The sequence below is a fragment of the Saccostrea echinata genome, unplaced genomic scaffold (genome assembly GCF_033153115.1).
Source record: "Saccostrea echinata isolate AGI-Se365-2 ecotype Australia unplaced genomic scaffold, CSIRO_AGI_Sech_v1 ptg000030l, whole genome shotgun sequence".
Lineage (NCBI taxonomy): Eukaryota > Metazoa > Mollusca > Bivalvia > Ostreida > Ostreidae > Saccostrea > Saccostrea echinata.
This window is the reverse complement of record NW_026889779.1, coordinates 19,711,649-19,783,737: the sequence shown is the minus strand read 5'-3', so window position 1 is coordinate 19,783,737 and position 72,089 is coordinate 19,711,649. Positions and strand designations below refer to the sequence as shown.

At 33.1% G+C, this 72,089-nt stretch overlaps 4 protein-coding genes and 1 long non-coding RNA gene across 6 annotated transcripts in view; 2 read left to right on the top strand and 3 right to left on the bottom strand.

Moving 5' to 3' along the window:
* The first annotated feature begins 8,102 nt into the window (after positions 1-8,102).
* Positions 8,103-8,961, top strand: LOC133196511 (uncharacterized). Its single transcript, XR_009722365.1, has 3 exons — positions 8,103-8,165; positions 8,645-8,801; positions 8,917-8,961. It is a non-coding gene; the product is annotated as an uncharacterized LOC133196511 (long non-coding RNA).
* Positions 8,962-9,289: 328 nt separating this feature from the next.
* On the top strand, positions 9,290-9,841 carry LOC133196921 (putative ATP-dependent DNA helicase Q1). Its single transcript, XM_061332767.1, has one exon. The coding sequence runs from the start codon at positions 9,290-9,292 to the stop codon at positions 9,839-9,841; it is 552 nt and encodes a 183-aa protein (XP_061188751.1).
* Positions 9,842-11,173: 1,332 nt separating this feature from the next.
* LOC133196920 (uncharacterized) lies at positions 11,174-24,489 on the bottom strand. Its single transcript, XM_061332766.1, has 7 exons — positions 23,926-24,489; positions 13,655-14,131; positions 13,261-13,454; positions 12,668-12,959; positions 12,328-12,454; positions 11,793-11,924; positions 11,174-11,442 (listed from the first exon to the last, which is right to left on the bottom strand). The coding sequence occupies exons 1-7, from the start codon at positions 24,487-24,489 to the stop codon at positions 11,174-11,176; spliced, it is 2,055 nt and encodes a 684-aa protein (XP_061188750.1).
* Positions 24,490-43,015: 18,526 nt separating this feature from the next.
* LOC133197481 (uncharacterized) lies at positions 43,016-51,894 on the bottom strand. Of its 2 annotated transcripts, XM_061333543.1 has the most exons (6): positions 51,845-51,894; positions 46,836-47,062; positions 44,741-44,985; positions 44,275-44,545; positions 43,704-43,767; positions 43,016-43,549 (listed from the first exon to the last, which is right to left on the bottom strand). In XM_061333543.1, the coding sequence occupies exons 2-6, from the start codon at positions 46,859-46,861 to the stop codon at positions 43,244-43,246; spliced, it is 912 nt and encodes a 303-aa protein (XP_061189527.1). In that variant the 5' UTR covers positions 46,862-47,062; positions 51,845-51,894; the 3' UTR covers positions 43,016-43,243. The 2 variants fall into 2 exon arrangements, with proteins under 2 accessions (XP_061189527.1, XP_061189528.1); XM_061333544.1 differs by lacking the exons at positions 46,836-47,062; positions 51,845-51,894 and adding an exon at positions 45,434-45,524.
* Positions 51,895-70,048: 18,154 nt separating this feature from the next.
* LOC133196510 (uncharacterized) overlaps positions 70,049-72,089 on the bottom strand; it is a 6,110-nt gene continuing 4,069 nt past the window's right edge. Inside the window, exons 2-4 of the mRNA XM_061332389.1 lie at positions 70,914-71,139; positions 70,670-70,697; positions 70,049-70,460 (exon numbers count right to left, since the gene is read on the bottom strand). Coding sequence (XP_061188373.1) covers positions 70,071-70,460; positions 70,670-70,697; positions 70,914-71,139 — 644 coding nt within the window. The 3' untranslated portion in view covers positions 70,049-70,070. The remainder of the gene's footprint in view (positions 70,461-70,669; positions 70,698-70,913; positions 71,140-72,089) is intronic.

Here is a 72,089-nt window from a genome sequence, read left to right as displayed (position 1 = left end):
TATGAAACTTGCAGTTATTTTTAAGTGTACAAGTCTAGCACCTATCTCATAATTTTCTCATTAACCAGTTAAATTAAATTAAATTAAGATTACTTCCTGGTTTTATTTTCACAACTCCTTTGAAGTAGAATTAGATTTTAAGGAGGGATTCTTGTCTGGTTTCTGACTAGATGAAATATTCAAAGTATATCTGCTTATATGTTTTATATATTCAGATTTAAGAGATTTAAAAGATCATACTTTTCTTTCCTCGTCACAATTGTACGGAAGCCCAATAGTGCAAACCAAAAATAAATTAAAAAACCGAAATTATTAAATAAAGAAAACGAAATTATTAAATAAAAGAAAAACGAAATTATTAAAAAAAGAAAACGAAATTATTTAATAAAGAAAACGAAAATTATTAATAAAGAAAACGAGATTATTAAATAAAAAACGAAACTACTGAAGAAAAAACTGAAACTGAAATACGGATTTTATAGATGTGCATGGTAAGGGCCTGAACCCATGAATCAATCCATAAAGCGCACGTGTTATAAAGCATCACTTAGTAATTCTATAGACCTGATTTTGTTTTGACATTAAACAAGTGTGGGGGAAATGAAAAACAAAAAGAAAACTTAGATAAATGTCAAATTGACAAACGTAGAAAAACATTATCTGCCAACAGCCTATAATTCGCATTTGTAAAGTAAATGATTCATAACTTTCAATTTTGTTTACGGGAATTTGATGCTGTGTTGCATCCCCACAACGTCAAAGTTTGAGCCTGTAAGCATGGACGTAGCGAAGATGGCTGTTTCTACTTACATAAAATTAATGACATTCCAAAAGAGTTTAAGAATCGCTGAAAGGTCACGACCTTGCGTATCGTATTGCTGAATCCCCCCCCCCCCCGAACTAAACCTAGCGCTCTATCTGTGTACCCATAAATCTTAGGTTGTTGAAGCAATGAAGAGAATGATTTTAATACTTTGTTGGATTTGTTATGCAAGTGTGTGCATTGTTTGTTCACAACTATCACTGACTTATAAATACAGATTGAGAATTTGTTATTTAGAATATGTGAGAACAAATAGTTAGTGCATCACTTCTAATTATGCTTTGATAAAATGACCAAGAAAACTTTGTCTTCTTTAATTTTTGCACTTGCTCTCTTTAAACATTTTTTTATATGGGTTCCGATCGGTAACGTATCATTTTACAGCAATTTTGTACTGCGCAGTACGGTTTAGGTGCCAAATGGAAATATCGGCGAATTTTTTAGATAGAAAATACATTCTTTACAAGGAAGGGCGTTTCTTTTTAGGACTTTACTATTATCAGACAAATGCAATGTGGTTGAAAACTACATGTTGAGGACGATTAGATTTCTTATTTAGACTTGTCACGTGATGTGGCGGTCACGTGATTTTAGCAAATATACCTGAAGTATTGAGGTCATCTATAAATTCTAATATTGCAAGAGCATAACCAAGTTAAACATCTAAGTTTAACATATAATTATTTTCAACACTCTTTGTAGTTTGTGAAAAGTGCTGCGAACCTATATAGATTCTACTATCTAATTGCTAAAATTACATTTTGTTAGATCGTATGTTGAATATTTTGCTGGTCAAGTACATTAAATATATATATAATTAATTCATTTGCAAGATTTCAACAGGTTCGCAGCACTTTTCAAATATCTTCATACCTCTTGAGTTTATGTGTAAAAGCTTGTCGTAATTCATTGAAGGTATGCCCTTGCAATATATCGATTTATTACAACCCTTCTATTACCCTTCAATGAATCTGCATACAAATATACGACAGTATCGCTTGTCTAGGGAATGTACGGGAAGTATATGAATAAAATCATAAAATAGACAACGCATCCAAGTTAATGGCCTCTTATATATCTACAATTTATATTTTATTTAATTACTAAATACATTTTTCATTGTATAAATATATCTTGATCCGCCTCTCACTGCATACAAACTGCGTCAAATTTTACGATATGACGTCACATTAACAAGTGCATTGCGATCAGTGAATTGTTTATATATTGCTGTGTGGGATTTAACCAACAACAATAATGCATGCACTAGTTAGTATTGATGTAGTTTAAAGCTATTCAACAGTTTAAAATAGCAAATCATTTCATTTTGTGGGAATTTGAAGAACTTATATTTTTGTGTGATGTCATAGTAAGCATTTCCCGTATAAATTAGGCCCCGCCTCCTTACTGCAGCCTTAACTGTGCTGCGTGTGCTATAATTGAGAAATGATTTATAGCCAGGGTAATTTCCTAAATGTTATAAGGTTCAGCAGTTGTAAACAACGGAATCTTAACAGACATGTATATCTTAAATATTTGTGCAATTTATTAGCATAATCTCTTTGATGTTTCATGTCCAGATTCATTGTTTGCTAATAATTAGACCTTCTGAGTTGAGGGTTTAAGAAAGCTAATGTTAACGTAAACTTGTCATCACTGGCCAATTCATCAGACTGACTGATCAAAGTTCACATTAATCATGTTAATGTAAGATAAAAACATATATCTAAGCATATTGGATAACCAAAGGTAAAATTCTCCCCTATTCATCTATTATGATTGTCTACTCCAACTGGTTATGTTATCGATACGGGAATAGCAGAGTGTAAATGCATATATCACACTTGTTTTAATGTCGAAACAAAATCAGGTCATAGAACACGTGTACTTTATGGAATGAATCATGGGTTCAGGCCCTTACCATGCACATCTATAAATTCCGTATTTTAGTTTCAGTTTTTTATTTAATAATTTCGTTTTCTGTATTTAATAATTTCGTTTTCGTTTTCTTTAAATAATAATTTCGTTTTTTTGTTTCTTATTTTTTTGGTTTGCACTATTGGGCTTTCGTACAATTGTACAACTTTGAATAGAAATGGTAAACTGAGTTTGAAATCTAGCAGGGACTATATTTTTGGCGGAATGGCCGCGTAAGAAAATATCTTCTTTTCTGCCTCTCAAAATTATTATAGAACAATGAATTCAGTTATGATTTTTACACAATGAAAGACTAGAAGATTTTTTTTAATGTAAGTTAAATTAATAATAAGGGACTAAAGTTTTAGAATATATCAAATAAGTTGATTTTGCAAACAAACTACAATTACGTTAGCTTTTAAAAGCTTCCAATCTAAGTACAGATTTGGGCCAAAAATCCGTAAAAAATGTTTTTTCTCTCTTAGGAAACGATCAAAACTTTTTGTTTATATATCATTTTGTATCTTTATATGACAACTTTACCATATGTGAAAATAAGAAATATTTAAATATAGGAAGCAAATAAAAATAACAAAAATATCCCAAAATTATAAGAAAAATAGAGAAAATTCGGATTAGCCAATATCCAGTTTAGTTAAATTATTTATGTCAATTTAGTAATATCATCATATAGACCCTATATGGGTAAATATCTGTATGCAAAAAGAAAAACATTTAATCTTTTGAAATAGAAGTAGGCATTGCGTGATTGGCAACAGTATTTTTTTATTCTTAATGTCCAAGGAAAAGGTAATGATCTTGACCTGCCCTTGCCTCCAATTTTAAACGGTCAAATTTAATCTAACTGATACCATCACTTAGTGATATTGTCTTCTTGATTCTGTGAATATTTCATTGATTTTTAAATACTAGAAATATGAGAAGAATCCCTCCTTAAGCTAAATTTCACGGAGCAAAATATAAAATATGTAATATATCCACTCCTCCATGGCACCTGATCCCACCTCTGATGTTTTTGGAGTTCCGTGTTTGCTTTGTTCCCGATTTGTATTGTTTTAGTGTACTTTGAGCTTGAATTCTGTTCGTTATCTCCATATTTCATGCTCTATAATATAGATTTTAATTTAGTACCCAAATTCCTGGAGTGCTTACTGTATTCCTCTGAGGTTCGATAGAAATAATGCTCAAGATCCGTATCTTCTTCATTGGAGGCAAGGAATAAGAATAGTGATGTAAAGGAACATCAACATGTCACCATCTTTCTTCCGTTACGTAGTACTGTATCCTCTATTTCAGTTATGAAAAAATGAAAATAAAGTACATGATTAATATTCTTGCAAGATCTTAACTGTTCAGTTTTGTTTACGGGAATTTTAACGCCCTTTCCTTATTATATCATTATATATTATATATAATAGCTCTATTTCCTTTGGCTATAATATCATCCGGAAATAAACTCTTTCTTAGAACATGTAGCTTAGTTTCCTTTTACATTTATTAATGGAATGAATATTACCACATTTTTCTGCAAGTTAAAGTTTACGTGTTGAAAAATAAGCTGTCGTACAATCATTTGTAGTTGTTTATCTGTCACGTAATTAAATGTTCTTCTTTATAAATGATACCAAGCAGTTGCTCATTCCATAGATACTGAAAAAGGCCATCTATGTTAAACTTTCCTTCTCATTAGCATCAGTTCTGTTGACAGATTACGTATGAAATTTGTATTTTGTATTGACCGAACAAAGCCATGTAAGCGGAATCTTTGTAAAGGAAGCCCTTCTTAAATATGCATAATTAAACATGCGCTACTGAAAAAAAATATAAAATCGTGTGCCTTTGTGATCAAATTATTTACACATTATTTAATCTTAATATTACTAATGTAGTAAAAATTGATGAAATTGGGTTAAGTGATTTGATACGTATCGAAGTATTATATTAAGCATATCAGTCAATTGACAAGCATGCTTAAGAAGCTAACTAAGGACTCATTTTACTCTTAAGTGAGGCCAAAGAAACCACCCTTTCCTCGTAGACTTCCTAATCTTTTTCCTTACATTAATACGGCGACGAGTTTATCCGAAAACATACCATAGGTGATTTAAGAAGTGTCAGTGCCAACTAAATAATTTGGAATTATGGAATTTAAAGTGTTTGTGTAATTTATTAAATTATTTTTTGAGAAATGTTATTTTCACTAATTGATGTTTTAAGCATTATATACATGCAATTCTGTGATTAAAATAGTCATCATATATATTTTCGAAATTTTACTTTAATGCAAAATAATGGTAGGTTTTATAATCTTAGATTCTTTTTAATTCTGCATGTTTTCTGACAAGGGATACAATGACCTTGTCAGCAAATACAATTTATCATTGAGTCAAATGCTGACTGACGTTTTTCATACTAATTGTTAGGCCATTATTTACAAACTGAATTGTCGACGGATTTTACCGTTACATTGTATTTCCCGATTATGACAAGGAGCACACGGCGGGTGTGGTCGGTGGGCAGGGGATTCTCACTGCTCCATGGCACCTGATCCCACCTCTGATGTTTTGGAGGTCCGTGTTTGCTCTGCTCCTATTTTGTATTGTTTAATGGACTTTTGAGCTTGAATACTGTTCGTTATCTCCATATATTTCATAATAACCACCGAACATGTATCTCTGCTGGTGGACATTCTGTCTCCGAGGATACTTGTCGTTCGGTACCTATTCATGCATGAGTACACAGAATAACGAAATGATACTGGCAGACGCGTCGCCCAGTAAAAAAACACTTCACTCTTTTGAGTCTATAAGGGACACAGAGTCATGGAGTCCATTCGGTGCCCCTCGGATAATCCTCAGGGATATTAAACATATGTCATATGTATCTTCAGATTCCCAGTTTTGGTATAAAAGCAATAGTTCATACAAAAAATTGAAAGAATGTAAAGCTTCAATTAGATATATATTTGGAGATTCCTTTTCCGATCTCATGTCTTCTATTTCAAAATGTTCTGCGAAAAACTGTAAAACCTTTGACATTTTGATAACTAACGCTTCTTTCACCAGTAATCTTACTGGACAGAATTTCTATACCAAAACTTGGGAAAATCTGAACTCGAATCTTCTAATGTTGTCTACGGAATAGAATGTAATCTGTGTGGATTTGTTTATGTTGGCAAAACCAAGGGATCACTTCATAAAAGATATCAGGTCATAGATTTCAAATAAAAATGGGGTTCAGCAGCTTTTATACAAGCATTTTAATTTACCTGATAATTCTATTTTGTCAATGAAAGTTAGAATTCTAGAAATATTTACTAACACACAAACAGTCCATCACTGAGTACACCATTCCGTAGACAACGAGAAGAATTTTGGGTTAGAAAACTAGGGATAGCCTTTCCCTTTGGATGTAATGACAATGTCGATAGTGTTTGAAATCTTTCCAGTCCACAGTGTAACAGGATAAATGTTATGGGACTTTTTAAAAACACAGTGTCTTTTTAAAAACACACAGAGACGTAAGCGTAGTCATGGGCATCGGTCTTACAATAAACCTTTAATACACGATGTCTCTTTTGATTCATTACTACTTTAGGTAAATCAACAGTTAGGTCTACATCATATTCGCACCAAACTTTACTCTGTCCCTTTGAAACTTTTAAATAGTCTTCTTGAAAATGTCAAGGAGAGTCCATTTTTTGATTCCTCGACATCAGAATATAGGCTCGGATCTGTGATTATGGATATTGCAAATCATAGGCTTTTTAAACCCCCACGTTTTACTGAAGATAATGCAGCTAAAACAATCCGTTTTTGCCTTAAACTTCAATATGCCAACAAAGGAATTGACGCGGTTAATATAAGTAATATTCTTAATCACAAAAGGGTCCAGTCTTGTATTCCACCATTTTCAGATTAAAGACTACACCTTGTATTTCCTACAAATATACATCAACTATTGCTTCCAAACTTTTTAATTACAAGAAAACTTAACAGGGCCTGGATATTGAATATCTGAAACATAATCGTGTTCTTGTTCTTCTTCACTCTATAACTATAGTCCTGCTGGACACGTTATTACTAGTGACCTTAATATAGTTAATAATGAGGACCCTAGATCATTCATTTTAAAAGGTCCTAAATACAGGGAACCCCGATCCTTCAACTGATGTAGGAGTTTCATAAATATTATGGATCTGTAGAGGATTACGCCAGGCGATGGGCCAGACATGAAGAAGAAGACCTTGACACTTTGTCAGAATGAATTAAATGTATCAGATGTATGTTAAAATCGCGCATTAAAAGATTGAGGGGCAATATGAGAACCTTTTATTCTTCTGTATTCAATAATCCAGAAGTAAAAAAAGAATTAAGTAGATTACATGATCAGTACGTACTGGTCCCTGCTGATAAAGCAGGTAACAACATTGTCTTTGTTTGTAAGGCTCATTATATTAAATGTATTTTAAAGGATCTTGGATTTAATTCTACAAGTGGTAATCCAAGTTATACTCATAGTTCCCTTTCTAAGGAAGAAATTCTTCAAAATCATATGTCAGTTTTGAATATTTTTAATATTCCAAACAACCATAATGAACTTGAATTTACCATATCTATATTGGATTCCGAAACTTTCACTTTTCAATCGTCAACTTCCCTTACTTATGCAGCAATATACCTTCATCACTTGCATACGGGGTTTATATCTCTCAGTTAATTCGACACAAGAGCATACTCTACGTATGTACAATTTCTAAAACGAGGTAAATTATTGACAAACAAGTTGATGAAACAAGAAAAGCAGCAGTCTCGTTTAAAGTCATCATTTCGTAAGTTCTATGGTCGATACAATGACCTTGTCAGCAAATACAATTTATCATTGAGTCAAATGCTGACTGACGTTTTTCATACTAATTGTTAGGCCACAATCTGATTAAAATCAGATCCTCGATGCTCCTTTTTTAACGATATGTCGCTTACGAGGATCTGAAGAAGCCCAATAGAGGGTCATCTCCTGGTGACCTTTGAGATTTTAATATTCATGATAAATCTGACCAATCAGATTGCTTGTATTTTATCGACATTCGGAAATGTAAAAAAAATGGCGGACATAGAACTAAAAGTTGCGTTAGAAAAAGTATTGCCATTCTTTCACATTAATGAGTTAAAAAAGGAACAAATGCAGATATTAGAGGCAATCCTCAAGAAAAAGGATTGCATAGCCGTACTTCCGACGGGCTACGGAAAGTCTCTTCCATTCCAAATTGCCATTTCTGTAAAGAAATTTTTACATCGCGATGATGCAGACGAAAAAATCATTGTGTGTTGTCCCCTCGTCGCATTGATGAAGGACCAAGTGACAAGACTTAACTGTCTTCCAGGCATTAAAGCAAAATTCAGAGGTAAGTTATATAATTTTAAATCAAATATTGTACGGTTGTACAGCATACAAAATTACAAATTGCTTAGGAGCGCTGAATTAACTATATATTAACCTGTTAACTGTTTAATACGTTGGAATGTTTCTTGAGTGATCTAGAAAAGGGATGTCCTGACCCCCTCTCCCTCCCTTTTAAATTTCAAAGTTGTTACACATCGTATTAAAGCTATCGAAAATAGCCACTCACCAACCCCTACCAAACAAAAATTACTTCAAACTATCCCCTACCCTTGTAAAATTTCGTAATCTGTGCATGAATTTGATTTCAAGATAAACAACAATTTTTAGTTTCATAAATTTGTAATTCACATAGATAGGATTCAATTAATTAATTTGGAAGTTAGTTGTATTGGCTTTACATGTTTAGAAACTTCAAGTACCGCATGACCATCATATCATAACTAATTGAATGATGTGTAGACCTACAATTTTTAAATATAGGTGATGAAGAGGAAGAGGGTTTCATTTCCAGTGGAGAGTTTGATTATTTGTTTGCTTCTCCTGAAAGTTTAGTTGGTGATAAATTCTTCAGAACAGTTCTTCAGAATTTCAAAGTGTCAAATATTGTCATTGATGAATTCCATACAATCTCAGCTTGGTAAGATAATACAATGTACATGTAATTTAGAAATAGAAAAAAAGCTTGTTGCTTGATTTTCCCCTTTCCATGACCATGCATCAAAATCTTGTTTATTGTTAAGTATATCTTACAGGGGAGATGATGACAATGGAAAAGAAGCCTTCCGAAGATGGTTCCATTATGTTGGAGAGCTTCAATCTTTGTTTCCATGTGCATCAATAGTGGCATTGAGTGCTACATGTACAAAGGGGATTTCTAAAAAAGTAATGAAAATTTTGAATATAGCCGAGGATGCAGTTCAAATATTTTCTTCACCAGATAAACAAAATATTAAGCTTGTTGTTGTAAAAATCCCTAATACTCTTGAGATTGCTATGTCATGGCTTATAGATGCTCTTAGTGAAAACAAATTACCAAGAACACTACTTTACTGCAATTCTATTAAAACTGCTTCAAGTTTGTATAGTTACATAATAACTGAAATTCAAGACTGTAAATGTGTGGAAATGTACCATTCAGAAACTCCTTCAGAAAAGAAAGAAATCATTCTTAAAGCTATTCAGAATCCTGATAGTGATGTACGTCTCGTTATTGCAACAAGTTCCCTTGGAATGGGTGTTGATTGTGCAAAATTTTACAATGTTATTTTGTATGGACCACCAAAAACTGTTGTCGAGTTAATTCAGGAAATTGGAAGAGTGGGTAGAGATGGACAAACATCAACTGCATTATTGTTATACAATTCATTTAATCTGTGCAAAGTTGAAAGTGATGTGAAAAATATAATCAAGAGTGATAAATGTAGACGTTTTGCATTACTTCAGCCATTTCTAAATCAACAAGAACTCGATGATCTGGGTAAAAATACAGGATCATCTCTGTGTTGTGACATATGTGCCAAAGTCAATCCAGATCAGTCGTCATTATCTAATATTGAGAAACTACTGACTATAAACTTTAATGATGATGAAAATGTTAACCTTGCAAGTGACAGTTCAGATGACACAGTTTCATATGATTATGTTGAAGATGAATTTTTTGACCATTCTTTTCCGTAATTATACTGAATAATAAATGTTTTAATTTTGTTTTATTCTTTGTGACCCTTTCATTAGTTACAACCAGCACGTAACATAATCACTGACCAATTAGGCCAAGATAAATAAATAGTGTGTTCCATATTTTTACTTTCCCTAATTTTATTGAGAAAAAAAAATTATTTCATAAATTAATGTCCTTCAATAAACATTTTAAATTATTTTATGAAAAATGGCAATATTATTTTGATGTCCATGAAGAAACACACCATTCATTTATCTTTTCCTTATCAGCTTATTTTAACAGTTGACCACTTAAACATGTTAAAAGAATTCCTGTGATTATTCTTTCATTAAAAAGTTCTTTGTCACTAGGTGAACTTTAGGAAATTTGTTGTTTGTCCTCTCCCAACACTGCATATTGGTAAACTTTAGGTCTGTTGGTAGAGAAATTATTTTTACTCTTCAAAGTTGTACAAAAAAATATAGATATCTGTTTTTTTAAAATAAAACGTGCATGCTCACATTGTAAAGAAAATAATCCGAGTCAGTCTGTTGGGGGAGGGCAAATTAAACAAACAATTTTTTGGTGACCTTACTTGAAATGCATGTAATGAAAAAAGCATGTGTTTCAAATATGTTTATTTTGCAGTCTGTGATAAGCAACTACTGGTTTATGTCTTACAATTAAAGTAGACAGTCCGTTAAAACATTCATCATAAATTTTGGGGTCATTTTTTATGCCTTCACATTTCAACTTTCGACCATCAACAACGGAGAATGCATTTATTTCTGCAAGTTCTTTAAAAACCTTTTGAACATCTTCCAAATAAGAAGGTACAGTATGAAAACTCTTCCTACCAGATATATCACAAATCACATCAAAATGTTTGGTTGAGTTAATAATATGGGGGAATTCCTTGGAGTGTGCTAAAATACTCTCCCTGGTTTGGAAGCAAGAACAGGCAAATTTGCTGTCTCTATTCAAAAGTTCAACATATTCGTCTAAGGCCAAGTTGTTGTTTTTTCCTCCCTGTAGATTAATAAATCTGTTTGCTGTCAGGCGTTGTTTTAGTTCCTCGCTAAGCAACCCCTCCGTCATTGCAACCAAATGGATAGAACCTATAGCATACTTCGTTTTGTTAGTATAGTTATAAATAGGAAGCTCATATTTAGCTGATTTAATGCCCCTTACACCATCTGCCATGTCAACAGCATCATCCAAATTCTTGTGTAACAGTGAAAGTTTAAAAAGTAGCAACATGTAACCATTTAGTTCATCTTTACTTTTCTTTTTTTCTTTCTTTTGTTTCTTTGACACAGTAACACCATGCATTTTTTCTTCGTGTGCTTTCAGACTGCCAACATACGCATAAGTTTTTTCACAATGATGACATTCACTCTACCTTCATTGAAATTTGACACCCAATAATTGTCCGGATGATTTTTGTCGGTCACACAATCTCTTAACATGGACATAATATCAGGAGAACCCTCAAAAAAGTATTTTTCAATGATCCTTTCACATATGTCATTTATCCATGAGATTTTGTCTGCATCTGTATACTGGTAAAATTGTTGAGGCAGCGGAATGGAATCTGATAAATTCTCAAGATCCATTTCTTTCAGAAATAAATAACAGCAAATGGCATCTAAGATGGTGTAATATAAATATTTGTATGAACGGTAGGCATTTTTCACATCCCCTTTAACACTTCTGTGGTTCAATAAATTTCTGAAGTAATAAACTGTTCCTCTGTCTCCTGCAGATCCGGTATTGTATGTAAGTTTTGCTATTGCCTAAAATAAAATTGAATTTTCTGAAGTTATATTTTTTAGTCTAACTAATTTAAGAATTCAACATATGATTAGGAAATGTTTATCTAATCTGAAATTTTAAGATTGATGAAAGGTTTCATGAAGGGTAGCAAACCATTTTCTAAATAAAATTATACATAGATAAGGTACTTACTTCTAAAAAAATTCATTGATCTGTGGAAATCCTCGATTTTGGATATGAAACCTTCTAATCTATCATCAGACGTGTTACCATTAAGCATGGCTTCCTGTGCACACTGAATGCGCTCATCAGTAAGCCGGTCACCTGTTTTAACAAACATAATTAACACATTACTTTTACAGTATCTCATACAAATTTCAATCAGTACACCGCAAGTGGAGCATTCCTTGCAACAGAATAGGTTTTCAAATATGTTGTGTATCAAATTAAACACATTTGTTAATCATGTTAACTTGTACATAAAATTTGATATGTACCCAAATGATACTCAATAGTATTGATTTTCTCAAGAAATAATTCTTTCTGAAATGAATATAGTTTGATTTATTAATACAATGCCTCAGAATTATGTCTAATGATTCTAAGTGCTAAGATTTTATTTCAAACATACAAACACACAAACAAACCAACTTGCATACAATTAGCAATGTTCTATCCCTTTCCATTAAGTTGTATGAGGGTATAATAATTGACCACTTATACTTACCACCAAAAAGAACAGGCTCACAAATCTCTCCATCTCTGTGAGGAACATACTTCTGCTGTAATTCTTTTAAGAGCTTGATGACATCCGCTGTTTTGGTTTCATTACAGTCATACAGTCCTAACGGATACTGAAATTTGAAAGCATGTTAATTTATATGATAAGTTTATAACCATAATATCAGCATACCCACAAATCATATCAACACCATATTCCTATCATAAACAAGAATACTTTGTGAAAAATTAAATCACTTGCATTGTTTTAATTTGACAATAAATTTAAATCCACTATAAATTCATACCTAGTATTTAATCTTTGCATTTTAACCTGGAATACTTACTTGTACTGTTTTAATTCCTGCTTGATCACTATACTTGTGTGGCAGATGTTTGGGATATATTTTGTCCAATAGTTTTGAAAGGTGGGGAATGTTCCTGATCACAGATGTTGCAGTAATAAAAACCAATTCTTCCTTCAACTTTTCTTGTTCTTCAAGTGATGGCACGAATTTTTCAAAAGAGATGTCTGCATATTCTAGGTCTCTTTCTGGAGTTACCACAGGTATTTGCACTCTATCTACAGCAATCAATACATTAAACAAATGTATGGATTGTGTCTGGTTCTGGGAGGTCCTTCAAAATAGAACAAGATGTGTATGGTCACTATGATTTGTAAACTTACATTATTATAAATAACAAACCAAACTAATTGAAATTATATCTACTATTTGCTTCCTGATTTTTGATCTTTAAGATATTTAAAAATGGGGAGCACATAGATATAATTTTAACTAAACTGAAATTTCTACTAAAGTGATGCATGTACCTATACTGTTTATCAACTCAAACTTTGTATAATAATGTTCTATATTTTTTCCAGTTTTGATTTGAACAAAACCCAATACATATCCAATAAATAAGACACAAAATTTACCTGTAGGATGGCAGTATTTTTTTATCCCAATTGTCACCAATTAACTGGTATTTTGTTGTATTTTCTTGACCCTCCTCCCAAGACTTCTTCAGTGCTATGACCTCTGCATCTAAATTTGATATCCAGGTTTCTAACTTGCTGTGCATGGATTTACTTGTCACAGTCATTCCGCACTTGGCTAATCTGTCAATATCCTAAAAAAGCCTCGAGTTATTACAAATATGTAAACACAATTTATTAAAATTAATAACATAATCTAAGCAACACATATTAATCACTTCATTTCAAGCATTGTAAATCTCTTTATCTGCATTGTCTTTAAAAACATACACAACATAAACAGACAAAGATAGGGTATGTTCATTGAACACTTCCTTTGAATGAAAAAATTTACCCTCTGTGTACATCCTCCATGAGCCAAAATGAAACCGAGCTGGTAATGCACCGATGGCATCTCTTGATTACGTCCGTGAAATGCTGAAGCTACTGTAAGCATTAAGTTTATGAATTTCTTCTCACCAATGGCAACTGGAACATCACTAACTGCTGACTGAATAACTCTCAGGGTGTTTGGTGCTTTGATGTGAAGCTCCCTGTAAAACTTATCCCAAGAAAATTCTAATATACTGTTGTGGTCTTTTTGCTGGAGAATGCTTCCTGAATTTCTTTTACAGAGTTCTTTTGATTCACAACTTATGATGTGTGACACTGCTGTAACAACCTCCTTCCTGTAAGCTGTGGATACTACAGCAATTATAGCATTTTTGGCATTTCCTGAGGACCTACCATTAAAAATAGCTCTACATATTTTCTGTTCTGTTTCATTTCTTACAAGCTCTGTTCTTCTTCCACTTGGGTATGCAATGGTTATCTGTAGAATGAAAAAAGAATTTACTTACAAATGGATATCATATATAATCTAAACATACATATTCATTTATCAATAAATATTGAAGAAGTAAAAACAATAACATTTATAAAAACAAAATAAATTAACAAGTGATTATCACTTATTCATGGTTATACAGGAATAGCAATATTAAGATATTTCTGGAATACATTCAACTTTTTCTTGCTTCTTGACTTTCATCATTCAAAATGTAAATGTAACTAACATATTTTTTTTGTATTATTTTTAATCTTGACATGGAATTTGATGATAAAAATACCTTAGTTTCATCTATGCTGGATGGTGTTTATATCTGAAATAACAACTGCAACAATCTAACTCTGGAAGAAAAAAATAAGCAATATAAAAAAAAAAAAAAAAAAAAAACTGAAGATTTGTTGGTATTCATTAATTAAAAAAAACAAACGAAACAAAACAAAAACAAATCAGGCTGCAAATAATAGTGCTGTATTACAGTTATAATGATATCTGGATTGAGTTACAGGTTTTTAATAGCTCACCTGAGCTGAAAGCTCAAGTGAGCTTTTCTGATCATCCACTGTCTGTCGTCCGTCACCCTGTTCGTCCGTAAACTTTTCACATTTTCAACTTCTTCTCAAGAACCACTGGGCAAATTTTAACCAAAGTAGGTACAAAGCATCCTTAAGTAAAGACCTAGGGAATTTAAATTCTTAAAATGAAGGACCAAGTCCCCTCCAAGGGGAAATAATTAAGAAAAGACAAAGATAGGGTGGGGTCATTAAAAATCTTTTTCTCAAGAACCACAGGGCCAGAAAAGCTGAAACTTATGTGGAATCTTCCTGAGGTAGGGAAGATTCTAAATTGTTCAAATCATGGCCCCTGGGATAGGGTGGGGCCACATTATGGAATCAAAGTTTTAAATTGAAATATATAGGAAAAATCTTTTTCTCAAGAACCACTGGCTCAGAAAAGATGAAACATAGGTGAAAGATCCCTGAGGTAGTGTAAATTGTAAATTTATTCACACTTTGGTCCCCGGCGGTAGGGTGGGGCCACAACAGGGAATCAAAGTTTAATATAGATTGTATATGAAAAATTTTTTTATTAGATCATCCCAAGGACAGCAAAGCCATGATTAGTCAAATTAATATGGAAACAACTTTAGGTAGTGTAGATTCAGGTTTGTTCAAATCATGACCCCCCTCCCCTCTTAGGAACAAGGTGAGGCTACAATAGCCAATCAAAGTTTAAATAGAACTTCATGAGAAAAAGTCTTTAAAACTTAACTTCTCAGGAAAAATGAAACCATGATGAATCATTTTTTAAATGTGGAAGCACTCTTACGTAGTGTTTGTTTGTTTTGTTTTGTTTATTGTTTAACGTCCCTCGAGAATTTTTCACTCATATGGGGACGCCACCACTTGCCGGTGGAGAGCCGCACTCAGGGCCATTGAGCAGTGAGGGATCTTTTTGGTGCCAACATCTAATGCGACACGGGAACTCGGTTTATTCGGTTTCATCTGAAGGACCGGTCTCCACGTCCCAGTGGGATTTGAACCCGCGAAGTAAGGATCAACTCCTTACTCCATGACTCTAGAGGGAACGCTCTGACCACTGCGCCACGCCGGCGACTCTTACGTCATGTAGATTCAAGTTTGTTGAAATCTTGAACCCCCAGGGATAGGGTGGAATGACAATAGTAGATCATAGTTTTTCATATTAATTATTTATAGGAAAAGATTTTAAAAACCTTCTCTGAAGAACAGCAAAGCCATGGTTATTCTTATTTATATTGAAGTATACTCTGGTAGTGTAGATTCAATTTTATACATACCTTGGCCCCTGTATATAGGATGTGGCCACAAAAAGGTGAATCAAAATTTTACATAGGAATACACTCGTATATAGGGGACAAATCTGATGAAGAACAACAGCGCCAAAATGATTCAGGTGAGCATTGTGGCCCATGGGCCTCTTGTTTCAATAATTATTTCAAAATAATATCACCTATTGGAAAGTATGGGTATAACTGTAACATGAATGAATCTTAATATACTACCAAATGCAGAAATTTGTAGAAAGTAGTTAACACATTTGTGTATTTGTGTTTTTGTAAATATTTATTTTAGAACATGAAAGTTAATTTATTTCAAATATATATCTTGATCCCCCCAAAATATCATGTATATGATAGGTATTGGGTGTTGAAGTGGGTTGATGTAAAATTGTAATATTAACATGGTAAACTGTTTCCAAAAAAACATCTTCTGAATTGAACGAATAACGAACAAGTAATTTAACTAGAGCAGAGCTCGTTGCAAAGCAACGAGTAGGTCTTCCGTTGGAGCTGCGAACAGGAAGAAGTGACCTTGAGTCAAGGTCATGCCACATTCTAAGGTTATAAGCAATCTTGTAAGGGGTATCAACTTGCAATGTCTCACCAGTAGAAAGACAGTTAAGGAATGTTGTTTCTCCGTTGATGACCTTGAACTCGTTCAAATGACCTTGCATCAAACCATGACACACTCTGGTTATAAGCAAACCCCATCTTTGTGTTACCGACTCGACAAGTTAACACATGTTCTTTCAGACCATTCATCCAGTCAAAACATTCTTTCCTTAGTGACCCTAAATTTAATCAACATGGCCGTAGGAACCGAGGGAGGGGGGGGGGGGCGTGCCCCCCAATAATTTTGCCGATATATAGATTACTATAGTAGACATAGATACTATAGCTTGTGCCACCTCAATAGAAACGTCTGATAACCTTCTTTTTTTTTGCTTGTCAAGGAATTTTTGGTAGTTGGTGACCTTTTTTTGCTTGTCAGGAAATTTATGGTAGTAGTGCCCCCTCAACTGTCAACTGAAAATGTATGGCTGTGCCCCCCCCCCCCCCCCAAAAAAAAAACCCATCTGAATTTGCTTCCTATGGGCCTGATCAAGGCAATGATACACTCTGTATGATATCAGCGATACCCTTTTGTGTGTTTCGCAGTTGACAAGTTCACAGTTTGCATTTATTGCATGATAGTGAGGGAGACATGAAGATTTCTTCGCCCATAAAAAATCATATTCCCCGAGGGCAACTTGAAGATTTCTTCGCCCATGAAAAATCATACTTCCCGAAGGCAACGCCCGAGAGAAATATGATTTTTCATTTGCGAAGAAATCTTTATGTCTCCCTCACTATTATGCAATAAATTGTTTATAATACCGAATTAACCAAAATGCAGGAATTACAAAGGAGATCCAATGAATAAAGCAAACATGCATTTGATGAGAACGATATGAAAGAGATGTAAGTTACAGGTACACCAATAGCCTCGTTTCATTAAAAAAAAATCCTACGTGACAAGTTTGTGTGATCACACCAGTAACATTCAAACACCATTACATTTTTACACATTTAAATCGACACAATCAATCAACGATAATATGCTGACGGTGCGACCGTTGGGCGAGTGCATTGTTCACTTAATTTTAAGATCCGCCTCTCCAAACAGCACGAGACATTTGGAACGTCTAGACTGTGACGTCTCATGACGTATGTTAGCTGTATTTCCATAAACGAATTTTGAAAAGTGCAAACATTTTAATAAAGAACGTTTAATCTAATATCTTTATGCAATTCCATTAATTAAGGTGATTTTTTGGGGTGAATTTTTAGTTGTTGTTACCGCGCGAACGAAGTTAGCAGCGTCGCTATAAACAATCTAACTCCTCACTCGTTTAATTGTGACGTCACAATCGTGAAACACGACGTTTTGTTGCAGGGCAAACATGATGGACACGTGACTTTCTCGGCCAATCAAATTCTATTTTACTGGTGATTTTTCACTTGTAAGCTAGTTTTCACAGAGGTATAATAAACGTTTTTTTAGACCATACATCGAAATAAATTATCATAATTTCTATAGTCGTAATTTATTAGGTCCAACTCACTGCTTTAAAGGATCATTGTAAATGTTTTATGCCCAATTTGGATACTGAACAACATGTGATTTTTGAAACACTGATGCCCTCATGTGGCATCTTATGGCAAAAGTTAAAAGTTTCTCAAATGCAAGTCAAACTCCATGGTCAAGATCAAAAGATAAAAAAAAATGTTATTACCCAAATAAAGGTCTTGAACAAAGAATATACTGTGAAATATATACTTGTATGAAAGCCACAGCAGCAACAGTTTAAAAGTTATGGCCAAGGTTAATTTCTTTAAAAGGTCAAACTCCAAGGTCAAGGGAACATAATTGTTTGTACTTGAGGGAAGGTCTTAATTGTTACAAGGAATACACATGTGGTATTAAAAAAGCCATAGCACCAACTGTTCAAAAGTTAAAACCAAGGTTAAAGTTTTTCAAAAATAGGACATAATCAAAGGTCAAGGTAAAATGGTCAAAATTAAAGGTATACAATGACAGGCCTTGTCACAAGAAAATTACCTATGTAATATAAAAGCCCTAGTACTAGTCATTCAAAAGTTATTGTCAAGGCTAAAGTTGTTTAAAAGTTGGTCAAACTCCAAGGTCAAGGTCAAATGGTCAAACATATTTATACCCAAGGAGGAGACTTATCACAAGGGATACAGATGTGAAGTATAAAAGCCATAGCACCAACTGTTCAAAAGTTTTGGCCAAGGTTATAGTTTGGTAAAATTTTGCGAAAGAGGATCAAACTCAAAGTTCAAGGTCAAGAGGTCAAATATGTTGGTACCTGAAGGAAGTCCTTGTTACTAGGAATACACATAAGAAATATGAAAGCAGTAGTTCCAACCAATCAAATTTTATGGGCATAGTTAAAGTTTTTGCGGACAAAGAGGCTAACACAGTCTAACAGACAAATAGACAGGTGGACAGGACAAAAACTGTATGCCCCCCGGATCTTCGATTACAGTAGCATAATAAAATGTCGGCGTCTTTGGGTTTTCGCATTGGCCTTAAATCTGAAAATCCAACGGATTACAAGGTGCATTACGATACGCTTTCACATCATGTTCTATAACCCAGAGCATATTGTCTGCAAAGATAAATATTTAATTCAGTATTTAATTAGCTATGCATAATTATCTATGTTGTTTTAAAAAGGAAATATAAAAAAGAAATATTTGTTTTATATTTTTCGATGTAGAGATATACAGAAAATGTTTTCCAATTTTAAGTCCTATCGCAATACACATTTTAAAAAAAAGTGTGTGTTGGAGGGGGGGGGGGGGGGTCATTACATTTTTGCTGGGATTCGCCTATGTATGATCGTAGAGAAACAAAGAGTGGGGAGGGTGCAAGCAGCAACTAAATCAAAATTTACATATTAAAACTACAACAAAAGACTATTTTCAGAAGGTCTGCCCCCCCCCCCCCGTACAATCCGTACAACGGACCTGTGAGAAAAATACTGATCCTACATTCAGAGTCCCAGGGCACCAGGAAAGAGTGGCAAAAAGAGAATATCGGTTTATTTCAGTCTATAAGTCGAATCAAAATATGTTTTCCTCAAGAGTCTTCTTTCTTTGAGTTCTTCCCAGTGATCGTGTGATTTATTTCATTTAATTTACGTTCTGTACTGGACTTGGAAAATGAGGACATCTTTAGGTTCCTGAGCTGGCCTTGAAGCCCGCAGAACAGATTTTCTGCTTTATGATAAATTCAAGTGATATGTAATACGGTATTAATTTTGTGTTGATTTTATTAATGTTAATTTCATCAAGAAATATGAAAAATTAATGTTTTAACTATACATAGTGAGGCATTTTTTGTGTGGAACGATTATTTTGGGGTTTTCACGATTTTTTCATATGGTACACATGATGAGTAAGTGCAATAAATATAATTTGTGGGGTCTGTCCACAAGTACCTGTTGTCAAGCCCGTAGAAAACAATTTCAGTTTTTTTGGGAAGGGGGGGGGGGGCAAATAGAAATTTCCACAGGTACTTGTACTCGATTTTTTCCTATGATACACATGATGAATAAGTGTAATAAATATAATTTGTGGAAAAAAAATGTCCAACAAACATTGGGGTTGAATTTGGGGGGGGGGGGGGATCCTGTCCACAAGTACCTGTGGAAATTTCTTGATACATAAACAGAATTTAAAAGCATGTATTAGACATCTTTTGAAGGGGAGAGGGCACGGCCGTAATTAAAAGTTATATAGAGACTAGGAAGGAATGAACTGTCATTAAATTTTGGTTAAGAACTATTACCTAAACTCTTCACTTTCACATTTTCAATTACAGATTCTTGTTTTTAAAAAGCTATACATGTACATTTATATGTATCTATTAGATGCATAAATCATGTTATTAATCATTTTATCTTAAAGGAAAAGTAAAAATCTCAATCAAACTTGTTCCGCATATTATGCTCTCTGATTCATTACTCAACAGATGCTTCATATACATGTAAGAATGGAAGACTGCAGACTGCAGGTGTGATAAATTCACAGCATGCAGCTCCAGCCTTAATTCCAACTTTGTTCCAAATTATTATTCAACGCGAAAAATTAGAATTAGCCGATAGAATATTTTGAATCACTTCGGAAATGCTGCCGTAACACCAGACTGAGTTCACAATATCGAGTGATTTTGATTGACAGGTGTAGCGCCGTTGTGCATGGATTTCGTGTAACTATACATGTACTGCAGATTGTGGTTGAAAATAATAAACAAACAGATCTAAAGAAAAGATATTGTATACTGTACATATATTTGTTAAGAACCAGTTCATTCATGAAACGAATTTAGTCGTATTATGTGGGCCCATGTTAGATTTGACAGGTTGATTTACTAGTAGAAATTCAATGGACCACCGTCATTTAGGGTATTCCGAATCACCCCGCACATCGCGACTCTCGGTAATTTACCTTACCGCTGTACCTCGCACGACACATGCACAGGTGTGACAACCAAACAGTCATTATTAGTAAGGTCTATACTTATTGCATACAACAAATAAAGAGGTAAACATAATGCGTTAACTAAAAGAATTAATTATTTTAATTCAATAACTTCCTATCCTTTTCGAAGAAAATGCCCGTGTAGAAACGTATTTCTCATCGATGTCGTGGCGTTGTTGGTGGATGAAACATGGCATATAAGGTATCGATAGAACGGCAATTTTATAAGCTTTTGTGAGTATTATTTGTTTTTTATAACACCTCAAAAATATACTAGTTATGGCCGCATTTGTAGCCCCCTACAGTTTCGAACCACGTGTGTACATGCCCCTAGCCAAATAAATTGCACACGCTACATGTATACTTGTTATATGTCAGATTATTATTTTTTTTACAACATTGTTTTTCTTAAATGCAAGGGGTATGAAAGTAATGATTTGACAAAGCAAGAGCTATAATAAGACTATCCCGGGTCCCGGTATACACTTGATCAGTGTTGATCAATGTTCATATGTACGAGTACACGTATGCAAATAATTCGATAGCTTTTGAAGATTTCAACATACATTTTTGTAACACGCATATTTGTAATAACCACTTTATATACAAAACAAAATTTCATTCTCTTATATGGTAATATGGACGTCGTAATAGATCTGACTGAATGCTTGACATGCCTGTTTCAAAAACGTTTCCTAAGTTATCTTAAGATATGCCTAAGTTATAACTTTAGAAGTTCCTAAGATTTATCACAGCTGTATCACGAAACAATCTTATCTAAAAAAAAATTATAAGTCATTTCTTAAGTTGTGCCTTTAAGGACTAATAAAATAACATTCCCGCTCTATATACAACTCTCAGTATGGTATATATTTTTAGATTCAAAAAGAAAGGGTGCGAGGATTAGGGATTGCCCCCACTTTTAAAGGATTTGGACACAAGTATGCTTAACTTTGCGAAGTGTTTTGCTAGATCTAAGCATTCACAGACACACCCTTTCAAGCCATCTTCCCTTCCGAGCACACGATATTTGTATTTTAATTTTTAAACATTGTTCTAGGCGTTATACATTTACTTTATTTTGTTCTTATAAGGTATCTACATGTAAATAAAATTTTAAAATGAATGCTTCGTAGCGAACACATGCGAGTTTATATTTTTCAAACAATCTTTGCCAATTACTACACTGCATGTACATGCTAGTTGTTTGTGCGGTGTAGAGCAACAATGTATTTCAACATCGAGGTGCCCGCGGCTCTCTGTGGCCACGTGTATGTAAACGAGGACTGGACTACAACACTTAAAGACACAAAGCGGCAGAGACGGATGAAACTGTTTGCTGTATTACAAAGACTTGAATTATAGTACATGTATATTTGAAGGAATTTTTATTTATGTTAATGTTTATTTAATTCTATAAATAATAAATGGACATTCACAAGAGTGGTGGTAAAAATAATATGTGCGTAGCATGCGTAGTAATTACAATTATTTACCGAAGCCCCCATTCAATTACAATTGCAGATGAATTAAAATACAACAACACGGGATAGAGCAATACTTTTTTTTAAATGTATTGTTGCGTGAACAGACAAAAACAGCGATTAAAATTCAAAATGATTTTTATGCACCAGTGTTTGGAATTAAGATTATAAAAGATCGGTAAAGTAATCTTACTGATTCGATATAATTAAAAACATAACTTTCCATTAATTAATAGCTCTTTCTACAAAATTGACATTATACGCGATCACAAATACTAGCTTTGTTTATGGTCACAGGTGGCTAGTACACTGGTGACCTCGATCAACAGCGTGGGATTCGCGCGTTGGGTTACATAACTAAACATCGAGCTGAACATGGAGACCGTAATATGCATACAGCTAATGATCGTGAATTATTCAATGCATACAGTTTAAAATCACTTACAAAGTTTGTTGTAATAATAAACGTAGAAAGATAGATTTAATATTCTCCGCTTTTGAACACTATTAACCTAATTTAAAAAAGAAGAAAAGAAAGACTAGTTGTAATAAATAATTTAATAGTGAACCATAAACCACGTTTTAAACCTTATTAAAAAGAAAATTAACATTAAATACCGCAGGGTATATTATTGATAGCAAGTCTGTTTAAGTTATACACATGAAGAGGTCTAATTTCCTTGCCGAATGAAAAACGTTACCTGTTTACCTGGCCTGCTTTCTAATACGTATTACGCAATACCCATGGTATACTCGAACAAAACAACATTTTCATTAGATCAAAAAGGTGTAAAAGAACAATTTTGTTCCCAAGATCCAGATCGAAATATTTACCGTTTTTGAGTTATAAAGCAAAAACTTTTAAGGGCCCAAGATCCCTAATCATAGGGGCCAGGCCCTTTGAAATAGTATAATATGAAAGCCCTTGCAATTATGCGCAACTTTTGTTCTACATGTCTTAACAAAATATTTCTAGTTTTCAAGATATAAAGGAAAATATGTCAAATTTTTTGCTGTTTTCCGCTTTCTAACTTTTGACCCCTCTCTAGCGCCATTTTTAATGCAAAAATCAAAAAACAAAAACCGATGTGCACAACTTCAATGCTTCCTCTTTTCAATTTCAAAGGGTTTTGTGCTCCAATTATAACCATTTCTGAGCCTTTGTCTGGAAATGGGAGGCATGCAAAATTCAATCAAAGGGGAATAACTCGTGAACAGAAGGTAATTTCCGAATTGTATTACGGTATTCTGACAGTGTTTTGTAAAGTCTAAAAGCTCTGAAAATTTGAACAAAATCTGTTTAAAAATGAGGAAGATATGAAGCGTCAAAGTTGGCGTCTAGGAAAAAAAAAAAGAATAATCTTAATCATCACAATCAGTAGAAGGTCTTCCGTTGGAAACGAAAGACCTTAATTACTTACCTCAATTTCACCTTGATTGGCTTGAAGATTCACTTTCACATCCTGAAATTCTAGTGATCTCCGTACAGTCTTTGGCTTATCAATATCACCTGTATTAGTTATTTCTTTAAAAGGTGCTATATGGACAGGTATATACTTAACAGCTTCTATATTAAATGTCTTGCCTTTCTTTGCTGACTGCGTTACCACTGGACTTCGTAGCATCCGTTTCGTAATAACCTTTCTTCTGGGAGAAGGTAGCTGTAGCAGATGTGTTTCATTAATTTTCCTAGCCATGCTACATATGTTTGCTTTTATGTTCTCGTTTTTCTGTTCAGATTTTATCACACTGTCCACACTTCTATAACATTTCAGGCACACGGCACTGTTGCTTGAAAAGTTGATACCAGTTATTTTATAAACATTTTCTACCCTCTCAGTGGTAAACCTGAGTTTCCGGTCAAAATGTTTACGTAGTATGACCTCACCATTGTCTTTCTTTTCATACTGAATGAAAGAAAACCCGCAGAGAACACAAATATCACTGAGAGCACACGTTTTCGTCGGCGTAGCAGGCGCCGCCATTTTCTACTTTCGTTTTAAATCCTCATTCGTATTGCATCGGGAGTTATTAATAAAATTTTGAATTCCGAAGATTTTACAGAGTCTCGCAAGCGGTCGTTTGATTGGATAATATAAAGGTCACCAGGAGATGACCCTCTATTGGGCTTCTTCAGATCCTCGTAAGCGACATATCGTTAAAAAAGGAGCATCGAGGATCTTATTTTAATCAGATTGTGTTAGGCCATTATTTACAAACTGAATTGTCGACGAATTTTACCGTTATTTCCCGATTATGACAAGGAGCACACGGCGGGTGTGACCGATCGGCAGGGGATGCTCACTGCTCCGTGGCACCTGATCCCACCTCTGATGTTTTGGAGGTCCGTGTTTGCTCTTCTCCTATTTTGCATTGTTTAATAGACTTTTGAGCTTGAATACTGTTCGTTATCTCCATATATTTCATACAAATAAAACTCTTTTTTTTTGTATTGACCATAAACTTGCGAAATGATGACTTCAAACGAAACTGTTGATATCCTTGTTTCATCGACCTGTTTGTCAACAGCTTGCCTCGTTTTAGAAGTAGTTCATACATAGAACATGCTCTTGCGTATCAAATCAACTGGGACACAAAAACCCCATATGCAGGTACGTGATAAGGGTATATTTCTAAATAAGTAAGGGATGTGTCAGACTCTGTGCTATCTTTTATTTCAAGCTCACAGGGATATATCGAGTGGACATATGATTGGAAGAAACAATTGTTACTTGATAATACGTCGTAGATATATCTAAATGTCGAATTAAGGGCACAGCACGTGTTTACTTCTTCTCACGAGAAGTTTCGAATAAATTCTGCATCATATGAATACAAAAATAGGTCTGCTAATAAGGGGGAGCAATTGGTACCCATAGAAATTCCAACAGATTGTTGGAAGACCTGATCTCCATAGAACTGCACAGATATTGTCAATAAGAAACGCAAGCATCGTTTTAATATCAACTTCAAAGTACATGTGTCTGTAATTAGAAATTTTGCAAATGACCAATGACAAGATAGGTATATTTACGAGTTCCATTTTTATTGAAAAAAAGCAGCTGTCAATGATGTCAAAAAGCCTGGACTTTAATTCATCGTAGTGAATGGTTGTATATAGTGTTGGAAAGTCGTCGTATGTTTTGATGTTATTGATTTTGTTAAAATTTTTTGATTTATTCAAATTTTTAACTGGATGTTTTGTTAAGTATCACAATAACAAGTAAAAATATCACGCAATACAGTTTATGTATATAATTTTATTTAATTATAATTTATTTATCTATTCAATTATTGATATAACTCTCGATTATCTCCTACATTTTACACCCATTTGATACAGCATTAATGGTAAATTGGATAAAAAAAATTTCTGAATGCAAGGAAAAGTTCATTACAAATTCATTAATGATTTTAAAACTAGTATCATATGGATATTTGCTCTTTATTACAACTCTTTTTCTAAGGAGGTAGAAAATGTTATCAACTACATCCATGCTTTAAAACATCATCTGATTTTAAGTTACTTATGAATATGGATAAACGTCTCTTCGATCTTTTCTTATGTTTATCTTTTGTTTGTGAGGCTCTTTCTTTTTATTGTTTTTAAGAGGAATTTGGATTCAATTCTGCAAGAGGTAATCTAACTTATAATCCTCGTTCAATTTCCAAGGAGGAAATTCTTCAAAATCATATTTCAGTTTTAAATAGTTTTAATATTCCCAACAATGAAATTGAATTTGAATTATCATATATACCTATAATTTAGTGTAATTTATGGAGTGGAGCGAAGTGGACTGGATGAATGGAAAGTTTCTATTAGAGATATTTTTGACGATTCCTTTTCCGATCCCATGTTTTCTATTTCAATATGTTCTGTCAAAAATTGTAGAACCTGTGATATTTTGATTACTAGCTCTTCGTTTTCTAGCAATCTTACTGGACAGAGCTTCTATACCAATACTTGGGAAAATCTGAATTGCAAATATTCTAATGTTATTTACGGAATAGAATGTACCCTTTGTGGGCTTATTTATGTTGGTAAAACCAAGGGTTCACTTAATAAAAAATATCGGGGCATAGATTTCAGATTAACAACGGGGCTCAGCAGCTTCTATACAAGCATTTAATTTACCTGATCATTTTTTTTTTGTCAATGAAGTAAGAATTCTAGAAAAGATTTATCATCATACTAATAGCCCATCACTGAGTACACCTTTCCGTAGAAAACGAGAAGAATACTGGATAAGAAAACTAGGCACTGTCTTTCCATATGGTAGCAATGACAATGTCGATAGTGTTGGGAATATTTCAAGCCCACAGTGTATGGAAGGGAATTACCGCCAAAAGTCTATTTATCTTGCTTTTATTCTTATTCTGCCTACTTCTTTATTCTTTGTTATTATTGTAACTATATGTTACTTTATTGTTTTCATATTCGTCTTTATTACATTTCACTTTGAACTTTTTTCATTCTTCATTTTGTCCTTACTTCTATGTTGCTTTATTCTCGTAAATACGTTCTTTTTTCTTTTAAATTGATACAGTTTCTTTAATAAATAATTATGATCATCTCTATTACAAATGTAAATTCAGTCACGCAAACCATGAAGCGCATTCAACGAAGACGAATACAAGTAGTGTGAATTTAATGCGGCATTATAACGCTAGGTGGCAGGATGTTCGCTGCGAGTGTTGGTAAAATTAGGTACGCAAACCGGGGCCGAGGTTATTCGAGATTTTTCAATTTTCTGCCTTAATACTTTATCAATCGAACCCAAATTTTCAAGTTATATTAGTTATGGGTTTATTTGTATTACGCAGTAAAATTGCCTCGAAATGCTCAATATTTTAGATTTTCTCGAAGATATTTGATTTCCAAGTTGGTAAAATGGGAAGGCAGTATCAAGCTGACATTTTTAGTTTTTTTTTGTTTGTTTGTTTGTTTGTTTGTTTTTTTTTTTTTTTTGACAAAAAGCTAATAAATTTATAAATTATTCTGATGTTAAACATTATATTTTAACTATTTATAAGCATTTCTTATTTCAAATGTGCTTTTGTTGCTTTAAATAACACGTTTTAAGAAAATCTGGGTCATTAAAACCGAACTAATGATGAAAACTCCAAAATAATTGTTCATTTTCTGTCACCTGAAAAATATAACTCTATTCAAGTTATTTGTTGGATGATTGAATTTCAGTTTTATTGATATAAAAAATATTAAATATTTTGATAATTACTAGTATACCCTTATAAATTGAGTTGTTTTTCAGGACCCCTATATATTCTTCCACTGAACTGACATTTCTTTATTTCAAGATAATAACTGTTCGTGCGCAGTCGCCTGATTCTGGGGACCGGGGCTAGTCTGGTTTCGGCCAACCCATAATGCTCTGCAGAGTAGTGCGGAACGTCATAGGTAGGCGTGGCCGGAACCAGGCTAGACCGGGGCATACTAGAAACTTCCCCCGGCTTTTATGAAAATATGTATTAATTTTTTGTACAGAAATAGCACTTTTCAATACAGAAATGAATATCTCTAGTAAGCACACAGTGTTTGACATGAGAATAACTCAAAAAATTATTTTGTCAATGTCTCGTTTGGCAAAAAATACGTAAAATGTCGGCTTGATATTACCTACCTATCTTAGCAAATTGGGAATCAAAAATCGCCAAAATAATCTAAGATATTGAGATTTTCAAAATATAAATACATGAATATAGATATTGGCAATATTTACAGCGAATACAAATAAAACTTAGAGATGTAGCATTGTTTTTGAAAGGGCCAGCCAGAGAAGGAAAAAAAAAACAACTTACCTAAAAATCTTGACAAGCAAAAAAAAAAAAAAAAAAAAAAAAAAAAAAAAAACAACAAACAAACAAAAAACCAAAAACAGAGGAAAATTCTTCAAACTCGAAAATTCTATTTGGGGGGAGGGGGTCCAACTTCTATTAGTACCAAATTTTACTCATACATCACTACGTACATGGCCCTTATTTGACTAAACTGCAACAAAAAATGGGAGGGGGGCAACCAGACTTTCATTGAACATTTTCAGTGGCCAGCCCCCCCCCCCCCACCCGCTACTGGTGTCATATAGTGAGACTTCCCGATATTGAGTCTTCACCCCGGAAGTCTGGCTATATAGTGAGACTTCCCCTCGGGGGGGGGGGGGGGATGACTATCTGGGATATAGTGAGCCTTCCGCTCTAAACGACCATAGTGAGACTTCCCCTTCCGTGTTTGGTTTTGATTTTATTTACATCGACGATGTATATATTGCATATTTAGATATTGATCTTATATATATATATATATATATATATATATATATATATATATATATATATATATATATATATATATATATATATATATATATATATATATATATATATAAGATGAATAGTTTCAAATGAATCAATGTAAAAGTGCGCATTAAAAATTTATCGTGCACAGCAGATTATTGTATTGTTCACAGACGATTCTTATCAAAAGAAAAAAAGACATAATTAGTTTAACAGTAAAGAGGTCATTACCCGTGCAGTTTACCTATGTTTACCTGCATGGTTAAGATGCTTTGATTGTAAAAATCACTATTAAAATGTTTTGATAATTTATTCATATATTTATTTATTCATTCATATAGGAAGGAGAACTTTGAACTTTTATCCCAACACTGAAAACGTTAGTATAAAAACATTGTTTTACAATTAAAAAAATATTCGGAAACTAAATTAAAGGGGGGAAGTTTCGCTATGAAGGGGGAAGACTGACTATATAGTGAGACTTTCCCCCGGAAGACTGGATATATAGTGAAAACTTCCCCTCGATTGATAAAGTATTAATTTAAGGCAGAAAATTGAAAAATCGCGAATAACCCCGGCCCGGGTTTGCGTACCTAATTTTACCAACACTCGCAGCGAACATCCTGCCACCTAGCGTTATAATGCCGCATTAAATTCACACTACTTGTATTCGTCTTCGTTGAATGCGCTTCATGGTTTGCGTGACTGAAATTACATTTGTAATAGAGATGATCATAATTATTTATTAAAGAAACTGTATCAATTTAAAAGAAAAAAGAACGTATTTACAAGAATAAAGCAACATAGAAGTAAGGACAAAATGAAGAATGAAAAAGTTCAAAGTGAAATGTAATAAAGACGAATATGAAAACAATAAAGTGACATATAGTTACAATAATAACAAAGAATAAAAAAGTAGGCAGAATAAGAATAAAAGCAAGATAAATAGACTTTTGGCGGTAATTCCCTTCCATAACTGTGTAGAAATGTGAATGTGATGGGACTTTTTAACAGTGCAAAGAGACATAAGCATATAGTCATGGATATCGGTCTTACAATAAACTTATTATACACGATGTCTCCTTTGATTCACTACTACCTTACGTAAATAGTCGCCCGCGTGGCGCAGTGTTTAGAGTGTCTGCTCTAGAGTCGCGAAGGAGTTGATCCTTACGTCGCGGGTTCGAATCCGACTGTGGGACGTGGAGACCGGTCTTTCGGATGAGACCGTATAAACCGAGGTCCCGTGTCGCAGTAGGTGCTGGCAAGAGAAAGATCCCTCACTGCTCAATGGCCGTAAGTGCCGAGTATAGGACAAAATTTGAAGCTCTCCACCGGCAAGTGTTGGCGTCTCCATATGAGTGAAAAATTCTCGAGAGGAACGTTAAACAACATACAAACAAACAAAACCTTATGTAAATAAACAATTAGGCCTTCATCACATTCGCACCAAACTTTACTCTGTCCCTTTGGAAGTTTTGTATAGTCTTTTTGTAAAAGTCAAGGAGAGTCCATATTTGGATTCCTTGACACCAGAATACAGGCTCGGATCTGTGGTTATGGATATTGAATATCATAGGCTTTTTAAACCTACCGCCACTTTTTACGGAAGAAAATACAGTTAAAACTACCGGTTTTTCCTTAACTTCAATATGCCAACAAGGGAATTGACGCGGCTAATATAAGTAATATTCTTAATCACAAAAGGGTCCAGTCTTGTATTCCACCATATTTCCAATTGAAGACTACACCTTGTATTTCCTATAAATTAACTATTGCTTCCAAACTTCCAAACTTTTTAATTATAAGAAAACTTTACAGAGCCTGAATATTGAGCATCTGAAACATAATCCTCCATCCTGTTTATGTTCTTCACTCTACAACTATAGTCCTGCTGGACACGTTATTACTGATGACGTAAATATAGCTAATAATGAGGACCTTAAGTCTCTTATTTTGAAAGGGTAAAACATTTTGGAAACCTCGATCTTTCAACTGACGTCGGAATTTCATAAATATTATGGATTCTGTGAAAGATTACGCCAGGCGATGGACCAGACATGAAAAAGAAGACCTTCACACTTTGTCAGAATGGATTAAATGTATCAATTGTATGTTAAAATCTCGCATTAAGCGATTGAGGGTCTATATGAAAACCATTAATCATTCTGTGTTCAATAATTCAGAAGTGAAAAAAAGAATTAGATAGACTACACGATCAGTATGTACTGGTTCCAGCTGACAAAGCAGGTAACAACATTGTCTTTGTTTGTAAGGCTCATTATTTTAATTGTATTTCAGAAGAACTGGTATTTAATTCTACAAGTGGCAATCCAACTTATACCCATAGCTCCCTTTCTAAGGAGGAAATTCTTCAAAATCATATGTCAGTTTTGAATATTTTTAATATTCCCAACGACCAAAATGAATTTGAATTACCATATTTATATTGCATTCCGAAACTTCATAAAAATCCTTACAAAGATGCATAGCGGGTTCCAGTAAATGTTCTACCAAGCCTCTTTCTTTACGCATCTCTAAAATATTAACAGCAGCGAAGGAGAAACTTCATGAGTACTATGCAACAATATTTTCGAGAAGTGGTGAAAATCAGTTGTAGATACTTAAAAATTCCAAGGACCATTTGGAAAATTTGAAATCACAAAATTTACCAAAATCAATAACACAAAAATGTACTTTTCAACTCTGTACACAACCATTCCTAAGAGATAAATGATAATCCAGGCTTTTTGACATCATTGACAGCTGCTTTTTCAATAAAAATGGAACTCATAAATTTACTTACCTTGTCATTGGTCATTTGCAAAATTAATTTGTTAAAAAACATTCTGATTGTACACATAAGTACTCTGAAGTTGATATTAAAAAGATGCTTGGGTTTCTGATTGATAGTGATGTCAATTTTGTCAGTAATTCATATTCGAATATTCAATGAAAGTATTCGAATATATTCGAATATTCGAAAATATTTAGTTCATTTTATATATGCATCATCTTACCCTCATGACAGATCTGGAAGAAAACAGCTCTTGCTGTGGTATGGTAATCTAACAACAAAGCTTTATGATGAACGTTAACGTGATGACTTTAACTTTTCTATCGTCAACTTCCCTTACTTACGCAGCAATATACCTTCATCACTTCATGGGGTGTATATCTCTCAATTGATTCGATACGCAAGAGCATGCTCTACGTATGAACAATTTCTAAAACGAGGTACATGTAAGTTATTGACAAGTAGATGAAACAAGAATATCAACAGTCTCTTTAAAGTCATTTCGTAAGTTCTATTGTCGATACGATGACCTTGTCAGCAAATACAATGTAATCCCATTTGAAATTGTAATGAAATGACCGTTTTTGCTTTTTTTATGTAAACATAGGTCCCCCCACCCCCTTCTGTGAAACTACAAAAGCTTTGGTATCAATTTGTTAAATAACAAGTCATCATACCTGTAAGAAGGAATTTTTGTTTTATGGGGGGATATTTAAAATTTCCACTGATTTTTGAATGACAAGCACAAGTTTTATCAAAGTTATAGAGTTATCTCTCTTTGTTTTGCCGAATAAGTTATATTTTGGGAATATTCATTCGAATACCAATCTAGATATGAAAAATCATTCAAATATGTTTGCTGTTGAAAATGGGCTTGGAGGTAGGCGGCAAAACTATACTATTGTTCGCAGTTCTTTTAATTTATACATATCTTAAGTTAGATTTTTTCCAATAGGGAAATTATGAACATCTGATTATGTACAAGTACATGTATATTAAAAAAATTAAGAATTCTCACAATAAACAGACTTTGTTGATTGTAAAGTTCATTTTTTATATTACAGCAGCTCCTACACAGGTAAAATTGCAACGTATGTTCGATATATGATTCGAGTAACATACATTGAACATACGTTGCAATAAATTATTATTTTAATAACAAAATAACTATAAGACGATTGATTATTGGAAAACTTTACGAAATGGGTATTTTATGAAGCAGATTATGACGAAGATGTTGTTTACCTTTCAATTTTGCATAATTTAAAAGTAAAGTTTGTACTAAATTCCTACTGGACATTGACAGTTACACTTTTATAAATATAATTTAAATGTGAGACTTGCTAAGTACAGCTAGTCAGTAAAACTGCATAACCGTCACGTTGATAATCCGGAAAAATCAGACTGATCGTTACAGATTGATTTTATATATTTAACACGATTTTTTTTAATCACATGCAGTACACTGAGGGAGAGAGAGGACTTACACAGGTCTTCTTGTCTGTTGTTCTCCTTTTCGTATTGGAAATACTGGTTAATATTGTTTAAATCAAATTACTTAATATTGAAACATGAGCGACTAAGAAGTAATACACGAAGATATTTCAAACAAAGAAAGTACATATATAATGTTCTTAAATGATGAAATATCTTTGTGGTATTTTTAGTCGCTCATATTCTTAGGACGTAAGAATGTTGGAAATACTGTATGTTCTTACCGTTTTTCACGATTATGCGGAATCAAAGTCCTCTAAAATTTATTTCACACACAATTGAGAAGAAATCAAATGTTTTATAATACATGTAAGTATTTGTTCCTATTTTTAAAAGACATGGTGATCTTTTTATTTACAAGAAATGTTTGGGGCCATACGACATTATTTGGCCTTTCTTTTTGTTTGTTAAGTATGCCAGTCTACGTTTGATATTGCATTTTTTTCAAATAGAAAAAACACTAATGTTTGAAAATGATTAATTGATAATTAATAAATAAAGTCATACTTGATGCTTATAATTGACAATTGTGAGGTACTGGATACTCTGACAGTGCTCATTCCCTCCATACGAAGAATTTGTGTGGAGAAAAAACAAAAACAAAAACAAAAACAAAAAAAACAAATATTGCATCCTGAAAAGTTCCAATTAAAATTGTACTTATTCTTCCTTGTCCTACCTGCTAACACATCCACTCTGAAATTTTTTTTTCAGAATAATTAGCAAACGGCGTTTTATAATTTTAGCTAGTGAACAAAGAATTAAGATAGAGTGATAAACAAAAATTCCAAATGATACCCAGTCCCATGCTGATAAAAGCATTGTATCGGTACTGGACCCTCACTAGGCGAATCAAGCAGTATTTAATAGTAAAACAGAAATCAATGCAGTATGAAAAAAGCCAAATAATTTTTCTCACTCTGAGCTTTAGGCTCTGTATATATTGCACCTAAAACTTGAAAGCTTTTGTTTTGTTTTAAGGCCGTACATTAATTTTCAAGAATATATTTGCTAAATTAGCCAGAGAGTGATGATTTCAAATTCTTTAGAATTAACTGACAGTACTGTTTTAAAACCTCAGAATAGGTGCAAAAGGTACTTTCTGGTCTAATTTGGTATTTCTAAAGAGCTACATAATACTTAGTATCGCGGTTATCTCGCGGTTATCTAAATTTATCTAAAACTTCAAATCTAAAACAATTATCTAAAAATTATCTTCGCGCCTTTTTTGGATGTTCTATTGAATGGGGGTGATAACTTCTATGGTAATAAATAAAGTTTGTTCTTTTAACCTGATTCTTAAGCTTTAGATTTTTTATTAACTGCAAATTTTATTTCATTTTTTAAATAACGCATTGTATTTGGACAGGCAACACTTAAAAGAATGGATTTGCTGATTATTTTTACTATTTTTCCCGGTTCTCCCATAAGTGGACTAGTCCATTCATGCACAAACTCCCCCACCTGGTAAATGGGACATCCCTTTTCGATTCAGTTTGTTTTCCACCTTTCTTTCAATATTTTAGGAATGACTCTAATTCTTGGCCAAATTATTCGAGTATAACCTGGTTTGGGTCAGTTTACGCTGTTTTATAATTCGCGAAGCGGATTATAAAACAGTGTAAAATTACCCAAACCAGGTTATACTCGAATAATTTGGCCAAGAATAAGAGTCATTCCTTATAATTTAATTTTAAAATCATTAAATAACTATGGGTGTAAAATTTCGTTGCTTTTTATTAGTTCAAATTTGCCGCTCAATAGTACAACCGTAGTAACGGAAGTGGGAAGTGATGGGAAGCAAGGTGAGGTAAAAACTGATACGTAGGCCTAGCAGCCTTGTTGTTTGTTTACATGTGGTAAGATCGAATTATTGTTTGAAGTTAAAGGTACATTTATTAAATCTGGAGTTTTCCATGAATCCCGAGGACTGGAAACGAGAAGATTGTAATGATACAGATGATTCAGCTGGTTGTCAGAGGTGTGTGTCCCCATACCAAACCAGGTTATACAGAAATAATTTGTGTTCCTTTTTGGATATTAACCAATCAGAGGCTAGAATACAAACAAAATTAAATTATTACAAAATAATGTACGTTACAAGGTTAACTTTTTAAAAAAGCTTAGAAAGTCAGCTAGTAGCATATTATTCCTTGCTTTGTGATGAACAAGGGTTTCCTTTTAATACAGTGACATGAGTGTAGGCAGTACCCGTAGAGGAATGGGCTTCACTCCCATAAGGTTCTAAGTAAAGAATCGGCAAAAGGAAGAAGACATCATGATTTGTACCGATTTTCATTTCAAAAAAAAAAAAAAAACGCGTTATAATAGAAGAAATGAGAAAGGTCCTAAAATTAATTGAAGAGTAAAACTGTAAACGATTTTAAAACGACACATGAAGATGTATTTTAAACTCATTCATAATATACGGTAAGGCCATCATTGCAAGTGTGTTTTGTCCGGGGGGGGGGGGGGGTATTAGTATCTTGTTTCGCTCTAGCTATAAATTGTACAGGCCATTTACTTTGCGTCGTAGAGCAGCACTGAAGCATTTTTGTCTCAAGCACTTCAAGACAACTTTCCTAGTTAAAACTGTTCGCAATTTACTTCGTCCTCGAGAACGACGGAGAACAGACCAATCTTTAAATAGAGGTCGTCTCATCGATCTGCCAATGACCAGAGAGTGTGCATGAAGAAGCCCTCTGGTAAGAGAGTATGAATTTCTTTAGAACGACTCGTCTATTTTCTTTTCCCAGAATTCCAATCTACGCAAGCACACTTGCAGTTTCCTCCCAACGCTAACTAATAAATGACCAAACAGTGGCATGTCTTAGATATTCGTTAATCTGTAATATTTGGTTATGACATTTCAGATCTTGTGTAATGAAATATCGCAACTATGTCGCTCCTTGATTATGGAAAAGTTTAGCACTTCTCTTGCTTATACGTTCCATAGATATTGATTTATTTAGTCAGGCAAGCTTTTTGAAAAGCTATTGCTCGTAAAGCCCTTAATGATCGACCTCGCTTTGTATTCAACAGCACATTGCCTTCAGCTATAGCATAAGACCATGGAAGAGTTCTGTAAAGTTAAGTAATCGCGATATCAAGTATCGTGTAAGTGGAATTTTTAGCGAGACGCAAATTTACCGATTTGTCCTTAAATATCAGTATTTAATTTTAGCGAGAAGTAATTTTAACGACTTTATGGTGCATAGAAAGATAACGGTTACCTCTAATGCGGATTAAATTGTTAGCGATATTTAATTTTAGCGATCTTAACACCCTCGCTAAAAATGCCAAAATTAAATCCTCGCTAAAATTTCTGCTTTTACGGTATTACACCCATCAAGATCTTCAAAGGCGGTTTAGCATTCACTTGTATTTGTGCACGTGTAAGAAGTGTATTGTTCACGAGATATCTCATAATGTAATTGTTATTTTTTTCTGTTCAAAGTTCAGACTTCTTGCCATTGAGGTTTTTATGAGCTTGGAGTGAAATGTTTCAGTGCTACTATATGTTTAAATTACATATATTGCTCATATCTCAAAATAAATTTTTATCAACAAAAGCCTTTTTGGGCTTTACAACGCAAAAACATTCTTAGCTTCTCAAAAGGCGTAATAACACGAAGTAAAAGGTCGCAATAACAGAAATCTAAATGCCTTATAACGTGAATAATGCATTATCATGCCTGGGGACATGTAATAGCGCAAGAGAAAATTAAGGTGTTATGATGCCTTTCAGAAGATGTTGTAACGCAAAACAGGCTATATTCTTTTGAAATCTAGTTATGAAGCCTTTTCAGCATTACTTATAAAACCCTTTATATATTTCATGTTTTTATGATTTTATATGCGTTAATGGCTCTTTTCATTGCATTCGCACGCCTTTCTGAAGGGCGTAACAACGCTTTTTTCCCCACCTTTTCAAATTGTGTTAAACGCATTTCTGATTCTTTTCTTTAGTATGTTCTAGGCTTTCAGTTATCTGTACAGCTTTTCGATGTAAAAATTAAACTTTCAGGTAATTTTCACATTCTATTTTATACCTTACTTTAAGCAAATAGTTTCACCAGGGACCTCTACTTAGTATATAGGTCCCTGGTTTCACCTTATTTTTACATGTATATCGATGTGTGCCTTGTAACCTACTTTGTAGGGCTGGGTGGTCATGAACATTTTAGACTATTCAAACCTACTGGAAAGGAAGCACTCAGTATAAAATTAATGGCATTTGGTTTTTCTTTTTCTTTACTAAAGCATACTAGTATAAGCTAGAAAATCATTTTTATGTGGATCTGTTGGGTACATGTTTGTTGATCACTCAACCTCCCAAACTCAGTAAGTATGATAGCTCGAAAAATGTGAAAAGAAAGGTTATGCAACTTATATTAAACGTAAAGATTTAAATAAATAAATTTAAAAACCACAATTTTATCCTATTAAAGACATCATGATTTGATTTGCAAACGTAAACTATTGACGAAAGCATTACAAATCGCTATTATCATTGTATTTTTCTATATCATGAACCATGGTCTACATAACAATTCCACTACGCTCAGATCAAAGTCTTGATATAAATGAAAACAAACCCACAGAAACCTATGAATAATGTAAGTACCGTATGGTGGGTTTTCTCGGTGGGTGTAAATTTTGGCGTTTTGTTTACTCAAAAGTAAGCCAATAATTTTGGTGGAATTTATTTTAGCGGACACAGAATTTTGTGACTTTGCAAAAGAACATTGAGGCGACTACTGAATATTTTAGCAATTAAAATTTTAGCGGACTACAACCAAAACTATAACATAAGTCAAATTTAGCACATTACTAAAGCCGCTATACGACCCTACACTTATTTAGCACATTACTAAAGCCACTATACGACCCTACACTTATTTAGCACATTACTAAAGCCGCTATACGACCCTACACTTATTTAGCACATTACTAAAGCTGCTATACGACCCTACACTTATTTAGCACATTACTAAAGCCGCTATACGACCCTACACTTATTTAGCACATTACTAAAGCTGCTATACGACCCTACACTAATTTAGCACATTACTAAAGCCGCTATACGACCCTACACTTATTTAGCACATTACTAAAGCCGCTATACGACCCTACACTTATTTAGCACATTACTAAAGTCGCTATACGACCCTACACTTATTTAGCACATTACTAAAGCCGCTATACGACCCTACACTTATTTAGCACATTACTAAAGCTGCTATACGACCCTACACTTATTTAGCACATTACTAAAGCTGCTATACGACCCTACACTTATTTAGCACATTACTAAAGCTGCTATACGACCCTACACTTACATGTACTTCTTTGTAAAATGAATATAAGAGCAGTATAAATACAAAATCAAACATGTAATGTTCAATAAGCTCTGTACTCTCAATAAAAAATGACGAAAGCGGATGTAAAGTTTCTAAAATACATATTTGGTCTTTCCTTCATTTTCCTGCATTTATTTAAGTCAACATTTCTAGCAGAGGTGTCAATAACAAAAGCAGTCTGAAAATCCAACTGACATGTAATACTCTTACCACAATGGCATTTCTGATAACATTGATGTGCACATTTCCTAACTGGTGTAGAAAGTGTTCATATGTGATTATTGATAAAGCTATCAATGTAACAAAAGTGGAATGGGAACAATGTACATTAAAAGAGAAGTATAATATGACAGTGAAAAACTCGGCCATGTTTCTGGTGCATGAAAGTGACGAATCCTGCTGTTAGGGAAGCATTGACATACAATATAACAGAGGTAATATAGCTGAAGTCTTGAATTTGCTTTTATAAGTACTTTACTTTTACAATTTACCACAGCATATTTGTAACGTGTACATTGTAGCAAAGTTTCGGATCATTCTAAGTACATTAATAAGAACGGCTAAGTGGTATGAGTTAGAATGTTTAAATGATTACCGTAATTTTAAAAATGGACGTTTAACACATGTATTTTTTTAAATTATAGACAGCACAGATAAAATCTTATCCTTGAGTACAAACGGAACTGAATAACTGAACAACATAACTAATCTCATGAATCAGGAAGAAGAAACAACAAAAACTACCATTATAATCGTCTTCTGTCTTTGCTTTGGTGATGTTTGCTTTTTTGTTAATAACACGGATCAAGAAAAAGTAAAGTCGATCTTGAAATTAACTCTTTTTTGTAACTGAGCATAGATTTGATAAATGGAAGTTTTAAAATTGTTGCAGTAATTCCGAGTTAAGAGGAAGGGAGAATTAATTTCCCTTGATTCTGAAAAGGAGGTCAGATTGTACTACATGAATAGTTCACAGTTCATTTAAAAGCTATTTTTTCTCTTTCAGGAGGTTTATATAGCTTTGCAATCCAATTCATTCGAGAGGAGTTATATCTTGGAAAACAATGACTGTTAATTAGTGTTTCTCATCTCATGAACATTCGTGGACTGTGCACAGTATCAGTGTATTTCTTGAGGTTTGGTTCCGAGGTCTTGTTTATTATATGCAAATGAATCCAATCTTTATATATCATTCAACATTACGACTAATTGTAAGAACTAAGCAAGATATATATCTTTTGGCTCTAAAATTACTGCTGTATTAAAGTTGTGGAAATATGTCTTGTTCGAACTTGAGTCTTTCCACTCTCCCCCCTCCCCTATATGGTAAATTAAAATGAAAATTAAAACTATAATGATGAATAACACCTTTTAATAATAATTGGGATTTATACGTTATTAAGAATACATAATATTCAGAGAGTTGGCGACATGAAATTAAATTCTTTTTATGTGACACGACATATCTCATTACTTACCCATAAAATTAACATTAGTATTACGGTGTATTTTACTGGAACAAGATAGGGACAGAATCTTTGTTTATGTGTTAAATGTGTGTTTTTTTTTTCATTTGAAATATCATAATTAAATTCAATATAATTTTACCCAAGTATTCCAAAATATATCTAAAGAGCTTTTAGAAGGATGCCTTACATTTTACTTTGGAATATAATAGGATTTTTTTCCTGAATTTGAGAGTAGCAGGGTGACACTAATTTACGTTGATGTGCAAACATTCTTTTATCATGTAATTTTAAGTTTATTAGAATTAGGGACAGTTGAATTTTGGTGGGGTTAAAATTGGGGATTAAATTTTACATTAAATATATTCATGTTTATGAGGGGGAAACTTATTAAAAATCTTGTCTAAGAACTGCATGACCATGTTTGTCACATTGATATTAAAAATTCTCACTCGAGGCTAGGATGAGGCCATATTACAGAGTCAAAATTTTTCATTGGATTAAAGAGGGAAAAAATCTTTGAGCAAATCTCCTGAAGAAAAGCAGAGCCAAGGTTACTCAGATGAGCTTTGTGGCCCATGGGCCTCTAGTTTATTCCTAACTGTATATCTTATTTATATTCGTTGATGTTCGAATGTTACTTAACTGACCGAGTTAAATCCGCAATACATGCTTATCAAAAATATTGAAGCCAGATACATGTACATCATAACAAAAAGAAAAAGGTATAACAAAACATTTGTTGACTGTGTTCTTGCGAAGAATGCGTCTTGCCAAACCCTCGAACCAAACTGTGTGGCTTAACGCCAGTTAACGGTCTTAGGCAAACAGTTGTTGGGTCCAAAATCCAGAAAACACATTTTACCCCCAAACCCTATAAATAAATATTTAAAGGTCTTGGACACAGATTTGAAGTTAATATTTTCTAAAAATTTTAGTATAATATCATGACTTATATGTTGCTAGAGCATTACGCGTCGAAATATAATATGAGCTTAATTAGAAATTTTTTTAGTCCCCTACCGGTGAAACCGGAGGGGACTATAGGTTTCCTCTGAGTCTGTCCGTCCGTCTGTCTGTCCGCCTGTCTGTCTGTCCGTCTGTCTGTCTGTCTGTCCCTCTGTCTGTCTGTCAGTCTGTCCCACTTGGTTTTCCGCACTTTTTTCTTAAACGCTTGCAGATATTGAGCTGATTTTTGGTATGTGAGTGTATCTTGATGAGTTACAGATCAAGTTTGCATTTCGTTTCGCTTCATTGATTTTTGACGGAATTATGACCTCTTCAACTTTTAAGGGTTTTCCGCAATTTTCTTCTAACACTTGCAGATATTGAGCTGATTTTTGGTATGTGACTTAACCTTGATGATTTATAGACCAAGTTTGCATTTCGTTCCGCTTCATTGATTTTTGACGAAATTATGGCATTTTCAATTTTTAACGGGAACCAGATTACACTTGCCGGTAGGGGACTAGTATTGCTAATGCAATACTCTCAGAATGCTTGTTTATTTGGAAATTATTAACGAATTTCGGGAGGCGTTTGATTGACACGTATCCTTGTACTTTCATGAAGTAAACTTTATCCTTAATACTTAAGAAAAGTAGAAATTTTGTTGTGTATGAATAAAAAATATTAAAACTATAATCCAGAGAATTCACAGTAGAAATGTGAGAAAGCAAAACTAACTCATTAGTATTGTAAACATTAACAGTAATAACTGAGCTCGTTCCCTACTTACAAACACAGATGTTTGGCTTGATGTTATGAAGAATGTCGTTGTCATTGAATTCTCAGAATTTTCATGCAAGTTCAATTCATCAAACTGAAGTTATTTTTTGAAGAAAAATAGAAATTTAAAATTGTAAACATAATGGCAATGCAACTGTGTCCAGCCCCTTTTAACAGTCAACGCGATTTCCATATTTAGCGCGAGTGCTCTTGGGTGTGAAATTGTATTTTTTAAATTCCATAACAAAACTGAAAATGTTGGAGATAACAATTTAAGAAATCCAAGATTATAACATTGAATTTATGGTTGGAACAACCAGCCATTATTTCAATGTACGAGGGGTGATCAAAAAGTTCGCAAACTAATTGAATTACTTCTTTAAAAGAAATAAAATGAAGTTTCAGTATTTATTATTTTTTAAAGTAGTCCTCTCCGATTTTAATGCACATCTGCTATTGTTCTGCCCATGCGCGAATCACGTGATCCAGGCAGTCACGTGACATGCTCTGAAGCAGTCTGTTCAGAGAAGCTAAAAGATCTTTCCGAGTCTTATATTTCTTACCATGCAAGTTATTTTTTATAACAAAAACAGTCCATCTGTCAGAAATGGCCAAATCTCGGCAATAGGATGGGTAGATAAGGATATCCCTTCTCACAATTAGTATGGTGACCCATCACAACCCGACTCCTCTGTCTCGGGAGAGTCGTTTTTCCAATGTGGATAAAGTATGGGCGCCTTCTTTTTATCATATCTCATATGTTTAAAGTCTAAAGTAAACGATATTTTAGAGTTTTAATAATTATGTTATTGTTAAGATATACAACCATTTTTCTAATTGTTACTTGACGATGTTTCATAACAAATTGCTCAACTAAGGACACATCTTTTCCCCGGCTTGCTTTCGCTGAGCAACAGAACAAACATCATTTTTAACCGTCTCCCTGTCTTTACTTAAACAATCAATCCGAATAATGATTGAACTTCTGGTAAGTATTTTGTCTTCATAAACCTTGTACAAATTATCATATTCTACTGCAAAGGAATTTCCAAGATAAACGTTAAACTTTACAGTCGTTCGTTGCTCGAGTAAGACAGAGTCAGCCATTTTTTGTCACAAGTGACCTACATATTGACGTCATTTTCACATTGTGACGTCACAAACACGGAGCAAAACATTATTTAACATATGTTATTTATAGAACATGTGTATGACTATATGTGTGCCAAATTTCATTCTGATTTGAATTGTGGTTTTGTAGATATAGAGATAGTTCGCGAGCTTTTTGATCACCCCTCGTACATCAGCACCTACATGTATACATTTAAGCATTTTTAAACAAGCAAACATATACAATATGTAAAATTTTATTCTCTCACTCTTGGTTATTTTACTAATACCAGGAAGTGAATATAAAGCTCATAATTATGATACACCATGTATCACATTTCATATTCATTTGTTATCTCTAGTAAATATTGTATTAAAGTTCGTCATTTTTCCGCTTTTTAAAAAAAAAATATTTCATTAAAAGATAGTTTCTTTTCATTTACGACAAGTGTGTGCATCTTTCTTCCAGTTAACGTCGAATTGTTTCGCTGTATACATTCTCATTACAGTCGCTGAAGTGACTATAAACACTCTCCTCTATTTCAGTAGACCGTCTTTCTTTTTCGTGAAGCTTGTTATAGATATCCTCTTCAGTGGAAGGAATGTGCTTTGTCTTGTAAGTCTTTTCACAAGCATTTGAAGATGCCTCAATTTTTTCAAGAATGAAATAATTGTCTTGTTTATTTTCCGTCCCTCTCGATCTTGTTTTGGTGTGAATTAGGGATTTAACAATAGTTGCCGTCTCTTCCACTGTTGAATATTCCGCAACTCCATCCTACAATGGTTTTGATTATAAAAGAAATCGTAATGAAAAAAAATGTCGGACAAAATTTTGTAACAAATCCAATTATATGAGGATAAAATTGCACATTGTGATGTATATTTAAACGTATGTATAATGAAATTAGATGTAAGCATGCTTCTCTTACGCTGTATATTTCATTTTCAACAGGGCGTTGAAGATTTTGCATTCCAAGGGAGGTTTTTGATTTTCTAGATTATAATCAGAAAAAAACACAAAATACTTTTTAAGAACTTTTAGCAAGACAAAAAAATGAAATGAGGAAAAAAAACAAAAAAACAAAAAACATCCATATATTTTTATTTAGCTGAAATGTCTTCTTAAGGACATACGCAACGTAGTTTGAACTTTTATTGTCTTTTTCCCGGGAGTTGAAGAGTTCCGATACTTAAAGGACCTGTGTGCTACTCTTTTAATGTCTATATATGGTGCTATTCACTTCCTCTAAAACTATTCTTGATGAAAAACATCTAGAATATGTTTCGTAATTTTTGTATATTTTTCTTTGAATTATAGAAGAATTTTCATCAATTGATATCTATATATTCAAAACCCCTGGTAATGCATGCTGATTTTTTGTTTATGAACATCTGATGGTATAATTTAAAGAATATCTTCAAAAATTATCAGTAGGTAAGGTAAGTTGCGCATGTCCTCAATGCGAAGAAGAAAATAAACTATAAAACTTTTAAACTAACCTTTTACATTTAACGACTATAACACACAGAAGTACTACAAACAGAAAGACAACTCCAACAATGGCGGCTGTGAGTAAAATAGGAATGTCAATAGACTGTGATGAAGTTAAACTAGGCAAAATTGTTGTTTTAGTTGCAGAAGCGTTTTCTTTAACGATGGTAACAGCATCTAAGTTTTGAGTTGTGGTCGTGAAGAAGACAGAGGAAGAGTAAGTGGTCTCTACAGACGACGAGGTAGGAAATGACGTTAGAGCATCTGTGCTTTCTTTTTCTAATAATAATTAAATTATATATCTTTCACCCCTAGCCAAACTTCATATAATTTAAATGAATGATAATTATAATGATATGACAGAGGCCGACCGAAGATTCTTTATATAGATAAATATAAGCATGGTATTCCTTGATGGCAATAATTTAAAATACCATTCGTGTTGAGATATAAATATAGATTTCAAAACTTTACCAATTTTATACAAGAGCGTCCGAGAACCTTCACAACAGCGAGTTTGATTAAACTCCTCTTCAAGATTTCCATTGATATAAACCTGTGTTATGGGTTTAAATGTTTTATATTGATATTTCGTTGTGCATTCGTCTTTTATGTCAACAACAGTCGCAAAGAATGGATCAGTAAAGTTAAATAAACTGCAAGTTACACATGACGAGGGATGTACACACGTTTTCTTTATCCTCTTCTCCATTGATACCCTAAACATAATACATGTAATAACATATTTACTATGTTTTAAATGAAATCAATGTCAAACAATTATCAATTTGCAATACAGTATTTTTTTTAAAAAAAATCTTTATCAAAATGTATTTAATCTATGAAGTAGATCACTTTACAATGCATTTCAAAGTTTTGGATGTATTCACACAGACTCGGTAGCGTTGATAAACAATATTAACAATGAGCCACTCTAAGGGGTACAAATTTCGCCGGTGAGATTAATATTATTCTTAGAGATTAGATTTATGTTCAAAATTGACCAAAATTAACTAGATATGAACACATTCTGCAAGAATACAGCAGATCAGAGGACAGCATATACTAGTAATGTGTTTATATCATAAAACTATTTCAGTTTAAAAAAGGATTGCTGGCACTTTCAACTTACATCCAGTCGGCGGTATATTTGCTTCTTGTACTTACCCGCTGTTACATGTTATTGTTATCCTTTACTGTAATTAGTTACATACTCAGCATAAAATAAATGCGCATCAATACAGAGTTTAAAAGTTTCAATTTTGCTGTAAAGCCTTATTTACAAAATGTTTATCCATACAAGGTCAGACTTCCTCTCTCCTTGAATGTTTTTCTTACAAGTTATACTTCGATGACATTCTGTATTGAGAGGGCTTTTCCTATCTACATTGATGATAACAGTGAACAAAGCGATGTAGACTACAAACCGCACGCTTTCCGTTTTAAGGCTTGAAGTGAAGATGACAGAAAGTTTTATTCGAAACAAAGTTGCCGCTTGTTTCTTTTGTCAACGTTTTGGGTGAAGGTTCGAACTTCGATCTCTTGAAGTTTTTGACCATTCCTTTTAATACTTCTACATCCCCAGTGCATGTATAACACATTTTTGATATTTTATATCCAGTAGATATCATTCAATGCTATCCCACATTTTGTCTTCCGATGTCTCGTTATTTCATACATGTATACATTTGTATAAACAAAAACATGTGTATTCCTCCGCTTAGATAAAAATATAAAAATGTGACAGGGGCCCGTTTTACAGAAGAACTCACGACTAAGACCAAAAACTGAAGGTGATTGTAAAATTTTGCAAAACTAATGATTCTGTTTAAAGTTGCTAGCGTAAAAATATTTTACTACATTCCTTTTTAAAAGATTAAAAATATTTTCAATATAATGTAAATTAAAAAGTTATAAGCAGAATTAAATTTTGGTCTTAGTCGTAAATTCTTTTGTAAAACGGGCCCCAGGTTTTCACTTTTTTCTCTGGTAAAAATACCCTTGCTCATTAAAACTTTGTATTCTTTGCCTCCTAGATTTTTAAAGAATCAATGCATTTTCACTATATAATCAAATAAAAGACTCTCACCCTACAACCAGAACCCCTGACCCAGGAGCCATAAATGTCTCAGTCTGGAAGATGCATCCTTGCTCATCATAACTGTGCACTAAGCTTAATCTGTTAAATACCCAGGAACAATGAAGAAGGTTTTCAAAGAATTTATGCACTTTTGACTTTGATTCAATAGAGCCCCACTCAAATAACAGAGACTCTGACCCAGTGGCCGTGAAATTCACAATTTTGGAAAAGATACCCTTGCTCATCATAATCATGTACTTAGTTTAATCTGCTAAACACTCAGAAACAAAGAAGAAGAGTTTAAAATAATTGATGCACGTGCACTTTCACTTTTAAATCAATAGGACCCACCCAAATAACAAAGACCCTACCCCAGGAGCCGTGGAATTCACAATTTTGGAAGATACACCCTAGCTTATCATCAATATCCACTCAGTACAGTGGGTTTCATAATATGTATTATATTTTAGATCTAAATTTCTTTCTTACCTATCATATTTGAATTCAAACCACATATCAGACAGATGTGTTCAGAAATTGATGCTGGCAATATTAGCGTTTCCAGTGTATATTGAACTTTGATATATGGTATGAAGTTATCGTACAAATTCTCGATAATCCAACACTCTCAGAAAAGAATTTGTCCTCTGTATCCGCCAGTTCTCAATCTTTAGGCCTTTTTCTGTTGGGGTTCCGTAAGAACAGGGTCTACAATCCTAGATCACAGATAGTGCATGAGCTCAAAAAGAATATAAAATTTCAAATAATGAATGTCTCAGCAAAAATGTGTGACTTGAAAAATTTTTGAGAAGCATCTTTCTTTTATATAGTTGAAATAGTTCATTTAGAACATGAGATAGTAGCTTTTGACACTGTGAGATTCAACGTAACAAAAATGACACAATCTAGAAATTTCGCCTAATTTTCATTAATGGTTGCTATTTTATCCAGTGTTTAACATTTTGGTTGATACGTGTATATAATGAATCTAATGGATACATGCATCAAATTCATGAAAACATTTGTTTGTATCTTTTTTTGTGTTTGTCAATTTGTAGATTCAAAATGTGACATAAATTATGAAACATCCTGTATGTGTTAAATGCCTGAGTAGAGAAGAATTTTTAAGAATCAATGTATTTTTACTATATAAGCTATAGATCAGAACATCTGACCCAGGGGTCATGAATTTCACACTTTTGGAAGAGGTACCCTTACCCATCATACCCATGCATTTATATGTTTGCCAAATTCCCAGACGCAGAGATTTTCAAAGGAAAAAAATAATGCATTTTTACTATATAATAAATAGAGCCCCGCCTTAACACCAGAACCCCTGACCCAGGTTCCATGGATTTTACAATTTTGGTAGAGACAGCCTTTCTCATCATGATCGTGCATTTGGTATATTTGCTAAATACTCAGTGGCAGAGAATTAGATTTTTAAATAACTATTTAATGCATTTTCAATGTATAATTAAAAAAGTTTCACCCTAACACCAGAACAGTTGACCCGGGGATAATGAAATTCATACTTTTGAAAGACGCATCCTTTCTCATCATAACCGTGCAGTCAGTATTTGTTTGCTTTATACCCAGGAACAGAGAAGAAGATTGTCAAAGAATTGATTGATTGATTGTATGTTGTCGAATTCCCATTCAAGAGTTTTTCACTTATATATAGACGTCATTGTATGCGGGTGAAGGGCTTCAAATCTAGATCTACACTCGGCACTCAGGGTAGTGAACGTTCTATATCGTGCCAACGCCTTCCGTGACACGGGAAATTGGTTTTTAAGGTCTCATCCGAAAGGCTTGTGACTTTCACTTCTAGTGCCTATATTTACGTCTTAGGTTTGACGCGGCGCGGCAAACGAGATTGATCCGGGGGGTCCCTATCTCGAAGGCAAAGAATTGATGGACTTTCACTATATAATCAATAGAGCGCTGCCATAACACCGGAACCCCTGACCCAGGGGCCATAAAATTCACAATTTTAAAGGAGGCATCCTTGCTCATCATATTCATGCACTTTGCTTGCTAAATATATACAGTGGCTATATGATCAATAGATCCAACCTTAACTCCAGAACCCTTGACCCTGGGGCCATGGAATTCACAAATTGGTAAAAGACTTATTGTATGTTATAATCAACCAAACAGTTTGACTGCTTGATGTCCAAGAGCAAAGAAAAAGATTTTTATTTTTGGTGTTTTTTTGGCCCACTCCTCTGCAGACCCGGGGAGGAGGGGGGGGGGGGGCGAGGTCAATATTGATATTTTTCTGGTGAATATCAAACCGTTTTCAACACCAAGAGAGTCCATAATTGTTTTATTGTTTATTCATTAACGTACCTGTGTTGCAGAAAGATTAAAAATGTCCAGATAACAAGATTTAACGTTAGTGTTTTCATTTAGTAGTTTGTAAAACATCATTTCCCGTCCAAATGTTTGGATAATAATCCGGCGATAGGCTTGCCTAACGTTTTTTCCAGCTCAAATACACAGCTGGCTCCGACCGCGTTGCAACCATTGTTTACAACGTTATTTGAGGTGTCTTTGTGACGTCACAATCCTCACTACACGCGCACTGATCATCCAGTGAATACCCCAACAAGCACACAACGTTGTTTAAAGGTTGAATATTAGACGTTGATAAATCTAGATTCAGTATCGATTCAACGTTGGCTTTTCAACGTTGATTCAACATTGAATTCGAATTGAATTGAATTGTCAACGTCGGATCTTCTCCGAACGGGAATCCTATTTTTCGCTGATAGATAATTCGGACTATAATAATGTCGGACTATAACATTGTCGGACCATAACGAGGTCGGACTTGACAAAGTCGCACTACCATATATCATTAATAACTATTACAACTAACAAGAATGGTAAATATATGAATTTTACAAATTCAGTAATTAATATAAATTCGCCAAAGTACGAGAGCATGCGCAGGACACTCGGAAAATATTCAAAAAGACAAGATAACAGTTACTGGTAAGTTTTGAGAATTTTAAGATTTTATAATACATACAGCTGTTTTAAAAATTTTTAAAAATATAACTCGATTTGTTATCTATCTTAATTGCTCGTGGTTATGGATGTTTTTGAATTCCAACTGACGCCAATTTCAGTTCAATATTTTTTTTTTTTTAAAGAATGCATGAAGACCACATAGAAGACAACTCCATTGTGTAGTTTAGTTAATTTATCTTCGTGGTTTGAGAGTATTGCATCTTGAATATGTTAAATGTTAGGATATATAGCATAAACGGATCAAGGATTCTGTAAAAAGAAAGGGTAGGGGTGACCACTTGAACATGTTCAAAGGGGAAGTCTACCATCTCCATCGAAGGCTTTTGAGCAGTTTTCACTGCACACCGAGTCCTGTTTACATCCCATTCTCACGTCTGTAACATATTAAGGAACCCTGAATTTTATTTTCAGATTCTTATGGATCTGTCTTTTTATAGCTTTCCATGGAGGGGGGAGGGTGCAGTCAGGAATTCCCGTCTGTTTTCCAGGATATCTATTTCCCTTGGTTTTTTTTATTATTATTATTATTTTTTAAAAAAAAACAACATTATTTTAAAAGTTATTTCATCTTTTAATGATTTTTTTATGTCTAGGATTTGAGTTTTACTTGAATTCAGTAACTTAGATAATTGTTTTATGAAAAATTGAACTGCTGCACAAGTTTGGGTTGAGAAAGTCATGTGGAAGACTTTTGCTTTGATGGAACACAACTTTTAACAATTTTTTTCTTTATTTTCCTGTTACACTTTCAATTTACCTAATTTTATTTTGTGTTTTGCGAACAGTAGACATGGCTTATAAAGAGATGGAGGAGACATCCTGCAGAAATAGATTTAATCTCACTGTCAAACAATGATATAGATGTACATGTACCTTGTAAATGAAGGACATACCGGCACCTCACAGCCTGATAAATGTTAACACATGGAAATCAAATGGTACAGTGCATTAACCATTCTCATTACACTTTAAACATTTAAATTTTAAAGTTTTATCAATAAATATCATTTGCAAATCCAAGAAATTGACTAATATTTGCATATATGTATTTATGTAATAATTCGTTTTCAATATATTTGTCTTTGGATTGATTATTCATAATTTTGAAAAAGCGCAAGATACTGTTTATTTAATATAAGTGTTCGTAATTTTCACTGAAAGATAATTTTGGAATAAAAAGATTATGAGATTGAACACAATTTTAACATATTTCACTATACAAATATTTATTATATCAAATTGTACATTATAGGGGTAATCAAGTAAAACGCTGCACCATTCTGTCCAATCAGAGGACGAACATAATCCAGGATAGAACACTAATCAGGAGACCAACAGCACCCCAGGAGTCCAACACCACCCACGAAGACCAACACCACCCTCGGGACTCCAACACCAGGAATCTAACACCAAGATGAATGAAAAATGTTTATTTTTAAATAAATTTTTAACGGATTTTCGGATTTCCGATATTTTGGCAAGAGATATAATTTGTCGAAATGTGCATCTGGTGCATCAAAATGGTTACCGTATAAGATTTACATCTTATCTTGGAATGTTTTCATGTATTGGACTATTTCGTGACCACACGTGAGAATACAAAACGTTTGTAAAATGTTTGGGTTTTGAATTGATTACATGTAAATTGTAAAATGTATTTTTGTGAAATTTATTGTAACTGATCTATTGATAGGAAGTTAATTAAATGTTTACAATATAGATTTATATTTGTTTTCCTTTATATAATTATGAAGGCATCTTAGTTCATAAAACAATTAAAATTTTAAATAAGTAATGAACCCCCACCCCACCCAACCCATCCCCCCCAAGATTTCATCGTTGAAACCAATTTTCAAAATCTATAAACTAAACGTTGAATCAACATACATGTATATAATCAACGTTGATTCAAAGTTTTTTTTTTTCAATCTTGTGTGCCTGCTGGGACGGCATCAAATCCAGTATATAGGGACTATAAATATACTGTTTAATAAATATGACTGTATATAGACATGCTGATATACTTCCTGAAACTGTTTCTTGACTCATTATTTTCACTAAGTAATTATGAACCTTTACTTCCTTAGTTCAGAATCATAGTAAATAAATCATTGAACCCTCTTTTTAGATACGGTTGATAATACCAGTTTTACCAATATGTACACTGCTCCATTGTAGAAGATACTTGCGTACTGTCTGAAAGATTGAAATTGTATACATTATATCACAGAAATTGCAATCAGTCTTTTATATGTCAATGAAACGGTACATAATGAAGACTGATTTGTCCGTAAAACGTTTGTAGATTCCGTTTGCAGGGAATTAAGAAGAACTAAAATTGTAAGTATAAGAAAAACAATATAATTTGATTTCTTTTAACTTGATTATAAACTAGATACAATAATCTTAAAACATATGTAAAAAAAAAAAAGAGAGAAATTGAGGATAATACCTACTTAAATGAATGTAGCTGTAGCATATTTCCCTGGCGTCAATAGATTATTTTACTATATCCTTTCCCATCACAAATCAAAAAAAAAGCAAAAAAACATATACTTAAATTTCATGTAAGGGAAAAAAGTTTCACGACATCTCTACGCAACTCACTTAAGTTGTGGTAAACAAAATATATACTTCCTTGTCAATAAGAGTTTTGTAAGATAATGCAACGATATTTTCCCATTTTAAAAATGAAGCAATAATGAAGAACTTCTAATTTGCAAATTAATCATTTGTATATATGAAGTAGTTCCGACCGTGAGTATTGAATAAAACGTGGCTGTTTAAAAAAGCTTTGATAGGTGTTATCCGGTGTTAAGACGAATAATGGCCCTCGTGAAAATGACCGGGGTTATTTTTAAACGTTGAAAAAATGACCTCTCAACCGTAGAAAAATATAACTTTTTGTAGAAAAAAGAGCCCCAGTGTTCTATTTTTAACATGTGCAACCTATAAAAAATTGATCCCCGTTGAAAAATGACCCCATCCCAACAGAGTGATACAAAGTTTAAAGGAGGTGATCGATTACAAGATTTGGTACTCAACGTTTAATTCTCTTGTGCTTTTCTGACGAACACTGGAAGGACACGCAATTAAAATGTAATATAAGAGCATTACATGTGTTCAGATCTATTATAACAATTTGGATATTTTAACAGAAAAAGACACTAATGGCAAACTAATTAAAAAAAACTATGATGAACGTGATGACTTCAACTTTTCTATCGTCCACTTCCCTTATTCGTGTAACAATATACCACTATCACCTGCATATGGAATTTATGTATCCCAGTTGATTCGATACGTGAGAGCATGTTCTACTTACAAACAGTCGCCAGCGTGTCGCAATGGTTAGAGCGTCTGCTCTAGAGTCGCGGAGTAAGGAGTTGATCCTTACGTCGCGGGTTCGAACCCACTGTGGGACATGGAGACCGGTCCTTCGGATGAGACCGTATAAACGGAAGTCCTGTGTCGCAGTAGGTGTTGGCACGGAAAAAGATCCCTCACTGCTCAATGGCCCTGAGTGCCGAGTATAAGTATAAATTTGCAGCCCTCACCGGCAAGTGGTCGCGTCTCCATTCTCGAGAGGGATGTTAAACAACAGACAAACAAATAAACAAACTTAAGAACAATTTCTAAAATGAGACAAGCTATATTGATAAATAAGTTGATAATACAAGAATATCACCAGTCTCGTTTTATCAAGAATTCGCAAATTTAATGGTCGAGACAATGTCCTTCTTAACAAATACAATCTATAGTTATGTCGAATGTTAACTGACGTTTTTTATACAAATTGTTAGGCAGATTATTTTCACACTGAATTGTCTACGGATTTTCCATTTGCCCAATCATGCCAATAAGCAACAGCTGGTGTGACAGGTCGACAGGGGATGCTTACTCCTCCATGGCACCTGATCCCACCTCCGATAATTTTTCAAAGGTCCGTGTTTGCTCTTCTCCTTTGTAATGTTCCGATGGACATTTGATTGATTACTGGTCGTTATCTTCAGATAAAATATTTCATATACCTATATACCATATGAAAATCGCACAATAAGTACTTCACAGTGCCTATTGGATATAACTGTTATCTTAATCTTTCTTTTTCATCCATTTCATATCACACTATGAAATGGTATGTGCTAATCCCGGGCAAAAATTTTGATGGGCTAAAAATCTGTTACTAAAATTACATCGGAAAAATATCGTAGTGTTTTTATGGAAAATGAGACGTAAACAAATTTCATTTATTCACTGCAATCATATTTAAACACTAGAAAGAGCTGGAAAAGGTGCCTAAAACTGGAGCCAAATACGTCGAAGGATCAGAGCAATACATTTTAAAGTCAATCTGTTTTTACATAAATTTTGTAGGGTAAATAAGGAAAATAAGGTTTATTGATATTTTAATCATGGTTTTGTTGTTGGTGAGTACTAACAAAGACACAGATGTTCTCAGGAAACGGTTAAGTACATAAGAATCTTAATAAAGCCACAATTATGTCGCCAAACAAAAAAGATTGTACTCCTTTGCAGCCATAGGTCAGGTTGATATGGCTTTTCGGCATTATGAAAGAGGGGATACAAATAGAGACAGTATTTCATGTCTTCACAGTCAGCGGGAATGTTTGGGTTGCTCCCTGGCTAAAATTCTCGAAATTAGCAATGAATTTCATTTTCATCAATCGGAACTTCCCTACTGACAAAGAAATGATATTAAAATATATGTATAAAGTATAAAAATCATATAAGTACATGAGTAAAATTGCTGGTCATTTATATACAGGGTGTTTCATAATATATGTTACATTTTTAAATCTAATTATTTTTCTTACCTATCATATTTCTATTACAAACTATATATCATTTTTTACATCAAATCCTGCATTTTTATTCCATGTGAAAAAGTCAAGGAAATCATGGTAATACAATGATTAATTGTGACATAAACGCCGATGTCATAATTTGAATATTTTTCGAAATGGACTTAACTTATCAACATATTGCTGAATTGTAAAGCTGTTTTTTTTTTCAATACATGTCGCCAATATTCATTCAGAAGTTGATTAAGGAAATATTCCAAAAGAATGGAAGCTCTTTAGGATGCTTATCAGAAGGCTAGACAAGGTTAAAGGACAGGGACGGGTAATATGCGATAAATGACACAATAACTCCAGAAAGCCTAAGGACTTCAAGAACCGAAGATTTAATTGGTGAAGTGGAGACTCTTAGATAGTTTAGCAAACTCCTGAGAAAACTGTAAGACGGATGTTTTCAGCAATTGATGCCGTCAATATCAGCATTTCCATCATATATTGAACTTTGAAATATGATATGAAGTTATCAGCGTACAAATTTTCAATAATGCAATACCCAAAGAAAAGAGTTTGCTCTCTGCTTTCGCCAATCTCAATCTTTGAGCTTTTTTCTGTGGGGGGTCTTTAGGAACAGGGTTTACAATCCTAGACAACAGATACTGAATGAGCTCAAAAGAAACAAACCTTCAAATGAGGAGTGTCTAAGCAAAAATTTGTGACAAGGTTATACCAATTTCGAGAAGCAACTTAATTTCATTTGTAGGTGTAATAGTGGAGGTCATTAAGAACATGTAACGTGGACTTTTGACGTTTTGAAATTCAACGTAACAAAAATGACGTAATTTAGAAATTTCACTAATTTTCATTAATGTTTGAGTTTCGTCCAGTTTTTAATATTTTAGTTGGTAATTGTACATAATGAATCTTATGGATATATGCATCAAGTTGATAAAAACACTTGTGTGTATCTTTTTCTTGTGTTTGTTAAATAGAAGATTTAAAATGTAACATATATTATGAAACACCCTGTATAAGCCTATATACTAGTATACTAGTAAATGGATACAGATAAGTTGATTCATTAGTTGGCTAAAAAAAAAAGAATTTAAGATATATTATTTAATAATAATTTCAAAATAAACAAGTAAGTTGATTCATTATTTGGGTAAAAGAAAATGAATTAAGATATATTATTTAATAATAATTTCAAAATAATTGAAATGCATCATATTAATATTAAATGTGTTGATTTCTTAAAATTTTTAAAAATAATTACCTTTTTAAAAAAATATTTAGTACTTTTTTTTACTGATTTGCCCCACTCTCATAATGTTACCTGCCAGCTGCAGTGAACACAGAGTGTAAGCTGTCTTAAATTTTTTTACACTCAAATTGATTAGGTACCTCTGCAATTACATGTACATTGTAAATAAAAACAACTAATGACAATGATTTGCACATTTAATACCTTTAGGTATCTTTATATATTATAATTTCATGTAAATTAGTTGAATCTGATTCGTCGAGAAACATTTGTTAAAAAACACTATTACCCGCTGAATGAGGAAGCCACGCCCTCCAGCGTAGCAACAGTCAAAATTGCTTGACGACGGGTGATATTCCAAAAAATAGTGACTGCGCAGAATTCATGCGCGCAAGGTTCACTGTTATAAGTAAATGTATAAAACATTCAGTAGAATATAATAAATATTGCATATAGTTGAGTGTAACATTGAAAATTTTCACCCCTCGAAAACCATTCTCAACCTCGGCTGCACCCCGGTTGACAATGGTTTTCTTGGGGTGAAAATTTTCAATGTTACACTCAAGTACATGCAATATTTACATAGAATATACAAGTAGTACTTTATTTTCCCTTAATATTGATGCTCATGCAAAGATCTGGAATGTATGCAATTACTTTTGCTAATGCATTTACATTTAATTAATCAATGTGGAGCGAAATGCCATAATGTCAGACGATGTTTACTCAGATGTACATGTATGTAGCAGACGATGTTTACAAATTGGTCATAACATGGTAAAGATATAAATATGAGACAATTCAATTATATGTACCTACCTTGTAAGTATTGCTCAACTATTCCAAAGAAATATGGCATGTCAGTATGCAAGTCAATTATTTCTTGTGACACTAGATTTAACGAGGGCTGTTGTTTAGTATTCTATTAAAAAGAAGAATTTATTCAGAAACATCTATATAAAAAGAAGGCTCGTGATGTGGCCTTCGTTTCGACATTTAGATATATCGACGACGTTTTATCAATTAACGATATTCAGTTTCATTCCTACGCTGATTATCCAATCGAACTCGATATGAGACTTAATGATAAACTTGATGACTTCAACTTTTCGTTAACTTCCCTTATTTTATGTAGCAATACATCAATACCATTATCACGTTACATGTCTTTACCACACATGGAGTTAATGTCTCCCAATTGACTCGATATGCAGCGACAATTTCTACGTTGGAACAATTTCTCAAACGAGGCAGGCTATTGACAAATAAGTTGATGACACAAGGATTTCTGCAATCTCGTTTACCTAATCATGACAAGGGACACACAGCAGGTCCGATCGACATTGGATGCTTACTCCTCCATTGCACCTGATTCCACTTCTATTTTTAGGGTCCGAATTTAATTAGCTCACAATTTTGTATTGTTTAAATGTTATTTTGAGCTTGATCAATGCTCGTTTAACATTTCATAGACTTCTAGAGAATTTTAATTCTCGTGATAAATAAGAGACTTCTAGAGAATTTTAACTCTCGTGATAAATAAGACTTTTTCTAAAAGTGACGTGTATCCAATATGTAATTCATTTAGAGTTTAACAGCCATACCTTTGTAAAAATATAAATCATCAATATTTAATTTTTTTTTCATTTTTCACTATTCCTTGTTGATAGAAGTGTTCTAGTTTTTGACTTTTTTATAATAAGACATTTAGGAATGACTATACTCTCTCTCTTCATGACAAAAAAAATCTGAAAAACCAATTGCTCTAAATATCATTCCCAAAAAAGAAAGACAATACTTTTACACCTGAGACAAGTTTTTATCGGTATCTGTAGCAGAACTTGAATATTTTGATTGGATTGTATACTAAAGAGTTATTTTCATCAAAATTTTTGTTTTTGACATATTTTGATTCGATTGTATACTAGATTTATTTTCATCAAAATGTTTGTTTTTGACAGCATTCTCCTTTTTGAGATTTTATCAGACTTGAATTATATTTACGATCATTATTTCCATTTCCCTCTGAAATAAAAACATCTTTGTAAAACGAATTCACTAATTTTCTGATCCAAGGAATGATTACATCGCATTAGGCTTACAATGTAAGCATAGGACACAGAGAGCAAAAAAATAGATGAATTACTGTTTACATGAAAATCTACACCCCCGTTTTATATTCGCCCTCCTCTCAAGGGGGGAGGGGGCGAATTTAAAACAGGGTGAAAAGATAAATTTTCTAACGTTTTCTACCAAATACAGTTGACATATTACGACAAGCTTTAATTTTTTTTCTTTTAGGCTTTTTAGGCGGCTTGTTTTCTTTGATTGTCCAGTATAGGCACTGAATCAAGAAGGGTGGACCTCAGACAACCATGTAATACTTTACAATAACTTTTTATTGGATGTTTTTGTATACTTAACAAATAAAAATGTAAAAGCGTTATAAAAGTTTAATTGGCGAAAGAGTAACGAAAGAGTAACAAGTGTTTTTTAAAGTGACAGTACGGCGCATCTCATCAAAAACTGACTAGATAAAATTTTCCGACAAGATTTGGCATTTTTTTACTACTCATAAATGTATAAACTTTCAGAAAATTACAACTTTTACAATTAATTAATTTGGATTACTTCATTAAAATTAATAGTTATTGATGGGACGTAAATATATACATCGCAACGTGTTCGGGGTTCCACATTCCATGCTATACACGCATGCGTAGTTTTCATAAACAAAACAGCATGGTTAGAGAGGGAATCCCGGTAGGCCTGCTACATTGACAAAGTCGACTAAAAATAAAAGAAACTGAAAATAGAACTTGAAAAAGCAACTTTCCTGACTAAAATTTAGTTTGGGGATTAATATAATCGCTGGATAAGGAAGAAACGGAAACTCGGCGACACTCAAGCAGGGCTCTCGAAGGTTCTACTCGACAGGTTTGTTGATACTTGTTATCACTTCTCATTTTTCCGTCGCTTTCAAAGAAAAAAAATAGTGTAAACTCAACATAAAAAATACATCTTTGACTTATAAACATTGTTGCCATTTGAAATGCTAATTTTTTTTAATTGTGCAGAAAAATATTTTGTTTGACAACGTATGATTAGTTGGTTTTTCCTTTCTCGGACCCCAATACACAAAACGTCAACATTTGTACTTTTAATTCTGTTAAATTCGCCTGAATGCAGACTAAAATCTTTACGATTATTATTTTAGATTATTTTATCAGAAAGATATGATAATTTGTGTTTTTGAAAATTGTTTTCACCTGATATTCATTATAACTGTAAACTCTATAGTGTAGGCACGTGCCGTTTTGGAATTCACGTGGTACAAATAAACAGATCTAAGATTGCTGCAGTTCGTACGACCCTTGATTTTCCGGCAGATTCTAATTACGTTAATTTTGTTTGAGTAGAGAATATTTCTGTTTCTCAAACTGCTTACATCAACTTTATACCTTATTTCTTAACGACATATTGGGTAATTTTGGATGAAAAAGCACACATTTTGCAGCCGTACTGTCGCTTTAATATGAATCGGACGAAAGAAATTCAAATGTAGATCATTATATTTATATATATACTTAGTATATATATATATATATATATATATATATATATATATATATATATATATATATATATATATATATATATATATATATATATATATATATATATATATATATGAGCTATGATATAACAATTTCCTGAAACGCTTAGGAGTGTACAAGTATGAACATTGAGCTAAATTGTTCATCGAAAATATCCCTTTATAAATGTAATATTATGTATAAAAAGGGCTTGTTCACATTTGAGTCTTGACATTAATAATTAATATAACCAGCACCCAATGTCTGTGATTATGTTTATGCATGTTGATTTTGAGGTCTTTAAAACGCCTATATGGTGTCACATATAATTTGTTCTTTATATGAATCTTACTATCATTAAATTTTGAAACTTTCCGTATACCTTTCTGACCTCGATAACCAAAATTACTCTACCGTTACAACCCATCGCTTATCAGTGCTCGATTAACATTTCATGTGTCTCGTGGAATGTAAAGGTTCAAAACCAAAAAGTAACAAGTTTACCAAGTAGCCAGTAAAAATTATAAGACTTTGCAAATTAAATCAGATTGCACGTGTCTCTGTAACGTCATGGCTGTCGGAACACTAGAGGTTTGGTCTCCTAGAAGCAGGCTTTAGACTGGAAACCGTTGCTCATCGTTCAACGTCCATTTGTCTACAGTAGACGAGGATAGTACGAAAGTTCCGTGCAACAGACGGTGTAAAGGACCGCCCTCGCAGTGGTTAACCACATGTAAGACGAGACGTTAGGACACTTTTATCAGACAACGTCGTTTACGTGGAGATTTGCAACAGCTGTTTCGACGTCAAGAGACATTTTAGGGCGTCATGGAAGACCAGTGCATCCAACCACGATAAGACGTCGCCGTAAAGACCACGAAATTGTCCGTCGGCGTCCGTTCAAAGGACTTATTACTCAATGTCACCGATTAAACCGGCTGCAATGGGCAAGAGATATGGTTCAAACAAGACGTAACTGGTGGGAGGTTGTGTTCAGTGATGAATCCCGCTTCAATATGACCCATGCTGATGGAAGACAATGCATTTACTGAAGACGGAATGAGCGGTATAGCGAAAACTGAGTAACGCAGATTGACCGATTTGGGGGTGATGGGTAAATGGTTGGAGTGCAATTAACCATGACTTTAAGTCTACCCTTATCAAAATGAGGAACACACGTACAGCTAGACGCTATATTGATGAAGTTTTCCAGCCTGAACTGATTCTTTTAATTTGTTCCATCGTCACCAAACTGAAAGCCATCCTCCAACGTTTCAGAGGAATAAATGCAAGGCCTCATACTGCGCATATCATATTAATTTCATGAATGCCAACCAAATAAACCTTTCCTGCACATCCGTCCGATCTTAACCCGATAGATCATCCCTGAGATGAGTTGATACGTCTACGTCAACTGTAACCCAGAAATGCTAGCTCAAGCTCTTCGGGCAGAATGGAACAACATTCCACAAAGACATGCTTGTGCCCTAGGCCTCTGCACTTCCACGAATTCCTGTTTACGTGCATGTATTACTGCAAAAGGTGGACATACCCGGTACTGTCCAAATTCATGAAAAGTGAAGACATGCTGACTTAAGTTTTAAAATAGGAAGTGTACTATATATATTACCAAATTGTATGAATTGCATTGATCACATAATGCTTTAAATTTTGTTTAATTAAATACGAGAGTCGTTCAATACGTAATGCAACATACGGTTTATCATTAAAATAAATGTTGAAGCAGTTAATTTTATTTTTTACACTAGAAAAGTTCTATTTAAGAACCAAAAGCCGCAATTTGTTCAGATGGACTGTAGGGACATCAATAAAATATCGATGCTGTGAGCAACATGATATCTGAAAATGCCAGATTTGCTGTGAGAGACGTTGATAAGAGACTCAACATTTAATCATCACAACGGTTGAGTTCTGGCGAAAGAAATGAATTTTAAAAAAACTATTCCTGTCAAATGAGTGCATTATTCCCTTACATATGCCTGCTCTCGCCCTACTATTGCAAAGAGAAGACATAGCTCCAAATAGGTCTTATACGGATTTTTTTTTTACTGAAGAGGTCGAGTAATACATGTACCTACACCCCAAGAAAGGACCATCAGTGGTAGCTTTTATGTTAAAACTATATTGAGGAAAGATAAGCAGATTTTCCGTAAGGAAGTTCAAATACCTGTACCCAGGGTGATTTTCTTGTAGCTGACAACGCTGATGCAAAAAGGCATAGAAATGTTAAGGAAATTTCGAATAAAGGAACGTTAACATAGCTTAGCCATCCCATTTATTTCTTAGATCTCATTTTGACATTATTCCAAAACTCAAGAAAACCATCAAACGATGACGCTACTATTTTAGATCTATCGTGGGGAGTTTCTTTTGGGTTACCCCAAAAAAAGAGTATATCGAGTTGTTCTGTTTATGGGTAAAGAGATTTGAGACATGTATAAAGGTTAAAGGGAATACTTTGAAGAATTAGATATATAGCGAAACTTTTTGTGCTTCTCTTTTTTTTTTTTTTTTTTTTTTTTGATGGCCTTTTGCATTCATTACTTATTGAAAACGAACTTCGTACTTTCCAAATTTTCTTTTCCTAATGCAATGAAAATAACTTTATAGGTGTTTTAAAAGTCTCTCAGTATATATAGGAAGTAAAAGATTTACGAAAATTCATTGGTAAAATTCAACCCAGTAAGGAAAGGCAACTCTTTTCACTTTTAATGTTTACGTGGTCTTATCGCTATGTAACATGTAGCAGTGCTTGAATATTTTGATGGGGGATATCCTTTCTAACTTATCATCAATTCAAATGTTAGATTGCATCAGACATGTAATATATATATATATATATATATATATATATATATATATATATATATATATATATATATATATATATATATATATATATATATATATATATATATATATATATATATATATATATATATATATATATTGAAGCCGATCTGTATATATTGATGCCGATCTGTATCTACTTACAAATTACCTCATAGTCAACACTTTAGGAAGGAACACTTAGGAATATGTATATAAAAACCCGATTATCACACAATTTCATCCAAGATACAAATTCTCTCTACGCACGGGATGTAGATATGTTAATATAAATGTGTTTCATTTCTTGTAAAATGTGAAACTTTCCAAAATAATTTTAACTCTGAAATTTTCCAGGTATCAATTTCATTATTGCATTTTATTAATTTTTTTTTTAATTGTCAATTTTTTTATTTTCTATTGTTTCTCTAAAAAGACTTTAAAAAGAAATATATGCGGATTCTCATGCAAATCGTTTTTGTTTCTTTTGCTAATAAGACACAATAATAATTACTAATAAGTCTTGTTCCCTATTAAATGTAAGAAAATTAAATTCTCGTTCACGTATACTGATTGCACACAGTACAAAACTATGTGTAGATTTAGAAGGAATTTAGAAGTTAAATAAATATAACAAAGCTAATGTTGAAAATGTAAATAAAAGTTCTATAAACGCTTATGACAAGATAAATTAGACAAAAGAAACAGACTGTTTGCTCTGTCATCTGCAAATATATATAAAATAGATGTTGTCATATGTAATTTAATTTAAGAGCATGTACTAAAAACTATTAGCAAAAAAAAGCATGGATTACAGATTTTTTTTCTGTAATGAGGGGAAACAATGTTAATTCTGGCTTTTTGCAGCTTGTTTTTGCTATAAACCTTATATATACAGATGAAGAAAAACTCCAATTATGTGAAAAAATCATTAATTAAAACTGACAAATGACCAAAACAACATTTACATATAATTTAAAATTAAATAACAATTTGAATTGGCTGGGCTTAAAACAAAAACATAGTTATACTACATATTGACTACTAGTTAAAGTGTTAAATCATGCTGACTAGTCACATGAGACAAGTATGACTAATCACATGACAAAAATAGCCCAGCCAATAGTATAAATCTTTTTTTTTTTTTTTTTTTTTTTTTTTTTTTAAAAAAAACCAACAAACACTTATAAATGGCAATTAAAATAAATTTGCACAAAAAGGCCATGAAGGGAGGAATCATGCTATCTTCAGTATATGAGCTCCTGCGCCACCCAGCATTACAGATATTTTTTAGCGTTACAGTAAACTACGTAGAATAATATGACTAGAGCGTTCCAAGGAACGCATTGTCGCTTGCTTTATAGCATCATTAAAGATTTAAATAAATCCAAGGGTATCTGCTACTAGCATTATGGTTCAGACATTTGTCTGCAAAGAAAAAAACATACACAGATAATAAGACCGAGAATAATTATTTGTAAATTCATTAATACATGTTTAATCCAACGTACTACATTATCATATCCTCCAAAAGATATTTCAGTCTGTCTTTGCAACAGTTGTCATGATCAGAACATCACTCGGCCTTTTCCGCCGAGTCAAGAGTTTATCTCGACATGATGGAAAAGGCCGAGTGATCTCTGGATTTTTTCTTTCAGTCTTCAGTTTTTTCTCGACTTGACGTCGACAGAAAAGCCTGAGTGATGTTCCGATTGCAATATTGTCAGTATACAACGATCCTTTTGTTATACCGATCCCGATGTATATTCTTAGTATTCTAAAATTCAGATTTTGTGGTTTCTGTATAGCAAACAGTTTCAAAGAACAGTGTCATGAGCTCATTAACATGAGAAAAAATGATTATTATCAAAACTCTCCTCTCAAAATTCAAAAGATACATGTGAAATCAACTATTTTTTGCAAAGTAGGTCAAAGGTCAAGGTCAAGTGGACTGTAACGCTAGTGTTTTTTTTTCGTAGTGATTTTTTGTGAAACAGAACATATGCTAAACAGAAGAAGTTAGCTCGAGCTCTTGAATGAAATACACATGTATATGGAGATAACGAACAGTATTTAAGCTCAAAAGTCCATTAAACATTACAAAATAGGTGCAGAGCAAACACGGACCTCCAGAACATCAGAGGTGGGATCAGGTGCCATGGAGGAGTGAGCATCCCCTGCCGACCGGTCACACCAGCCGTGTGCTCCTTGTCATGATCAGGAAAGAACGGAAAAATCCGTCGACAATTGAATGTTAAAATAGTCACTTAAATGTTGATAGATTGATGTATATCGGCACAATGAACTATTCTGAGAGGTAGGTCAAGGGTCAAATTCAAAGGCCACGAGGTCGGTAACCATGGTATTTTACAAATTACAATTTACATGAACAAAAAGCCAAGCAATATTTGTGCAAAAAATCAAATTCATACCTCTTACAGTTCTCGAGATACAGGGTGTGACAGACGGACAGACGGAAGGATGGACGGACAGACAGACGCCGGATAAGTGATCCTTAAGCATCGCTCTGTTCTGCAGGCGACACAGAAAGTATGAAAAAATTCTTTCCAAGATCCATTTGGTGATTTCAATTTTTCTGATATTTTATTTTCTTATTACAAATTTGGAAATATTAAAGTCATTGGATTGGCAGACAGAAAAACACATATTAGAGTAAAAACTGTCTAATCTGACACCTGCACAATCCGTTTCACTTGAATTCCGATCTTAATTCTCATTCCCATTTTTCTTTTGTGGTGTAATGTGTGCTCCAGTGTATGTCATGTTTCACTGTACTATAATCATTATTTTTTTTACATACATACAATGACGATGTTCTGAATATAACACGGTCAATTCTGTTTATTTTGATACAAAATATCTAATGGTAAATATGTGGCTAATTAGCTTTTCTTCTTAATCAGAAGGTACTGTTTTTAAAGATGTAAAATAAAAAAAATTATTCCTTTCGCGTAAATGTTGGGAAAAAAATTGCATGCGTTCTATTAGATTATCTATTTAAACATAATGTTGCATTTTTTTTTTTGAACATGATATCATAAATGACTTCTCCATAAAACAGCAACTCAAATACATGTAAAAGGCCCAATTTAAGAAGATGGCAATTGAAATGCAGTGTATTTTTAAGCTTTGGGGTTCTCTTTACTTGATTTTTTTATGTTCAGAAAGGATAAGAACACAATTAACTTGGGACAGATAACGTACACTTACATTAATTTTTGTCCTTGGCCTTGGTCCTTCAGTGGGTTCCTTTGTTGGTCATATAACTTCGTATCAAGGGATAACTGGAGCATTCGCCCACAACGTTATGTCATTCAAACAAAGTTTTAAATATCGTGCTTACAACATTGTCAATCTTTTGTGACCTTTGAGCATGACATTGATATCTAGAATCCTAGCATCAAGTGGACTCCATTTAATTCAAGTGTATAAAGTTTTGATTTTGATAATTCAACAGGATATTTTTAAATTTAAATTTTGACCAGCAAAATTCATGCGGACATTCACATGAACATACAAAAGTACAGACAAGCGGATAAACAGATACCTGATACTATGTTTCCTTAATTGCATTTCTTGTTTGCTTCGATGGCATTACAAGACAACAATTTTAAACTCTAGGGTAATAGCATGTGGGAGTCATGGTGCCAAGCATTTCAGAAAGGAGCTGTTTTAATTAACGTAATAATTTACTTCATTATTTTATGTTGATATTCATATTTCATGATCTTGATGAAAGGATATTCAAAGACATTCGGTGAGGATTTGTTGGAAAAAGTATCATAATAGATTTCAGAAGCAAAAAAAAAAAAAAAAAAAAAAAACAACTTTTAAGTTTTATTTGTTTTATTTCATTTTTTTTATTTGCTTTGTTTTTGCTCGATTATTTTGTTGATATCCTATGAACTGCTTAATAAACCTTTTATGTCATTTATAAATGGTGTCATTTTGAACTTATTCATGCTGCTTGAGAGGCAATTATTTTAATACAAATAATCAGTGTGAATGGGACTCTGCCAAAATAGCTTCTGATATGCTTCTGGTATAGTTCTAAAGAGATAACTAACTACCAATCTTAATGTCTTCCCACAAATTTTTATTAAAGTAGAAAATTTGGTGTTATGACTATAAGTAGCCAAATTTTCTATTTTAATAAAAAATTGTGGGAAGACATTACCCATTTAGTCACCTCGAAAATCCTAGGTGGTTAAGTGGCAGTCGTTTTCATGCTTCCTTTTTGATTAAAAAATGTGAGAATTTCAGGAAAAATGGTTAGAGATTACAAAGAAATGTGTATATAAAACTTCCTAGTAAATATTTTATCTTAAAATTTAACTTCAAGAATAGTAAAAGTACTCAGCTTTTTTCATGATGATGTTTATCATAGTTTTTTTCTTGAGATGACGAAAAACAACTTTTGAAAAACTTAAATTCTATTTTATAAATAACATTTCATACGAAAAGTATACCCAAATTTGTTAAGATACGGTTATAGGACGTCATTGTTGATTATAATATGTGAAAAAGTGTTTCAACCTAGATGGACATTGCTGCTGAATATTTGCAATAGAGATTTATGACCGTTAAATTAAATGCAAATGTTGCAATAACGATATTACAATATAAATAATATGAAGCATTAGAATATTTTTCCTTTCATTTTTTTTATATCTAACATTAAAATAAATGAGTAATTCTGATATGCAGCCTGCTGTTCATCAAATTTATATCCTGGCATATTGTATTTGCTAATATTGTATTATAATTTGAGGTATCTATTTTTAGACAATTATGCTATAAAAAAATTAGTGAGGGCCCCATTCAGTAATGTGTTAATTGTTGAATACATGTTCCTTTTTGATGGCATATTGTAGAGAGCAGTATATTTGTTAAAACGTTTTCTATGCAGCTTCAGCTGGTTAAACATTGCCATTTTTCCTCATATGCTGTCATACATATTGCCCGAACATGACAAGTCTCACACAGAGGGTGTAACCGATCGACAGGGGATGCTTACTTCTCAATGTCCCTGATACATCTCTGATGTTTTTAGAGGTCAGTTTGGTCTGATATAAATGTATATTGTTTCAATGGACTTTTGAACTTGATTACTGTTTGCTATCTCAATATTTCGTGTATGATGTTTTATGGTATGTTTAATGGTAATCTAAGAACCAAGCTTTATGATAAACGTGATGACTTTAACTTTTCAATCGTCAACTTTCCTTACTTATGCAGCAATATACCTTCATCACCTGCATACGGGGTTTATATCTCTCAGTTGATTCGATATGCAAGAGAATGCACTACGTATGGACAATTTCTAAAACGAGGTAAATCATTGACAAACAAGTTGATGAAACAAGAATATCAGTCTCATTTAAAGTCATCATTTCGTAAGTTCTATGGTCGATACAATGACCTTGTCAGCAAATACAATTTATCATTGAATCAAATGCTGACTGACGTTTTTCATACTTATTGTTAGGCCATTATTTACACACTGAATTGTCGACGGATATTTCCGTTATTTCCTGATCATGACAAGGAGCACACGGCGGGTGTGACCGGTCGGCAGGGGATGCTCACTCCTCCATGGCACCTGATTCCACCTCTGATGTTTTGGAGGTCCGTGTTTGCTCTGCACCTATTTTGAACGTTTAATGGACTTTTGAGCTGGAATACTGTTCGTTATATCCATATATTTCACTAGATGAAATCCCGCGCAAGCGCGGGTAATTGGATTTATACCACTACCGACAGAAAATATATTGTAGTTTCTACTGACAGCCTACAGGCTTGTAGCAGGAAGAAATACTTTGTTCAAAATCCTGCAAGAAGTAGAAGTACGTCTCCACCCCCACCCCCAACCCCCCAACCCCCGCCCCATTTATAAAAATTTGAAAAAAATAATTTCATTAATTGACATTTATTGTGAAACCTGTTACACTATGTTAGGGATATTGTACTTCAGATGCTCTTATTTCATTTCCCTAAAGGATAAAAGCAGCGAAAATGCCCATTTTGCTGATAAATTGATTTGGCGGGGGGGGGGGGGGGGGTAAAAATTCACTGGTACTTGGGTCTTGCTTTATAAATATGTATGTACCTTATTGATATGTAAAAAATGCACTTTACATTTTTACACACATGTATCAATAAGGTACATACGTATTTATAAACCAGGACCCAATTGCCTGTGTGAAAATTAGCTTTTAACGCCCTATGAATAGGCCGAGTATTTGATACAAAAGACTGTATTCAGAAAAATAACCGAAAATCAAATGTATTGATTAAAGCACAAAATTTTACAGCGTTGATTGTATTTGAACAATACCTTATTCATTAATTTTCTCTTTTCATGTAAGCAAATTTTATTACGAAGTACAAATTGTACTTTGGGTTCGTTGCCACGATGTTCTCAGTGAGGATTTTACCGATAAATTTATTAGGAAAACCTACTACATATATGTAATAGTCTTTCGATATATAAATATATTCAAAACTTATAGTGTTATCAACAATTTACCATTATTTCAATGACCATTAACAAAAACTTTTTTTTCATGTTCATGCAGCATAATCGCCACGTTTTTTTTTTTCCAAACATCGGGCTCGATGCTATGTGATGTTCTAGAAAATTCCTTCAATATTAAGATCGGTGAATGACGAAACTAATTTGCACATTTCCCTTCTTAATCGGGTATCACAACTTATTTTTTTTATATCATTTAAATCAAGTTTTGATTGAATAATTCAGTGATGACGTTTTATGAAATAAATAAACGATTGCTTGTTGTCAGTGTCATTAAAAATTGCCAGTAACTTAGATCCGCCAACCGGAAACGCCACCATACTCATGTTTTTGCTATTTCGTGGCTGTTTATAGAAAATGAGGGTAGACTTATAATTTAATGTACGATACTAACTATGCGAGTGAAATCTAAATATAGTTTACGGACATTATCTTGTATCTAGTATATTCTTAGAGGAGTTAGTAAGAACTCTGGTCCACCCGTTTCAGAGTTTATTTGCAATATTTATTAATTTATAAGTAAAGATTTAAGGTGTTTGGTGCTTTAATTAGAATTGGAATCCCCCTCAAATACTGTGCATTCCAGCGTCTGCCATTAACATCTTTAAATTTACAGTATATTTCCTCATTATCCAGCAATGTAATCTAAAAACTTTCCCAAAACTTGGGGTTTTTTTTCACGTTTTTGTAAAAACTTCTTTATTTTTGAATACATATTGCTAAAAAATAGCAATGAAACCCTACTGATATTTTTTCATGAGATGACACTATTAATCCTGAATTATAAAAATACATAAGATTTAGAATTTTCTTGGGATATTTTTTAAAGCTTAAAGTTCTCCAAAAAAAAAAAAAAAACTACATTTCCCATTTTTCTTTTCAGACCATGTCATTTTGCTCGATCTTTTCCTGAAATGGGAATAATTCTAGAATTATAAACGATTATATGCCCTAGACCTTAAATAAAAATTCGTTTATATTTCCTCAATTTTCATGTTTTCATTTGGTCAAAAAGGGCCAAAAATGGTCAAATTCAATGGCTACGTCTCCATGACAATAGGATGCACTTGTGAAACTTCCGACACCATATTTGTTAGTTTCTTATCAAGAGGGGCCTGTGATTCAAATTTCGTCGAAATGGGAGACATGTTTGATTTTTTTTGTGCTGATGGAGAATGCATCATAACATATTATTGTAAAGATTATAATACATGCAATATAATAAAAATTGTGATCATTACTTTGGAGTTTGATTTTAGGAATCTATTACCTTATCTTGCCATTACATGTATATAGAATTTATTAATTTAAAAAATGAATACTTTTTCTCTCAATAAGCATTTCTTGGGTTTGATAAGATTTTTATTCACTTTCTAAGGATTTTTCCCTTTATAGAAATTTTCGTTTATCAACCTTTCTTTGTAGGTACTGTTTTCTGTTTCTAATAAATGTACTATAAACATGTACATACTCTGTTTAATAATTAAAAAAAAAGACAAAGCTTTGGTGTTATATTAAATATCTAACAACATTTAATCGAATAAGAAAATTTGTCTTTTGCAAGTACAGGTATTTTACTTTTCACATCATATAGATTCATCTATCAACATTTAAGTGACTATAAACTTTATTAAAGTCATTGAAATGACTATAATTACTTGTTGCATCACTTGAAAAGACAATGTTTTGATGTAGAGTGTTATAAACACACTCTTGTGTTGGTTCACATTCAAAGACGTGTACATTTCGATATTCAACTTCAGTCGTTTCATATGCGATATCCATATATTCCGATACAGGAAGATTGCCTTGCATTTTTTCATCACCGTTCAATGTAGAATTTATGGTTGCTGATAAATCACTGTCGAATTTATCTCCCTTCTCTAACACAAAATAGTTATCCTTTACAGTATTTATTAATTCCATCCTTGATATTTCTGACATCTGTGGTTCTTCTTTTGCTGACTTGTAAGAACTATCTGGAAACTAAATCATTTATTAGATTTAAATTTTAAACTTTTTTTTAAACCCCGGATATAGTTTATACATAATTTGAAGCTGTACTTAAATATGCGAGTCTAAGAAAAAAAATTTCTCTAGGATTGTGAAATGCTGTGAAGTGATGCTCAGAATAGCATTACATGTTTACAAAAATTAAATATATTTCCATCAGTGGCAAATATAAAGAACCATACCTCTTCATCAGCTGTAAATTTTGCTTTTCTGAAAATAAGATGAAATTAATCAAGATAAATATCAGGATTTGATAACAGTTAAGTAGGAAAATAAATATATATAATACAAAAGGTATTAAACACTATTAAACTGATATCGATTCAAAAGATACTTAATACTATTCAACTGATATCTTCTAAGTACGCAAAAGGTATTTATCAGAACCTATGTAAAAACTGATGATGCAAGAGATATTTAACATACCTATAACGCAGGTATAGAAGAGATCCGACACAGATGACAAAAAACAGAGCCATACAGATCATTATGACAGTAACAGTAAAACTCCAATGGCCGTAGTGCATGTCCCCGATCTCTGAAACATCTCCTTTAGATGTGACTTCATACATTGCTGTTTTCGTCAAGAATGCATTGGATGATGTATTTGATTTCGATACTTGATCAGCTGACAGGAATTTTTTCTGAAAATCTTTAAAGAACAGAAATGTGTATTGTTGTTTTATAGCATGATTACAGGTATGACTGTAGCATAGATACATCTCTCTCTCAAACAAACAGCTTGGTAAAATAGAAAAAGAGGATATGCATGAAACAGGTGAAGATAACGAACAGTGATCGATTAAAAAAATCAACAAACAATACAAATCTGTGATCAGGGCACAAAACACGGACCCCGGAATTCCAGAGGTAGTATCAAGTGCCTAGGAGGAGTAAGCATTTATATATTCAATTCGGGAATTCATTCCTTACTGTAAGCAGCCCAAAGAGTAAATTAAATGATGTGGTTTAAGAAGATAAACCTCTTGTTTGACTTTGACCAGATGCAACTTAAGACTTTACCAACAAGTAATGCGATGTCTCACATTTTCGCAGTACTTTGTGATTTAAAAATTGAAATGTTATTTTATCTCGAAACTCTTGGTATGCATAAAGTGCTTATGTATTTAGCTAATGGTTGATAAATAAACTTACACAAAATCTGCTGGGTTTTTTTTTTTTTTGACTCATGTTATTCATTTGTCAATTCAAATTGATGACAGACAACTAAATTGAATTTCAAAATATTTAAACTTCTATAAAATAAAAATGACGCTATACAATGGAACTCATGATATAATGTGAATGGACTTAACTAAAGTCAGAGATCACAAAGATTTTTAAAATTCTTCGTTTTGCTGAAAAGGATATTCATAATTTGTTTTTCTCACCAATTGGATGAAAGGCTTCAAGTAACTTGATAATTCTTGCCCTACACCTGAACACTTGTGAATGTGAGCAGAAGTATAGGAGAATGAGTTGTTTATTTAAAAAAAAATTATTTATAATGACGTTCTCATCCACATGTACAAAAAAACACTTGGGAATTTATCATTTTTAAAACGGTAAGGTTGACTTTAATAAAATGATGCCCATAATATT

What these genes read in the sequence shown, in the direction of transcription:
- LOC133196921 (XM_061332767.1), top strand. Translation starts at nt 9,290, where the DNA reads ATGTACCATTCAGAAACTCCTTCAGAAAAGAAAGAAATCATTCTTAAA.
- LOC133197481 (XM_061333543.1), bottom strand. Translation starts at nt 46,861, where the DNA reads ATGTGGTTTGAATTCAAATATGATAG. An exon ending in TTTGAATTCAAATATGATAG is followed by an intron (nt 44,986 to 46,835) that starts GTAAGAAAGAAA and finishes TATTATGTTTAG; the next exon opens with GGTATCAATGGAGAAGAGGA. An exon ending in TTGAAAATGAAATATACAGC is followed by an intron (nt 43,550 to 43,703) that starts GTAAGAGAAGCA and finishes AAACCATTGTAG; the next exon opens with GATGGAGTTGCGGAATATTC.
- LOC133196920 (XM_061332766.1), bottom strand. Translation starts at nt 24,489, where the DNA reads ATGGCGGCGCCTGCTACGCCGACGAAAACGTGTGCTCTCAGTGATATT. An exon ending in CCAATCAAGGTGAAATTGAG is followed by an intron (nt 14,132 to 23,925) that starts GTAAGTAATTAA and finishes TTCATTCTACAG; the next exon opens with ATAACCATTGCATACCCAAG. An exon ending in TGAGCCTGTTCTTTTTGGTG is followed by an intron (nt 11,925 to 12,327) that starts GTAAGTATAAGT and finishes TTGTTAAAACAG; the next exon opens with GTGACCGGCTTACTGATGAG.